Genomic DNA, 72,089 nt, shown 5'->3' on the forward strand with positions numbered 1-72,089 from the left:
CATGGTGGGTAAAAATGGAAATGATCCCTCCCCATTCACCCTCCAAGTATAAGCTACTGGCCTTCAGCTGCAACATGGAAATAACTCAGATGGTAATAATTTGAAGGAAAGTATTTGCTTTTTGTGAAAAGCTCTGTCATTGGTAAAGTCCTGATTTGATTTTTGCATGCTTTTGCTTTTTCCTATAATGTGTAGACATAGAGAGTTGAAGGGGTGTCTCCGTTCCCAGGAAATCAGCACAGAGATCAGCTGTTAGGGCTTGGTGGCTCCGGTGCCTATGATTCATATCCTGCAGTTGTTGGTAAGGGAAAGGGAGGAAGATCCTGGCCATGCAGACACATTTTGATCTTTCTTGACCTGCTCTCCACTGTTTTTACTTCTGTAAAGTTCAAAGTGACTACGCCAAGAAAAATTGCTGACACTTCTGTTAGCAAGCAAACAACCTGCTTTGGGGTATTTTTTTTTTTTTTTGCATCACCTTTTTATTTCTTTGTTCTGATGTAGTGCCAGGGAAATCTAGTACATTAGCACCACTGGCTTTTCTTTCTCTTTTTGGCGATCACTGAGAAGGATAACACTTCATGTGGGAGACAGCTGTTCAGATATGTTTCGAGTGAAGCTGAGTTGATATGTATACATTATTCCTCACTTTTTTTTTTCTCTGGGTTTGTCTGCAGACTCTTGAGATAAAATCATGACAGAAATATTATGAAAGACTCAGTGGGACTGTTTAGATGGCCTCTCACTAAGCAAAGATTTCTCTTTTGCCTTTGGTCAGTCTGCTTCCACTGAGGATCTCAGTGAAAGTCCCACAGAAGACAGTGATTATCAGCTCTTTCAAATATGCTTACAGGATTAATGTTTGAGTAGACTAATAGGAAAGTGCCCCAAACTATGGATTTGAACTTCAAAGGACTGTGGATGACTTCCATGGGCCTCTCTACTTGAACTGAACAGCTACGTGGATCTCCAGAATGGAACAGGAGCTGGGAGTGAGTGTTTCTACCACTCACGTCCAGATCCTGCAACACTACAGAGTGTGGTTCCTGCTTTTATGTAGTATCGTATTCACAGCAGGGAAAGCTAATAATAAAAAGTTATTTTAAAAGGAAGACAAGTAAGCAAGAAAATCAGGAAAGGTAAATCAAGAAAAGATATCTAAAAATTGTTAGAATGAAGCTGTGCCCGGCTTAAGATCAAAAAGGACAAAAGTTATCTCTTTAAATGGACAGAAAATGAGAGGAAAAAAGGAATCTAAATTTCTACAGTGATAGAAGCTACCGATTAAGATACCCAAGCCATCTTAAACCACTCTGGACAGGTGGAGAGAGACAGTAGGCCAGAACCACATATCTATACAACATAGCAGTGGTTTCTTATTGCCAACTAAAAAAACTCCATTGGCTTTCACTGGGCTTGAAGGGGATGAATTTGGCCCAGTAAATCTTGCTAACACTTATTCCTTTAAGTCATGGCCTAACATCTGTCTCAAGTTCCTTTTAAGTTTAACCTTAACTCTGAATTTCCTGGCTTTTAATAGTCACTTGTTGATAACTGCAACATGCCTATACAGATTTTAACCTTTCAGTGACTGATCTATCACTTCACAAAATGTTTTTACTGCACAGAGAAGCTATCTTCTATGATTTAGTGAAGATTTTCAAATTTATTCTCATATTTTCCACATCTCTCTGCACATAGTAAATAACACAGTTTGTCTGAAGAAATACAAGAATACAAAATGGCAGTATCTAAAAACTTTCGATCTATTTTTTAGGCTTTTCTCTTTAATGTTGCATCAACAACACTGTTGATAAGGTATTGGCGTATGACTAACTGAGGGTGACCTTCATAGCATATTCATAATTTTGTCGCTCTCAAACTCATGCCAAACAGATCCTTTAAAGCGCCACCTAATATCCAGTGTTCTGGACAGCCCAAATGCGCATCTGAATCTCCAGCTGACGGACACACAAATATATATCTGAGCCTCATCAGCCATTTTGGCTGCAATGCAAAAGATGAAACTGGGCAATTTCCAACTATAAGCATGATGGCTTAAGACTTAGAAATAGTTGAGCCGCATTTTGTCTGTAATGTTCCACAGGCACATAGCCCGAGGAACGGAAAATGTCAGCCAATGTGAGTAAAGTTGGTTAACGCTTTGAGCAACTGGAAGTTGTCCTGCAACGCCAAGTGTTAAGCAACCTTGAATAATAGGTGGTGCTATATATGTATATATCTTGCTTGTTCCTGTTTTGGGCTGTATGAAGTAGATGTTCTTATATGTGGTTTGTAGGCACTGACAATTTTCCCTTCCTCTGAAGGCACCTGAAAGCTACAGGGTACAACTTTTCCTCTCTGTCTTTTCCAAGGCGATCAAGTGATTATGAGGAAATCTGTGAGTCTTCACTACACAATGCTACCCTCGGGAAAATGCAGCCAGAAACAGACATTCTCTTAGATGCTAGGCCAGTAAATCAGACATGTATGTTGCTTTGGTATGTATGTCCTGCTATTCCCTGGTGTCTTCACAGCTTTTCACAAGTTCTGTTTCTCACTGAGCTCGTGTGGTGGTTCTTCCTCCATCTGTGCTACCAGGATGGGACTGAAACCCTCAACTGCTACTGCTTATGTCATAAAGCTAATGTTAATGGTCTCATGGTCCCAATTTCCTGATAAAATCTTTTTTTTTTTCCTGTTGGACTCAGGTTTAATATCTGTTATTGCCGCTTTTACCTCCATTCTCACTCATCTATTTGTTGTCTACACATCTTGAAATTGCTGTATTACTCTGATTTCTTGCAAGTTGCCTGATTCTATCATTGCCAAGGATATCTGAAGTTTTCCCTATCTGAAGGTTTCTCTACCTGAAATAGCGAATTTGGGGATAAAGGAGTAACAGTATCTCAGCACCTTACTCATGAAAGTTTGGGTGCCAAGGCCAGACAACCTCTTCAAAGAGGCCAGGCTAAGCCCCTTTGCCTGATTTTGCTGAGGCCATGTCGTGCTGCCAGCCAGAAAATGAGGAGGTGTGCAAGAGTGGAGCCAGCCTCCAGACCTACTTCCCCCCTTTTCTCACTCCTAGGATAGCTCGACTGGCCCCATGGCTGCAAGATGGCAAGGGCAGATGGGGACAACATGAAACATCTCCTAGGGATGGTGAGCTAAGGAGGCTCACTAAACATGGAGCAATAGCTACTGCTCTGAGGAGTCTCTCTCTTGCTTGGGACTTGCGCTTTATCTAGTCTTGTCTATCTAGTGCCCTATGCAGCTGCTTTCTTGCCTGTGCTTTCTGCTGGTCCAGCTACAGAGGATCCAGGGAAGTCTTCCAGCTGAATGGGTAGGGGAATGCAGGGGCAGATCAGCAGAGCATTTAGCAGAGAAAGTAAACAAGCCTCAGAAGCACAGAGAGTCTAGGGAGTACATAATTTTATTTACTAAATATTCTTTAAATTTGGATATTGATGGCAGGTGGGAGAAATCACCAATTGCGTATCAACAAATGCACAAAATATCAGGGAAGCAGTGTCATTCAATTCAGTGGTCATTTGAGGATTGAAAACGGGATAGTGTCTTCCTAGTCTGGTTTAGAAAGGTACGAGATACACAGATACATCACTAACAGAAAAATAGATACTAGCCATGTTTTAGTCAGACCACCATGTTGTTTTAATTGCAATGCAGGAAGACTTTCAAAAAAACTTGCAGGAAGACCCTCAAAAGGGTGTCTTTGTTTCTACCAGAATTTCCAGAATAGATGTTAGACAGCAAGTTGCTGTAAACAAGCTTCCTCTTCTCACTCCCAGTTTACTTCATGCTTGGCATTTTCCAAACTCAAGAATAACTAAGTTTATGAAAATCCCCAGGCTCCTATGCTTCCTAATCACAGTAACGCCTATCAGGCACTCCCATCTCTGAAGCAGTGCACCTCGCTTGTTCCCCCAAGGAAAGAATAATATTTACAAGGCAATCCATTGTAATTGAGTAGATTTTGCTTTGGTGGACAGAGGCCATACACTTTCAGAGGGGTCATGAGGAAGAATTTGCTACCATGACCTAGGAATTTTTGTGTATACCTAAAATATTCATGAGAAATAGTGAAAGCTTTTTTCATATACTGCAGTTTGGCAATATGGTTTCTGTATCCGTCTCTCAATACAATTTATTTAAAGAGTTTATTCTAGGATGCTCTTCAGAATTTCAGCTATTCCCTTTCTAGGTGGGAAATGAGGATGAGCAGTATCCAGAGTCTTATTAGCCTGCAGTATGGTAAACTTGAGCCCTTTAAAGATAGAGGGAATTGCATCTCTTAACTTCTCATCCAAATATAAAATGGCCCCAACTTTACAAGTTTGCCATAGGGCTTTACAGAAGTTGCTTTTCAGAACCAAAAATTTCCACTGTCATATGTGGACAAGGTTCCCTTTACGGGGTTCCTGTATCTTCTAGGAAGCAAATGGTGGGATTCTCCATGGTATGACAAAATTATTCATGTAAGGGGCTAGGGGAGGCTGAGGGCAACAGACAGCCTAATAAAGGATTAAGTCATGAAAAGGAAATTAGAACTACCGTTCCCATGAGACATTGGAGCAGCATCTCCAAAACAAAATTAATACTTTTCAGTTGATTTTTTTTTTCATTTTTGGATTTTCTCGGAGGGAAGGAGAAAATCATTTTCTGACAGGCACTAATTGTTTCCCATTTGATTTTGGCTTGTGAGCAGATCTGATTTAAAAGGGCTCAATGCAGACATTCTGCTATTACAGTGTTATGCTCATTCAACAGTCAGTCTTGTTTTACTTGCAGCAATATGAGTTATACCATATGTGTTTGAAACTGGTAACCAAACAGAGCAGGCTTTCAAGCAACCTTAAGCTAAATTATAAATCTTTTTTGCATTTCTTAAATTAAAAAAAATCTACAGGCGTGAAATGAATATGAAGTCAGTGAAGTACTTGCTGCTTGGACTTAAACAATAGCAGTCTGCCTCTGAAACTCAGTCACTCTAGTGAAAATTACAATGTAAGTGATATAAATATCCACTCCTACTATTTTTAGTATTATATAGGATTTTAAATTTCATTTGCATATACATTAATTGAAGTATATAAAATAATTGAAATGAATTGTTTCTATATTTTATTTAGTACTACTGTATTATTATTATATTATTAGTATTGTTATTATGTTATTGGTATTTTGTCATATGTATGAACCCTAGGCATTGAACAGGACCTCACTGATTTACGTACTCTACAACTTGTAACTAAACTCTTGCTTTTATATTTAGCTCTGAATTTTTGAATTCCCTGAGAAGCTCTCAACAGGAGAGCAAGACAACCTATAAAAAAAATTCTCAAGTATGAGCTTTTATGCATAAATGCTGGCTTAGTCATGTACAAAGCTACACTGAACTCTGCAAGTTTTTAGCATCACTTGATCTCCCCCCACTTGCAAAATGCAGAACTAAGGCTAATTTTTTTAGCTGTGCACTATGAACCCACAACCAGAATCACACTTAACTCAGTTGGTTTGGTGATATACTTTGAAATAGCTTTGCAACTGCAAAGATCTTTACAAGCTCAAAAGTTGGCTGAAAGATTCATCACCACAGTGGCTTTGTAAGGGTGTTAATTAAATGTTATCGCCAAATGGGAAGCAGGTAGAGAATAGACATGATCAGCTTGAGGCTACTTGGAGGTACAGTGCAAAAGCAGAGAGTAGAATTTAGCACTTTCTAGCTCCAAATATACTTATTTCTCCTAATCCTTTTGCCCCCCGATTTGGCCGTGTTAGTTAACTTTTTTTGTGAAGGCAGCTGTAGATATATAAAACAAAAGAAAGTGCTTTCTATAGTTCTAAATAGCTGTAATTTTTAAATGATGCAAAATAATTTGGCACACATGCACATTTATAATAATATTCTACATTTCTATAACAACATTCTAAAATCAGGATCTGCTACTTGCAAACAATATTTCAGATCCATCTGTGATTGATAGTAAACAAGATCAAATGGCCTAGGCACAAAACTTTTGGTCCTTATCAATCCTATAAATCTGCAGCAGATCACAACCCAGAAAGGCCTCTTATTTACTGGAACTGGTTCTGATACAGCCCATGGTGGAGGAAAACTCATAAGAACAGCTGATCTCATGAGATTTCCAACATTTGGAGCCAACATTTTAGGAAAACAGTTGGCAAGGTTTCAGTGCCTTGAAACTTGAGTTTCAGTTTAGCCCCAAATTCAGCACACGCTCAATGCAGCCCCAGTACTTCTAACATTTGTGGGTACGCATTTATGTTTTTCACTAAATACACAAGTTATCTTGCATGTGTAGGTATATCTAGGGGCAATGGATGGAGTTTTGTTTCCTTGGGGGAATAAATATTTGTTCCCTTCTCATTTCATTCAGAGTAGAGCATTTGGCTCTTTGGAATGCGTTACCATCTGCATCCCACCATATTTATTATTGCAGGTTCCAAAGGTACCAAAGGGAATGCAAGGCTCGCCTTGAATCTTGAAATACAGAGCATATAGCTATGCTACTATGTCAGCTCCCCATCTGCCTGTTGTTACTGTTAATATTCAGAAAAGAATAGAATTTTGAGAGTTAAGTTAAAATCTTTGATGGGTCAAGATTGTTCTCCTAGAGTGGTCTTGACATCTCTCTTCCCCTTTTCACCCTGCCCAGCAGAATCTTCTCCAGGACTCCTTGCTGGCCTTCAATAAGGACAGTATGTGTTGTGTAGCAGCTGCAAAAGGACTCACAAATGCTGGCTGACAAGAAGTGACAGCTCTGTATATCTCTCACTGGCACTGACAGCTGACAGATGGATACCACTCACACACAGAAAAAAAGCCCCCAGGATGATTCGCCAACATTACTCTCTGTTCATAGGGGCCACATTTGATTGAGTGCTGCTCAGAATAATAAACCCTTGTCGATCCGTTGCAGAGCCAGTTTGCTCACAATGTCCTGATTTTTTTTCCCTCAAACACGTACCAACATATACACAGAAGCCTTGCTTTGTTTTTTTCCCCTTAGCTTTGTTTGAGAAGAAAAGCTACCTAGCTTTATGCAGCTGCTTGTTAGAGCAAGGGAGCTATGAGTATACAACTTAGCAATACCATGTTAGGGCTTTGCTCCTTGATAATTCCTTCATCTCCCCAATGTGTTTGTCGTTATCCTTCAGTTTTTTTTTATTCCTTTCCATGAATCAGCCCATCTTTGAAAGCATTGCTCGTTCGGTTAGTCGGAAGATAGAAACATAAAACTGGACAATGATGTGTGTTGATGCAAAAAACAAGAAAGAGAGAGAGAGAGTAATAAACAAAAAGAGACATCCATCCATATGGATAGATAGATCTAGACAGAGAAAAAGGAAGTGGGGGCGAGGGGAGGAGGGAAGAGAAACACAGAGTTTCTACTACTGCGGTAGCTGAAGAGTTCAGACCAAGGTAATTTCTCTAGCTTTTCGTTCCACTTTCTTCCACAAACTGTTTGATTACTGGTACCCTAGTAGGTGGACTGTTTTTCCAAAGTCAGCCTCCTCTAGGAGAAAACAGTATGTCATCATAACGCTGAAATACATAATGTGAAGAGAACACACATTGTTACCACCTAAGAGTCACCAGTATAAAAACTGAAGGTCTGAGGGTCTCAAGAAGCCAACCGTGATCGAGCTAGATGAAGAGTAATCTTATTCTTAGTAGTGGTTATGTCTTGTTAAGCATCCCTGCTAAATGCATTCGTTTGTTTTTTTTTTTTCCTCAAAGCCCTTTACATATATGTTTACATAAGGGAAAATGTTGCCATTTTTCAGAAAACGAAACTGAGGCGAAGAGATATGAAGGCTTACATACGTGAAATTTTCATCAGTAAATTTTTCACTCAGTAAAGAATTTTTCACTCAGTAAAGGTGTGTCTAGGTCGCTCCACAATGGGTGCCTAACCAGCTATGAAGGGCCACTTAGATGTTTAAATATTCCTACAGATTTGGCCTATAAATTCCAGTTATTTGATGCCCAGCACATCCAGCTGCTTATTCAAAACCTGAAGCACCCAAAAGCAGTGCACTATGAAAACTGTTAAGTCTATGGACTAGATTTTTAAAGCTGTCCATGTGGTAAGAACAAGCATCTGCTAGGTTTTAAAGAAAAAAAAAAAAAGAGAGAAAAAAAAAAAAAGAGAGAGAGACCTTAGAAACAAGCCATTACTCTCCATGTGGCCAGTTTTATCCCAGGCCACCTAACTTGCTGGACAGCCATTGTCCTGTTCACTGAGCCATATTTCTTTACTTTATGGCTGCTGTGATTGTCACTGGAGACAAGTTAATACATTCTGGTAAACACAGAAGGATTTATTTTGTGGAAGCAAAGAGTGGACATCTTTTTGAGCATATATCACATTTATAAGTAAAATGGCTGATAGATTTGCTACATCATTCAGATGACATAGCGGGTTCCCCCACAAAGGCAAATAGCATCATGTCAAGCCATGGCTTCACAGCCTCTTTGCCACTGGAGCCAGCTTCAGACGTATGCACCAGCATTGAATGTTGGCAGCAAAGGGCAAGGAGGGGTGGGCGGGGACGTAGGAAACTGGGGCTGGGAAGGGGGAGGTCTGGGCCTGAAAAGCAAGGGTTTGTGTCCAAGATCATTTCTGTTTGGCCTTTCCCTGTATGGTTTTCGACATCAAGAGTGAAAGGAAGGTGCGCACAGCCCTTCTGACAGAGATCCCCTGGGGCAAAGTGGAGGTGTGATGCAGGTCTCCTTCCCACCAGGCTCTGTCTCGCTGCTGCAGCCCTAAGACAAGCCCCTTAAACAAGCCCCTGTGTGTGCCTCAGGGTGCCTGAGGGGTATTAGTGGTGTGCAGGGTCCATGGCACTTGGAGGGCAAGGTGGGGGCACGCTGCACCGTGCTGCTGCAGGCAAGCAGAGGAGCCACTTGCAAATGCTGTGAGTGCAGCTGGACAGCTATGTTGGATTCCAGGGGAGCCCTGATGAGGCAGCGCACTTACAGTTTGTGGACCTTAGCCTAAGCAGCTGCAAAAACGTGAAATATCTGTGTTCTTTCAGAAAGTGTATTCAGTAAAGGTATATTTATATGAAACAATGGAAAGCCAGTTTGTGACTCGAGCAGAGGGATCCTTGAGGGGAAGATATGCCAAATAGGTAGGTGGGAGATGACTGCCAGGCAACGGGGCCGCAAATCCCCCTTGCAGTGATCGGCAAAGGAGGTGAAATACTCCTCCTGGAATAGGCTGCGTACCCCCTGTGTGTGTGAAAGCTCAAGGCGAGGTGAAGCTTGCCTGGGCTATTTGTTTTACAGTGTGACCCCACAAGTCCCTTGGGCAGGTCCTGACTTGACAATGAGGCACAGTCTTGATGATATGAGATGGACACGATAAACACTGAATCCAGCCAATATCAAAAGAAAGTGAATTCATGCAGAGAAGAATAATATCACCCCTTGAATGAAGCTCATTGTTTTGCTTTTAAAAATATACCAAAGTTTTCTTTTCACTGATGACACAGAACACCACTGAAGAGAAGGATTGGTTCACCTTTACTTGTGATATAATAGCCTTCTTTTATATCTTTCTTAAATACATAACTGAAGAAACATTATATGCTAAAATTTCAGCTAACAATAGCTATTCTGCACAGATATGTCTGATATCCATATAACTTCCCAAAGTGGGGGTGGGAAGCTGTCTGTAGCTTGAGCAGGGTTTGAAGAGTTGTGCGACACAATAGGTGCATGTAGCAGGGAAAAACAGAGGTGAGGTGTACAAGGAATTAAAAAAAAAAAAGAAAAATAACTTTTCTGTCAGTATTCTGTAGGCCAAAGGATTGCTTGTAGATAATCATGGATTAATTGTGAATGTAAAGAAAGAGACACTTTTTTTTATCAAAGCTGTTGCCTTAGGGCAAACTCCAGTGCCATGAAAGCCGAAATGTTTTCTTTTATCACAGTTCCTTTTCTGGCACCTGAAATTATTTCTTTCATGTCTGATAGTGAGGAACGAGGCAGCATAGCTCCCCAGAGATGAGCGATTGTTACCATGGTCTCATAACATATTGGCAGCCGATGTGGCATCCATGTACACCTGTCACTCAAATAGAGCTAAATGCAGATGTGGCATGAAAGCCTAAGTTCAACCACTTGGAAGCCTCCCCCTGCCCCCGCACACCCCAAAACACACACATGTGCTCTTCCACCCCCCTCCCCAATATGTAGATGTTTTTCAGTCAACACATATGTGAGTGCACTCAGACGTTATCAGGCCTGTTTAATGCAATGAACCTGCATTAACATTTCTGCAGGGCAAACACAAATAAACAGAAATGTGCTGAAAAAAAAAATGTTTCAAACAAATTCCTTTGCAAGTCAGGCAGAGAGAGAGAGTACAGCACACAAATGAGCCAATTTCCTTCATATGGAAGTGAACTAAACCCTTTTAATGAAGACGCCAAGCGGGGGGATTGGGGGAGGAGGGCGACTGGATGGATGCTTATTTACTTTCTGATTTTCTTCAGGCTTTGGGCAACTCAGGTCACTATTGTCACACAGAACAAGGTGATGAAAGTGTGAAAAGGTAAAGCTTGGAAGCTAGCAGATGGAATTTTATTTTAATCTTAAGGGTGATACACGTAGGGGTAATCTGAACCCCAGTTCAGGATCCAGTGTATGGGTAAATGAAGGAAACAGAAAAATGATTTTATCAGAAGATATTGTATCTGATATCAGTGTGGGACAGGTCTTCTGTTAGAGGTGGGACAGGACTGGAAAAGAAGAGGAAGACAATAACACAAGTATAGGACCTTAAGGTTAACGCACATGTTGAGGTGCACTGGATTTGTCCATGTGAATGATCTGACATTTTTGGCCAGCAAGACAGAAAGTATAGTACAAAATGAAATGCAGACTCTCTCTTTTCTCTCTCTTTCTTTATTCTTTTTTTTTTTTTTAAGTAAATTGCCAATTTAGCTCCTGGGCTAAAGTAAATAGTGCACTACCAATTTTTTTAAAGGGAAATATGACAAGGAACCCAAACGCGTTCATCTTAGATTTGTAAATCCATTGCTTTATTGAACCATTTGTCCATTCTTATAAGCTGATTTATAATAACTGTAATGTGATTCATCATGTCATCTTGTAAATAAATGTGACACTTCATTAAACACAGTAATCAAATTTAAGCAGTCCCACTTTCATGTTAACAACTGAGACCTTTACAATTCTATTGCTCTGAAGATACTCCTACTCTAATGCAAGCAGCATTAAGCAAAGAATAAAATGTAATAGAAGTAGATTTCTTAGAGGAGTGGTGAAGAAATAAATATCCTTTAGTAAGTATCCAGTAATTAAATTAGTAATGGCCTGAAATTTACTGTAACAACAATTTTATAAGATACTCCTGTTTGAGTGTTTTACGTTAATAAAGATTGGATAGTCTGAACATCTTGGAAAATCTGTTGTAGGACTAACAAAACCCTTTTAGAGTCTGAATTTCAAAAAGAAATTTTTCATGCTATTTTTGTGTTTGCCATCTGGAATGACACTGCAAGCTGGCAAACACAGGAATAATGTGAGATATTTCCATCACATACAGTTAGTTACGGATTCATTGGGGAATGTAAGCATCTGAACATCAGTCAGATGCCCATAATTATCCAAACTTTGACCTGTTTTGAGGGATCAAGCAGATCCTGTATTAAAATTAGCTTTGTTTTCTTTCAGAAAATGGTTCCCTCCGTCTCCTGAATGACTGGCAATCAAACTGAGGAAAATCCAAAGAAATATGAATGAGAAGGCAAGTGTAGAATGCATTTTTTATGTCTTGGTTAGAAGTGATTTAACATTTTAACAACAGTAATTCCATGTTGCAGGCTAGATTTGCAGGTGGAGTAAATCACGGCGAATTACCTTAGCTGAGGATTTGGTCTACAGTCCTTAATTATGCCCTCTATTGATCAGCTGTAGGGAAAAAGCTCATTTCCATGTCCCTCCTCTCAGATTGATAATATTCTGATAATGAGCATGGCATGCAAGATCAGAATAATCAGGGTTCCAAACTGAGAATTTGAGATGAAAAATCAAGCAACATGTTTAATATAATCAGGGTTATTAGGATTTTGGTGCACTATGGGGCAGAATCTCTGCTTACTATTCACACAGCTCTATTCTTTGTTTGCTCCTAGTTAGGCAGAAGCGATCGTCATACTCAGAAATGGAGATCTGTTCCAGTTGCAGCCTGCAATGTCAAATGAGATAGTCCTTCTAGAAGTTTTTGCTCATGTATAACTTGACCATTAAAATCTGATTTTGTTTTTTTAAATAAAGCTGGAGTTTGCCAAAATTGAAAACAGCTAAACATAACATTTTAAGCAGACTGAAAGAGAGCAATGGAAACTGCATAAAAGACAGTCCTCAGAAACAGGGAAGGTGTTGAAAGATAGTGAAGGCTGAGCTCTGAAACGGAAAAGCCCTAAGTATACAGGCAAGATAGTAGAAGGTGCCAAGGAAATTCAGCTCTAGTAGACACTAAGGAAGAGCTATCACTGTCAGTCACAGAATGTCCAGTACCTTCAGAGATCCATATGTTAAACATCTAGCTTGTTACTTCTACTGGGAGTATGGAGGAGGTCTCTGCTTTGAAAGAAACAGAGAAGGCCAGGAAAGAAGGGAGGGTCTGCAACCAGAGAAACAGAATATGGGCAAGATGATGAAATAGCAAAATAAGGAAAAGGAAAAGAAAGAAGACTGCTTCATATCTGTCTTGTTTTACACAGAAAAGCATGCTAAAACAATGAAATGAAAAGGATATGCTTGAAAAAATTACTCTGATAGAAATTAAAAGATCTGTTCCAGGGACCTAAAACTATCTCTGAACTCTGCCCATGGTTGCAAACACAGAGTTTATAGTTCAGACTTAGAGGAAAGAATGGTTGAAGTGGATTTTGGAGCTTGCCTGTTGTAACATGAGGATCCTCAGATGAAACAAAGAGGTCCAGGATGCGGCAATAGGATTTGTTAAATATCCCTTATCTAGGAAAACTCCTAAAACTCCTCTTCAGGAGAAGTTGACTGTAAATCATTAATAGAGTCAAACCTTTGAAAGGGCTTGGCAATGTTTGGGTTACGTGTGAGAGCTGCTCTCACTTGCATTGTACCACCTTGGTATAAAAGAACGAGCAGAATATAAATGTGATTCTAGGCAATTTCAGCTGCAGTGCTTATAGGTACACTTTGGAGCAATGATCGTTTAGCTATATTCTATACTGAAAAGATACCTTCATGAAACCTTTCATCAATAGATCAAGCAGGCCCAAGTGTTTGAAGTTTTATCCATGATCGCAGGAAGTTCAGGCTGTGCATGCTCCTTGCTAGTATTATTCTATATCATGTGAAGTATTCCTTCTGCATCTATTGGCTGTGGTGGCCAAGAACAGATGAGCATTGATATGTTAAATTTGAAGTATCTGGTGTGAAAGACTTAGCTGGTCCTCATCTTATCTGAGACCAGTAACTAAATTCTGCATTATCCCAACCTACTGTCACGTTCGTGTGTTTTGAAGCACCAGGATTGCAACCCTGGACTTCAGGAGAGCTAACTTTGGCCTCTTCAGGGACCTACTTAGGGGAATCTCATGGGGTAGGGCCCTAGAAGGAAGAGGGGTCCAAGAAAGCTGGTTAATATTCAAGTATCACCTCCTCCAGGCTCAAGATGGGTGCATCCCTCTGAGTAAGAAGTCGAGCAAAGCGGGCAGGAGACCTGCATGGATGAGCAAGGAACTCCTGGCAAAACTCCAACAGAAGAAGGAAGTGTACAGAATGTGGACAAGGGGATAGGCCACTTGGGAGGAATACAGGGACGTTGTCAGAGTGCGCAGGGATGCGACAAGGAAGGCTAAGGCCCATTTGGAATTAAATCTGGCAAGGGATGTCAAGGACAACAAGAAGGGCTTCTTCAAATACATCAATAGCAAAAGGAAGACTAGGGAAAAGGTGGGCCTGCTGCTGAATGGGACGGGTGCCCTGGTAACAAAGGATATTGAGAAGGCAGAGTTATTGAATGCTGCCTTTGCTTCAGTCTTCACTGCTAAGGCCAGTCCTCAGGAATTCCAGACCCTGGGGACAAGAGAGGAAGGCTGGAGAAAGGAAGACTCTCCCTTGGTGGAGGAGGATCAGGTTAGAGATCTTTTGTCCAAACCTGACTTCCACAAATCCATGGGCCCTGATGGGATGCACCCACGAGTGCTGAGGGAGCTGGCGGATGGTATTGCTAGGCCACTCTCCATCATCTTGGAAAGGTCCTGGAGATCAGGAGAGGTGCCTGAGGACTGGAAGAAAGCCAATGTCACGCCAGTCTTCAAAAAGGGCAAGAAGGAGGAGCCAGGAAAGTACAGGCCTGTCAGCCTCACCTCCATCCCTGGAAAGGTGATGGAACAGCTCATCCTGGGGGTCCTCACTAAGCATGTGGAGAACAAGAAGGTGATCAGGAGTAGTCAGCATGGATTCACCAAAGGGAAATCATGCTTGACCAATCTGATAGCCTTCTGTGATGGAATGGCTGGCTGGGTAGATGAGGGGAGAGCAGCGGATGTTGTCTACCTGGGCCTCATCAAGGCTTTTGTCACTGTCTCCCATCACATCCTCCTAGGTAAACTCAGGAAGTGTGGGTTGGATGAGTGGACGGTGAGGTGGATTGAGAACTGGCTGGATGGCTGAGCTCAGAGGGTTGTGGTGAATGGCACAAAGTCAAGTTGGAGGCCTGTAGCTAGTGGTGTCCCCCAGGGGTCAGTCCTGGGTCCAGTCTTGTTCAATGTATTCATCAGTGACCTGAAGGAAGGCACAGAGTGCACCCTCAGTAAGTCTGCTGATGATACTAAACTGGGGGGAGTGGCTGACACACCAGAAGACTGTGCTGCCATTCAGAGGGACCTGGACAGGCTGGAGAGCTGGGCCGAGAGGAACCTCCTGAAGTTCAACAAAGGCAAGTGCAGGGTCCTGCACCTGGGGAGAAATAACCCCGTGCACCAGTGCAGGTTGGGGGTTGACCTGCTGGAAAGCAGCTCTGCAGAGAAGGACCTGGGAGTGCTGGTGGACAACAAGTTAAGCATGAGGCAGCAGTGTGCCCTTGTGGCCAAGAAGGCCAAGGGGATCCTGGGGTGCATTAGGCAGTGTGGCCAGCAGGTGGAGGGAGGTGATGCTGCCCCTCTCCTCAGCCCTGGTGAGGCCTCACCTGGAGTACTGTGTCCAGTTCTGGGCTCCCCAGCACAAGAGAGACATGGCGCTACTGGAGAGAGTCCGGCAGAGGGCTACAAAGATGATGAGGGGACTGGAGCATCTCTCCTCTGAGGAAAGACTGCAAGAGCTGGGCCTGTTCAGCCTGGAGAAGAGAAGATTGAGAGGGGATCTCATCAACGTGTACAAGTATCTGAAGGGGGAGTGTCAAGAGGATGAGGCCAGCCTCTTCTCCGTGGTGCCCAGCAACAGGACAAGAGGCAACGGGCACAAACTGAAGCACAGGCAGTTCCATCTGAACCTGAGAAAAAACTTCTTCACTGTGAGGGTGACAGAGCATTGGAACAGGTTGCCCAGAGAGGTAGCGGAGTCTCCTTCGCTGGAGATATTCAAAACCCGTCTGGATGTGATCCTGGGAAATATGCTCTAGAGGCCCCTGCTTGAGCAGGGAGGTTGGACTAGATGATCTCCAGAGGTCCCTTCCAACCTAAACCATTCTGTGATTCTGTAATTTAGCTGTTCAGCTGCCTAGAAGATCCATTGAGATAGACACACAGGTTACCTCCTTCAGTAAATTGAGAGAGCTAAGACCTCAAAAGGGGATCCACAATAGTAGCCATACTGTGCAGCAAAGTTAACCAATAGGAAATTTAAAGAACTAAACAGTTTTAACCCTTCAGGCATGAGATATCTAGTTCTGGGTTGCTGTGTTTCCTCCTCAGCATACATATGAACTGTTTCTTAACCATACAGCATTTTCTTAAGAGCCTAGTAGATCACTCCCTCAGGATGCACCCTCAGGTTTAACTTCCTGCTCTGCTCAAGGGATTTAAACCTCTTCGTCCCATTTAGTAAGTGAACTGAAACACCTGCGGTAAGGTCATGCTATCTCTTTTCTCTTGTCTTCCCAAAAAATGAGCTCTAATTTAGGCAAAGGAGGATACTTTCAACCAAGGGAAAGGCCCAGAGTGCGTATTCAGGAAGGACATTCACTGTGGAGGTGGGAGACATAGGTTCATATTACCTCAGGCAGAGAAAATAATTGGTTCTACATTTTCCTTTGTACTAGACAAATACTCAAAAAACAGGATCCAAATGACAGGGGACTTGTTTTAGTCATTCTAAGGACATGTACCCCATGTCCTCTCTCCCAGGAGATTGGGAACATAGCCTGAACTAGGAAAGACTTCTAAAAAAGGCACAGAGTTTTGATGCAGCTTTACCTACAGGTGAGCTTATGCTAGAGGCCATGCTCCACCCAGTCTTGGGAACGCCCAGCAATAATAATTTAGGCACTTGAATAACTCTTATCCTATTTAGAAACTTCAGTGCCTAGCAACATAATGGGACAGTCAGGTAGTAATTAAGACATCCATCCTCATTCCTTTACATATCCGCAGTTCTCTAACCTCCCTCTATCCGTGTATTTTAATTATTAATTTCTTGTGATTATGAAAGCTTATTTGATCACTTACTTTTAGCACACTTTTTTATTCCAAGCAATACTGTGCAATTTACATACTTGTATGAAATGCAAACCACTTGGAAGCGTGTAATTAAATAAAGTGAATAAAGTTTCATGTAGAGAATGATGAAACTAAGGATTTGGGGGGTTTTGAGGCTGAAAATAAAAGAGCAGGGAAACAGAAATTAAGTATGGAATAAAGAGAAAGGGTAGAAGAAACCAAGGAACATGTAAGGAGAAAAAGAGAGAATTGCAAAGAAGTTCTTTGTTACATTATTTGGCTTTACAGTGATTTCCAGAAACCTTGAGAGATCTTATATAGCTAATATGTTATCTGATAAAGAAAAAGAAATAGTCTAATGAAGCTGACATAGACAAAAAGGAACTTCAAGGATTGTGAAAAGTGCTTGGAACACAAGTTATACGGACCAATATCATGAAAAGTGCAGTACATGTTTGCTTGTTAGGCAAGATAAGAAGTTATAATCTATGACACACGCAATGATTTTAACAGAAAGAAAAGGGGACATGGCTGCTACCTAACACAGCACATTAAAAAAATGCAGATGTTCTCAGTAACATGTGAACATAATTTTCTAGCTACATTATGAAATGAAGGTAAATTTGAAAGGAAATTAGCAACATGTGATCTTTTAAACTAAAGAAATGACCATGAGATTTGGAGCTTTTATGGCCCTTATCTGAGTATTTTAAAACAGCGTTTGCAAAAGGGGCAAGAAAAAAGGTCTTTCTGTAAAAATTGATGTGTGATTTGGAAAAGAACTTAATTATATCAGTGTGCTTGACTAAATGCCTCCTTTCTCCATTGACAACCATTTTTTTACTATAAATAGATTTTCTTTACAAAAACTCAGCATTTTGATGGAACATTCCCACAAGGTTAAAAAGAATCAACAAGTAGTTAATATGTGGAAATGGTCCCAGTAACAGCACACAGAGATCAAATGTACCTATATGTGGGTAAAGAGTAGCTTTATATGCGGAAATAAAAGTAGCCATGATTAGTCAGAGAAAAGTTACAGAGGAGTCTGACCATAAGCACCCAACCTTCAAAGCCATAAATTAAATAAAAATAAAACTCAAGGAAACAAACACTTGCAATGACAGCATTAAGCCTGTCTTAGCAGTCTTGAGTGGCAGACTTGGACTGGCAGTCTTTATCCTGTGTAGTCATGTACCCTATACAGGATAAGGTAGCAAACATTATTTTGCCCAGGATGGTAAACCCACTGGAGAAAGTCTTGAACCCGTTAGATATGATATTGTTGCTATAGCCACAGACCAAGAAATTGGATAACAGCCATTGATACTAAGCAGAGCAGAAAGACATAAAAGACTTGTTGGGATACAGTTAATGTTACTGTATCAAATTTAGCTGAGTACAGCAGTTGTAAGTAGGCTGGCTAGAAAACAGATAAAGTTCTAGTATTTTGGCTAAGAATAATTTTTTTATTATTAAAGTGTTTAATTTTGCATTAAATATTTTTGGATTTGCCCTAGAAGTTCCCCAGATACTCACATTGTCGGAAACGTTAATTGCCAAGTGACCAAAAAGCACCATTAATGCCTGTCACAGGGGTGGAATTCTGGGCATTGCACGTGGGACTATCTGCTATGAGTGGTCTGATCTCTAAAGGTGAAAGGCTTGAGGTATAGCAAGCAGTGAGGTCTGAAATGACAAAGATCATTCTTTTAGGACACAGTGGAAGAAAGGACTGAAAAAAGAATCTCTTGATTTTGCTGCTTTTGTCTGGAATAAATGCACAAACTGAGGAAATTGTAAAAGATACAAGGTTACTTCAGAATCATGGGTCAAAATGGTAAGGATTTCATGATCCCTCTCAGTGTGCCATCCTGGTCGTGGCAGAAAGGTGATGTTGCCCTTTCTGCATTCAATAGTTTCTATTTTCATTTTATAACAAATTCCTGAGTTCTCTAAGATGGAGAAACAGGGAAATTTGAACACTTCACATTGATCAGTAAGTGTAAAGGCATCTTTGTCCACCACAGTCCACCTGAAGAGGTAATTCAATATAGTACGCAACGCGATGCTTCCACAGGATTTCCATTGGTTTGCAGACAATTTGTGCTTCCTTCGGGTGGAACTTGTCACTCCAATGCTGCCAGTCAAATTCATCAGATATCAAAAACTGAACAGACTGTGAAGCTCCCATTAGAAAAACAGACCAAAAAACCCAACTCACCCTCCTCCAAAGGAACCTTGCTAAAAAAGGGTTTTAAGAATTATAGCATCCAGTGTCAGAGGATCATTTACTTAGCTTTTAATAGCTCTTTGTTTGTCTTTGATTTATCCATACAAAACCCAGAAGTGAAATCTATCACTCCATCATCATAACAAGCCAGCGAGGTTGGCCAGTTCAGGTATTACAGCGGAGAAGCCTGGTCTCACCTGTTGCCTAGGAAAATGAGATGGGCAGTGGTAAAAGGATCCGAAAAGTCTACATCTTCCCATGTAGTTGTTTAAGAGCTGGAATTCACACCTTTTGTTGGATTTTTTTTTTTCTTTTGGACCAACTGCTGGTTAGCTTTGCTACTTTTGCAGTTGTCTGGATGTTCATTAAAACAGTGACTGACACTGTTCCATATCTGGCTGTTGAAATGCAGAGAGATACAGTCTTAGGCTGACTGAATATACGTGACGCTGTCAAGCATTGCTACTCGATGGCATTAATATTACTATTATTTATCATATACATATTTAATGATCTTATTGATAGTATGCTCTATTAGTACTACTAATTATAAGACAATAAACATAATTTATAAACATAGTTTATAGTGAAATACACAATAAGCCATTAATGTCAATACCTGAAACAGATTTTGTCTGTGTATGCCACAGCTGATTTTAAATTGATATCATCACAGTATAAGTCTGTTTTGATAAACTTAGGCATCAGCAAGTGACCTATGTAGGATCATTTTTGTCTTCAGCAGAGAACTGATCAAAGCTATAATTATGATGTGATTACTTTGGTTTTAACTCTAGTTAGCAATAAAGAAAGAAGAGAAAAAAGAAAAAGAAAAATCTCTTGTAAATCATATCTTTCCGAGCTTTTTCCTCTGGCTGTATATTATTTCTTTAGCTAGCACTTCAGGAATTTTAGGTTATTTCCTAAGTCACACTGATCCTTTTCTGACTCTCCTTGGCTTTCAGGATACAACCTATTTTCCCAAAAGGAAATCTTAGCCCAAAGTGTCCATTTCATGGGTTTTGAACACCTACATCTACTTTGATAATGGCACTGTGTTGCAGTTTCAGGAAATAGAGCAGATTTGATGTTACACGACTAAGATCTGATGTAAAGGAATCTAAATGACCTTTTCTCTCTGGGCCAATTCAGGATCATTTTTCTCAGTGAGACGCAGGAGAATTTGCAAAAGGAGTCTATACCCTACATGGCTTTTTGAAACATGCCACAGGTAAGCTTCCTCTCCTTTCATGTGTCCTCTTAATTTCCAGAAGGAAAAAAATTCTCACTTTGTGACAAAAGGGAACAACAAAAAAGTTTTTGCACACTGCAGTCCATCTGCAGCTCGTGTGGACCTACACCCTGCTAGCGCTGTCGCAGCTGCAGCACCGAGCCCTAGGTGGGTTGCAGAAGCGGCAGGAGAGGCTGAGCAGCCTCCACGCTGCCTGTGCTACTGGCAGGGAGAAGTTAGCTGGTTTAAAATTGACTTGGAAATGTCTAAAGAAACAACAGATCTGACTTCTGTATAGGCATACCCAGATCAGATTCTCCATCAATGCTAGCGTGTTAGACCCTTCTATTTTTTCCAGCTACAAGAGGCAGTGGCTGGGAATGAAACGACATACCTCTGTGTAAAACTTGTGATAAAAAGCATTCTTTGCGATGAAAGTCTTAGAAATGTGGAACTTTGACCACAAGCACAGAACTTTTGGAGAAAGCTGCTTCTTCTAGAAAAGGGGAAGCTCTTGCCAAGAGCCTGCGCATGTAAGCCACACAGGAAAAAAGAGACTGATCCTATCAGTCCTTTTATAATGCCCTTCGTTTCCTACCTGTTGCTGCTTGTACAGCAATGTACTTAGGCTGCAGCAGTGACTTGTGTGAAACATGTCCAGGTACCTGCATATTGGTATCTTTTTTTCCTATGTGAGGAATTTTATTTTATTTTTTTCCTATCATCATTTTTTTCCTAGCACGGTGACTAGGACTCAGGATTTAATCATGTACGTAGGGAAAAGTCCTGGTAGCACTAAAATCTGGGTCTATAATACAGCCAAGGTATCACAGTATCTCTACATGGGGAAAAAAAAGAACAGAAGTCATTTTAACACCAATAAAAACACCATTTGGCATAGATTACTCCCCTTAACGTCAATGCTTGGAATCAAAAAGTAGCAGGAGGAGAAAAAGTTAAAAGAGAAAGCTGGAGAGAATGGAAGACCAGGAAATGAGACAATAGAAGGAGAACAGAAAAGGAGCAGGGAGAGGCAGCACACTGAAACTGAATGGGGAAAGCACAACATGAGAAATATAACACAGGCCTCTTTCTATGCGGACATGAAAATTTCATCTTGGTTGATTTTCAGGCAACTGTGAATCCAAAAGTATGCACTAATTTCTGACCCTAAGTAACAAAATCAGTGTCTGATAAACTATGCTATGATCAGTTATATAAGTATAATCATGAGAAATTTATTTAGTAGAAAAATAAGGAGCAACACAATCAGGAATAGCAGGGGATTTCTGCAAAAGTTTTACACAGAACAGTTTCTTTTAAAATCAAAAAGGCTAACTATTAAAAGGTTAGCTAAAAAACAAAAGTTTTTTCTGAATCATGATTTCTTTGAAAACACAAATCTGACCTTCTTTCCTCTCTATTGAGAATTACTAACTTGCCAAGATTTACTCCATTGACATACACTCTGAATGGAACTGGATATATTTGAACAGAAGTGTAATTATACGTAAGTACTATAATTTTATTACCATGATGCTATACCTATTGATTACAGATAATTGTCTGAAGTCTACAGATATGGTTGTGTAAAGCTGACAGCCAGTATCATCTGTTAGGTGTCATCTCTCTGTGCTCTTGAATGAAAATGAAACTGGATTTTAAGACCACAGTCTTATTTCAATTGATATCTGAAATACAAAGGATGACCGTCTTACTCCATAGTCTCTAGAGTGGCCAAATTTAAATTTTATTCTACCCTGAAAAGTGGCTGTAGAAATATAATTTTGGGTATGATTTTGGTTATTGTCTTTCAGTGGCTCAGATCAAATGTATGCAGTTTCTGAAAGGTATTTCACTTGGGACTAGAAAGGAAAGCTGTTCCTTCCTTGGGGGTCCTTATTTGCAAAAGAGATTCTACAAGGCAAGTTCTGCGCCATTTACTTCTCAACTGTCTTCAAATTCGTCTCATGACTCCAAAGGTATAACTTGCTCATAGTTCATGTAAAATATCTATCAAAAGAAGGTTTGGTCCCACAGTTAGAATTTAGCTAACCATTGCATCAAAAGGTAAATCAGAAAATTTTGAGGTTTGCAGTTTTGAGTCTGTGTGTGCATTTGTGTTGCTGAAGTTCATAATACAAAAGAGAAATGACAAAATCTTCATGGAAATATTGTCCCACTTTCCAGGCAGTTCCAAGCTTCTGTTCCCATACTAGCCCAACTAGAATCCATACTCTTTTCCCAATATGTGAGCTATAGTATGCTTCGCTGAGAAAAAGAAAAATATTAGAAATGTACTTTTGTGCTTCAAAAACTTCGGAAAAAAAAATGAGGCGGAACTTTACTTTCCCATAGTTATCTGCTGAAGTTGTCAAGGAGATCTGGAGGCAAGAATTGAGTGAAGCGCTGGCACAGACATGCTTAACTCCCACTGAAAGGAAAGAATTGCTAGAGTTCCAGCATTTCATCACATGAGATTGGGGTCATTTACAAGAAGCTTGTCCCATAGAAAATGAATCCACAGCCAGACCTATCATGAGCCCCCAGGTAAAGTCAAAAAGTCATGAAAGTACGACAAGCAAAGAGTTTCTGGTCTTCAACTATTCCTGGTGTACTAGGGACCACTGATGAAAAGTGGCCTACATGAGCAAATATATCATGCAAATATATAATGCACAGGGATGAGATATCTATTAACTATTAAAGGGTATTTTTCATTCAATTTTGTCTACCATATCTGCCTTATGCCTATTAAATCCATTTATTTAGGCCTATTGTAATCTATTGAAAGATAAAAATAGCCAGCACTAAACTGCCAAAGTTATACATCCTGTTTGCTTCAAATGTATCTTCTTCAGAAGTACTTTACAGAGCAGGTAAGCTCCCTATGCCAGGCATCGCTTTTCCCAAGTAGCTCTCCGTGCAGCCTGAGCGCCCGCTCCTGCTGGAGAGCCCCAGCTTAATGGCTCGCCTGCTCTGTCCCACCCTCCTACCCTAATATTTGCCTCCCTAATGCTGGAGGAGAAGCCATGAAGCCCACTCCAGGGTGGAAAGGGAGGTGCAGATAGGAATACGATTGGATTTTTGTCCCAGTTCTTCTCGCAGAGACAGGGGGTGAGCGTGGACCCTGACGTGGGACAGGGCCAAGCATGCCAGCAGTGAACCCCCAGCCAGGCTTCACTGCCACTGCAGCGTTCCCTGAGGCTGGATGCTCCTTAGAAATATGCCTGAAGATTTTCCCTACACTTCAAATTAAGATAAACTATTTCTTCTCATGCTTGATATGGAACAAATTTGGTTTTTCTGATGTTACAGAGTTGGTGTGGTCTTCGAACTCGATATGCTTTGAGCTCCCAAGGTTGGGATCACCTCTTACTGTATTGCTGTGGAGTACTCAGAGTAACTGGCCCCAGCCTTGTTTAGGTCCTTTGAGTAACAGCTCAAATCAAATAATAGTAGCATGATGATGTACATCTTTCAAAACAGTGAAATATCTGCTGCAAATGGTAGCAATCCTAAAAAATTGAAACTGTAGCCTTTAAAAACTTACTAACTTTTTAATGAGACTAGGAAATGGTAGAACAGAAGTCCATTCCCTGGACGATGAGTGCAACATGGGTAGGAAATTGTACTAACCTAACCGATTATCCTTGCAGCCTACGGACTGGAGTCCTACAGGATTCACGTCACACTGAAGAAGCCAGAAACGTCTCCTGTGGGATCAGAGCCTAATTAGAGTATCCTGAATTCCAGTGTCAAAACCTGGCCAGAAGCCTTAAAGAGAAACCTCAGACTTAATAACTAGATTAGAATAACAGCATAGCTGCTGAGAATTTCTTCATATGGGTAACTTTTGCATTACAGAGGGAAAGGGGTTTCTATGTTTTTGTTTCTGTTTTTTTTTAAGGACCTTAATGAAATCATGAAGCTGTTCTTTTCTGATTAGTTGTGGAGTCTATGACACTGAATCAAAAAAAGGTCTTAGAAGCGGCTTTCAAACCTTTTAATTCAGTTTACTTAAAATTTTTATGCACTGAACTCTGAAATATGCTGATGCAGTAAAAAAATATAGGATATATCTTTCATGACGGTTGCTACTAATGCAGTGGCAAATTGTGGGGATGTCCATATCATTGCCAAATACATGTATGTTCTTAAATGATAGAATTTCAGCAAAATCAAGAAAATGGTAGAAAAACCTAAAGGAATTCTACCAGGGTGGTGAATTTCTTCCTTTAGCAAATAATTGTGGACTGTTTATAAACACTATTTTCTTTTACTTTTAAGTTTGCTTTGCTAAATTGCTGTTACAGTCAACACCAATTAGTATGGAAACGAGCAGTCTAGGATCCTAGTTTCTAGTATCATTATAGCCCACTTTTCTACAGTGCTCCGGTACGCTTAACTTTAAGCCCTTGAATCCTTTTGAAATCCATGGCATTGTGCATTTGTTTAAGATGAAGCTTGTGCTTGAGCGTGTGGCTGGACTTGGGCAAGGACGTGGTAGGATGTTAGTCAGAGGTTAGTCACATTCTTGAAAACAGCTGGGAAAGATTTCATTACTTTTCACAACATGAGAGGCGTAAAGGTTACAAGTAGGCAAATTCAACTTAATATTTTACAACAGACAGTTACATCAGTGCTGGTATTTCCCTTTTAAAGAAAATCTTATTAGAATGCTTTATCTAGACCTCTTTTTATGAGATCTTAATAGAGTCTTTATAAAGCTATGGGTTAGTTAAAAACTTCTCTTAGATGACAGTGTCATTACTGTTGGGCCCATGCTGCTCTTTTGGCATTCATCAGCTGGAGGCAAGTGGGTTGTCTCATGGGGAGTTGAGAACTTGCAGGTTATCACTTTGATTAGCTGCTGTAGGCAACTGGTGGCTATTGTAATTGCCTCTGCAAGTCTAAAATGAATATACATTTCCTTTGACAAGGAAACGGTAGGAATATATGCCTAGTGGAAGCTTTAGGTTCCTATAATGCCATGGAGATCAAATTAAAAAAGGAGAGAGAAAACCTGTTGCTATAGTACTTCATTAATTAAACATCAATTTAGAAAATACTATGGCATTGACAGGTTTGGGACTGGCTGCTGATACTGTTTGGCAGGGACACATTTGCAAGTGGGTTAATATGCAAGTCTTACAGCAGATAACAATAGTGTTGTAATTGGGAGGCTGCCTCTTTAAAATATTAGTTTAAATTACAGTGTACAAAGTCAGCGTAATGACTTAAGTATTTTTAAGTAGGTATTTTAAAGTGGTTCACTCGTTAGCAGCCATCTGTATGTAGTAGTCAAAGCAGGCAGAGAGCAGCACGGGGAGAGGAGTGGAAGGAGAACAGGAACTTTACAGTGCTGAAATAGAGCGGATTTGGGCTGGAGAGAAGCAGCCTGGGGATAGTAGGGGGAAAAATGAGAAACTGGGAGCCAGCACTGCAGCTGAGATCCAAATAGCCTCCATATTCCTTTTCTATTCCAGTTTTGATTTACGTTAGCATGCTGTTTTGTTCTCTTATTCTTCAGAAACTTTCTTTCACGTGTTTCTTCAGGACAGGTGCCAACGTTGGGCCTCAGCTGCAGAAAAAGTGCAGAAACTCAGCTCCTGGCAGCTCCAGCCTCCTGTAAGCATGTGGAATATATGAGCTGAATTGCTAATGCTGGGGTGAGGTATTTCGGGAGGGGGCCATCCACCTCTGTGGGAGACATCCTGGTGCACTGCCCATGCTTAGGGAAGTTCTCAAAAAGAAAAGGTACCTCCAAGGGAACAACTCTATCACTCAGTCACCAGGCTCATCCTGTTGAATGAGCTGTCTGTCCTCACTCTGCAGGTCAAGGGGAGTACCTGCATACCTGTACATGGGCCAAAACCTTTATAGGTTTTGATTCAGCCCAGGTTTGTTTTTTGCTTTGTACAGAAGCTTACGTAGGTTCATTCATCAGCGAGGTTTTGCCCATCCTGAAAATTACCTGACCTTTCACAAACACAAACAAACACGCAGTTACCCAATAATATAAAGAAATACTTAACAATGAAACCAGTGGACCACATTGTTTTCTTATTTGCAAAAGCTCAAGCTTGTAAGAGTCAATGAGGCTGCACCTGTATCACTGAGAGTGAAATTTGGCCAAATTCCTATGAGTCAGGGAAGGAAGACAAAAGACTGAAGAGCATTGATATATTTTTCTCTTTTGTTGCTAAGATAGCTGCCACTCATACTTCTGGGAAGTGCAAGGTGAGAAATAAAAAAACCTCCCTAAAATCTGCTTTGATATCAGTATTTGCATCGTCCTGGGGAATTATCATACCATAGTTTTGGTACTGAAATTGGGAAATTTTAGAAGAGGAATATTTTATTAAAAGTGTTATGTTTTCATATAAAAAAAATGAGTGGAGGGTTCAGTCTATATTCTTTCTGCTCTCAGGAAAACAGGTTGAGTATTTGGCAATCACATTCTTCAGGATAAAAGTGGTGTGTGTGCTTTTCACACATTTTCTGCATAAATATTTTGAGGTTCCTGTAAAACAGGACAACCACTTTTTTATTCTTCATGAATCAGCCCCTATGTTTGAAACAAATCGTTGCAGCAACAAGGAATGACAGCATGACAGCCTAGTAGGTTATTAATGGGAGTGACAGCCTGCAAATCAGAAATCATGGCAGTGCATCTGTATGAGCAGCAATTTGTGCTCAGTTGAATAACCAGGAAATCCAGAAAATCAAAAAAGGTTGAGAGAGAAGATGAATCAAACAGAAACATTTTTAGATAACCCAAACTTTCTAGAAGTAATTGGCATGCTGAGGAAACAGCAACATTTGAAAGTTCAGTGTTACTAGTACTTACGTTCACATGTTTGTTTCTATGACAGGAAAAATCTAAAACTGTACAAAAGAAACTGGGGAAAATATGAATTTTTTAAATCTATTACAGTGATGCCATTAAGCAAATTAAATTGCAACCCACTTAACTGCTCTATCTTATTTTGCTAACAAATTTCATTCACAGTGTATTTCAAATATTAACACTGTAGAACTCAGTTAGCTGAGTGATGAAAGTAGTCCACAAAGGAAAATTTCTGTATAACTTATAAATGTAGGTTCTTTACCTTTTCTACCTTTTGGTTGAGTTGTCACGTATGAAAAAATACCAAAATGTAAACCCAAACCAAAACAAAATCAAACATAAAGATATTCTGTTTCTCTCTGGTATGTAATAGAAAACAACGGTATTATGTAAAGTACAGTTTTGCATATTTCTGGTGTTAGTGTATATATTAGTTTTTGGAGAAACTGGTCACAGACCTGTAAAAGTAGGATTAAATTGTCCTGGTAGGGGTATCAGAACGTTCCCTTAAGTTTTAATTGTAGCTAAATGTTCCTAAAATTCTTCTGATGGGCATCTGAACCTGATTTTACCATCTCACCATTAACTGGCCACAGGTACCAATCAATAATGATTTTAACTGAGCAGTGAAATCTCTTAGTATTTTCATGAATGAAATGAGCTCAAAGGGATTTTTTTTTTAATCACCTAGAAATTGCTACAAATGAGCTTCTAGGATCAAAGGTGATAAAAATTCTGACCTGGATCCCAAAAGTGCAAAATCTGGCTGATCTAAATCCCCAGATTTTAATTTTCTGCAATATGTGCATTTCAATCCAGACTTTGCTCTTTGAATCAGTGTCAGTTGTTTAACCTAAGGGATATCAATCCCCCAGTGGTCCATTCCAGATATAGCATTCCTTGGACAGTAAAGTTTTCCTTTGATTTATGTGTTAAAGGAGGACTGCAAGCTCTAAGAATATGAATCTCTTTTAAGAGAAATACATTTTAAGGGCAGTAGTTTAGCTTTAGTTTTGTACAATGATTGCTAAAATGTGAAATCCTGGGATGAGGAAAGCCCAGGGAGGACTATACGTTCGATTCAGAGGGATGATAATTCTTTTCACCATGAAGAGCATTTTCATGATGATCAGGTCATCCATATCGGAAACTTAAACTTTCAGTGCTCCAGAAGAAGAGAATGAGACAAACCCCATAGAATTAAATGCAATCAAAAGACCTACATCCTACCCCATTCCTTCCTTCCCCAAAACAATAGGGGAAGCAATTCCCAGCTTTGCTTCTCTGCTTGATCGTAGTAAAAAAATTGCAATCAAAATGTATCTGATAAATCTAAAAATTCGTTTTGATTTGTGAGGAATCTGCTACTTTATTTTTTTCTAGGTTCGATTTTTTTTTTTTTTGGCATTATCAACATGCAGCCTGTGAATTTCATGTTTAAGTTTTATTTTCAGTGGTACAGTAGCAACTTTGTGTCTCTTCCTCATCAGCCTTTGTGTTTGATTTGCTTTGGAAGTTAGCATACTGCTATGGGTAACCCCCAGGCAGTGCTATCATTCTGTTCTTGAAGTACAAAAAAAAAGTATATGCCTTTTTGGATCACTAAAAAATAAAATTAAATGAAAATAACACAGAAGAAAAACCCCATTGGTTGAAAAGCTTTTTAATGTCAATACAAAATATAAACAAAATGTGGTTTCTAAATGAAGTATCAAGACAAATAATCCTCTTGCCCATCTGTTATACTAAAATGGCTGCTATGGTATTATGTTGTGAGGATACGTGTGCCAATAATGGATGAGATAAAAGCAGACATATGCTAGCAAGAAAGAATAAAAAATTTTCATAATAAGTTATGAGCTGAACCAGTACGGAGAAATATATTCAGGCATGAGAGTACAATATCTGCCAATCTATGTGTAAAGCAGATATTTCCATACTGCATATAATTGTTCCAGTTGCTTAGTGCCTTCATCCCAAAGGACCTCAAGAATGCAACATATCACCAGCATCAACCTGGGTAAGGTTAATCTTAAATAAAGACTTCCTCACTTGCCTTAGAAACGGCTCATGAATCTGTCAAATGGCCTTTATGATTACTTGGCTTTCTTGGAACCATTTCAGCTTACCTGTGACTATGTTTTAGGGTTTGTACATACTGAAAAACAACATATGCCATTTTTAAAGAATAAAATGAATACAGAAAACGTAACCTTTTCTGGTTTATCTCTGTGAATTTTGTAGAGCTGTGCATAGGATACAGTATAGCAGAATAGATTGTCTCTTGCCTTTGCAAATTCAAAGATTAGTAATGATTGAAAGATATAACACCTGAAAGTCAGTAGTTAATATGAAATAAATGTGTCTTCTTATTTACAGGGCTGGCAAACTTCAATTTGTTTGAAGAATAACTAAAACAAAGATGGTGACACAGAGGCTCCTTCATGCTCTCCTGCCAATGAGCCTCCTCTTACCCTCCAGAGTGGAGTCAGTTGAAAAATGATGTTTCCTACAGGAAATTCCAAGAACTTAACATATGGATTCATTCCAAATTGAAGCAAGTCCACATCTCAGAATTTTTCACAAAAATAGAGCTTTCCAAAGCCATTTTGACTGCGCTGAAGTAGTGCAAGATTCACATTAAAATCTCCAGGATCGCCAACACTGTAGGAACTGCAGCAGACTAGGCAGAGCTGAGATAGCATAATTCCTGGGCACCTTTACTAGCGGTGCTCCATTTGATTCCTGCCTTTATTTGAAAGTAGACCTATCCTCCCAATTTGAGCCAACCCTGCAGAGATGGTGGGAGGAGAAGCGTTAGGGGAGAAGGTGGTGAGAGGAGCAATTTGTATAAACTCACACAACATCCATGGCAGTCAGTTTGCCTTCTTCCTGTAATTAACCCGAGGAATAAATTTTGCAGCCCAGCACTAGACTGGTGCTTGCACAGAGAGCTCTTGGACAGCGGGCTGCCTCACCAAATGCGCACCACAACAGCCTAGAAAACTTTAGCGTGCTGTAACCAGCACAAACCTTCACTACCCACCAGGTAAGTCTTCCTATGAGCAGTTCTGTGCTATCCTGTAAGCCTTTCTCAACACGTGTCCTCACACCAGTTCCTGTTCTGCTATGGAGCACTTGGCAGTGACCAGAAAACCAGTGTGCTGAGGTTGGTTCTTATTCTCCCAGTGTCACCTGTGTCACCATTTCCTTATCACATACACACTTTCATACTCATTCACTTTTCCCCTTTGCAATATGGTGAGGCTGAAAATTCTATGGGGAAGTACTGTTTTTCACTACATGAGAGCATTGTGCCCACCACAACAAAGCTCCAGTCTCTGGCTTCAAAATATTATTTTAATAAAAATCATAATTGATAACAGCATTTTTGTTTTTCCTTTCCTCATAAATCTCCTGGTATCTTCTCTGCACTATTCAAAAAGTTGCAGTGAAGTGGGTACCAAAGAACAGCTATAATTCTCAGTGCTGTGAGTTAGGCCCTCATCTGTTCATAACAAGGCAGAAGTGCAGGGACTGCTGCATAAGAACAGGACAAGGCTGGTGAGTAAAATGCAGTTCAGATTTGGCAGGAAATGGCTACATATTTTATATTTTTCAAGCATATAGTATTTTCTAACATTAAGTGTACAAGACAGAAACTTAAAGCAATTCAAATTGTCTTTTCATTTATAATGTCCGTTATGTTACAGACTAATCTTCAAAGACTGATGACAGGATGAAGGAAAGAATTAGTCTAGCTAGGTGTTCATCTGTTTCAGGATTATGTTCAGAATGGAAGATAGGAGACTGGAAACCTTCAGTATGAAGGAACCCAAAGAGAAAACCAAACTCTACAGACAGTATCTGAGCTCCAGCATGCCAGAGAACTGAGTCTGTCAATCCAAATAACATAACTGTTCATTAAGCAATGCCATGTCCTTCTTTCTTAGGAATCTATGAGTACAAGCTCAAGCAGTTCCTCCTCTGCTTGTGTTCTGCTAAATAATCCATACAAAGGTTTATTATTGTTCTTAAACACCTTGGATTGAAAATTTTGGGCAAATGTTTGGTAGAATGAACTGCTATGCTCATATTAATGAGATTAGTTCTTAGAACTAGCATTGGACTTGAATCTAGCAGGTTCAGCAGAACAACACAGATTACTTTTGACCATTTAGATCCAGATCTGCTGTTGAACTCTGTATTGTATCTATTATTTTAAGGAAAAGATCAGATCCAATATAAATAACAAGGTTCATTCTTTTGTTTTGAAAAGAAAATACAAGATTTCTACTGTTTGTTCCCCACTACATTTTTCCCTTTCCCCTCCTGAATTCTCTTGTCTTTTTCTTTCTCCCTCTACAATGACAGAGATACTGAGATCAGAAGAGGTTCGGTTATATTCAGATTTTCTATAAGCAATGGAATTGTGGTAAATTCACATCCAAAATCAAGCAATTAATCTAGGAGGAAAGAAATATTAATTAGAGAGGAGGGGGGATGAGATGGAGATACATCCACTGAGATAAATTACTCTAGAGTTTTGGCTGTGACCATTTACGAATGACAGAAAATACCAGATTCTCAGTTCTCATTTGGAAGAACTATGTGGCGTCCTCAATGCATGTGTTGCAGGAATAGCCAGCTCCTCTGCTCACTCTTGCATTCCTTCAGCATAAAGCAGGGGAGCGTTGCAAAGGCATGGCTGGATTTCGTTGTGCTCAGATACTCCATGATAATTGCTTTAAAACTGTTGCCAGAAGACACAGTTTCAGAAAACCCTCCAGGCATTTTAACCTGTTTAAGCACAGAGAAAGACTGGGGACTGGGGAGTCCTAACTAGTTCTCTGATTAGCCAACATCCTCTGCTTGGTCAAATATATGCATTCACAGTTGTGAATCTCGTTTACTGTATTGCATGTCTGTCAGTGCTATGTAAATAAGCAGCTTATATGACTGCAGAGGAATCTTGAGCCATCTACAAATACTTCCTTTTGTTGCTCGGCGGAAAAAGAATCCAGTTGTGAGGGAGTTAATTAATTACTTAGCCCAATTTTGTGTTCTCACAGGCTTCCTGGGATATCTTGTTCATGGAAGGATTCATCTGATTACAGTGGGATACTTGGGTGAAATTAAGTTCCCAAGTCAAAACCTAAGTTCTTAAGTCCATGGATGCCAACATTTGCACTAGTAAAATTCCCCTGGTACCTAGAGTTCTGCTTTTATGTATAAGTAGAAGTACCATAATTTTTTGCAGGAGTGAGTAGTTTGGTGTTTATGTTATTTTTGAGCCTAGCTAGGCTCATTCATAAACTATGCTGAAGTCTCCTATGCACCTGGTACAGCAGATGTATTTTGGGCTTGCCTCAGCACCTGACCTGACTGAGTTCAATACAAAACATATCATTATCAAGAGGTATTGGATGCTCCCCACTTCTGCAACTGTACTATAATTAGGGCATTCACCCCAGATGTAGGAAACATACTTTAAGCTTTTTTAACAAGAGCTTAAAAAAGCTCTTGTTTAAGAGCTTAGACAAGCGAGTTGCTGAGTTTAAGATCAGTGAAGATGAAGGATTTGGAATTCCCAGAATGGGTATGTGATGGAGAGAAGGCGTATGGGCAGTGGCTATGAGAAAATGACATGGCTATATAGATGCCTTATATCCAAGCGCAGACTGGCTTTTGGGAGAAAGCAAATTTAGTATAACATTGGCAGGTGATTAAGGAAACAAAAACAGAGAATCAAGAAGGAGAAGGACCTCAAAGAAAGTCTGAAAAGCTCTACTTGAAGTCAGCAGACCATCGTAGGTGAAGCTAGAGATATTTTGTCACTAATAGTCTTCCTTTAGTGGCCTGCAGGAGGAGTTTCATTCCAGGTTGTAAGGCGAGGTCTTTACTTTCTCCAACAGATAGAAAAGCACGACTAACCCTAGAAGAAAAACTCTGCTGAGTTTGAACTGTTGGCTGACCCTGGGAGAGGAGGGCTGGTGTTTTTTGTGGACTTTTTTTTTTTTTTATAGTGCCATTGACTCAAATTGCAGCTATTTGAACACAAAGAAATTCAGGTTACTATAACTTACCTTTTCAAAAATGTAACCTAAAGTTAAAATTAGTTACAACCATATCACTAACAAAATTTAACTCAGCATCTTTAATACACACGTGGTAAATTTTAATAGATTTTATGCCCTGTTAGCTAGCCAATAAAAAGAAAATATTTCAACTTTGGATAATGTTAAAAAGAAAATCAGCCTTGGAATGAGCTTCTGAACTCTATGTAAGTGCTAGATCCGTTTAATCTTGAAAGATCTGGGGGTCTGAGCTGTAAAAGACAGAATTCTTTCTGAACTCTTGTAAAATTTGTTAGATTTAAAAATCTTTTCCTTTTTCTCTTTTCTCTGTATTCTGATGGAAACTTGAAAAAGATAAGAAAGAAGATCAATTGAGCCTTGAGAAAAAGAAAAAAAAGCAGAAGCAGTACTGTGCAGGAACAGAGCCTTTCTGTTTCCCTGTCTACACATGATGTCATATCTTCACCCTACTGTAGTTAAATGCCACTGTATAATCTGACTGGCCACCATTATAGCAACCACTCACTGTTGTGGTAAGAATTGCATAGAAAATACATAGTCAGATGTTGCCCCCAAATAACTTTAAGTCAAATATATACTTAAATGCTTTACTAGTCAGGGCCAAAACAAAGTAACTGAACAGGCAATTGAAAATATATATCAAAATGGAGAGGATGAGGAAACTTAGGTTGCATAAAAAAAATGAGTGCCTCTTCTGATCATTTTCACATCTGGATAGTTCAGTTGTTGCAGGTCTATTTTTCAGTAATAGCCACTTCTAAAAGGTGGTGTTGTTGCTGATATGAATTTTGAAGAAACCTGGATCTTTGCAGAGTATAATTTAAAAAAAACATTCCAAACTCTGTAGAATTAAGGAAAAGTTTATATCCCTAAAGGAGTGAACATGCTGAGATGGAAACAATTGAAATGGTATGAAAGGTAGTATAAATTGCGGGCTGTCATTTCCCTTTGGCGGCGTCTTTGGATAAAGCACACCAGTTCAGCTAAACACGTTTGGAGTTTTCAGACTCTTAATAGAAACAGTTGGATTGGTTTAGTCTTCACAGCTTCATTTGACCTGATAATTTATTAATGCAAGAATTAAGCCCCTTAAAATAGTTGATTACATTTCTGAAACACAGTTTAAATCAAATGGGTTAAAATCATGCAAATTCTCTAATATAAACTTTCCCATTATAAAATAAAGGCAATCTTCCTAGGATCTGAACTGCTGAATTTCTAAAATTTATTTCAAATGAAGCAACTGCCTTGTTACTCATCCTTAGTCGTAATACTTGGGTCTGAAATATTGGGTCAGACTTTTAGATACTTGCAGAGCTGTTCAGCTTGGCTGTCTAGATTACAGTCTGGACCTTCCCACCCCCTGCTTGCCCCAAGCATTACAAGAAGTAGTAATTTTGTAAATTTTAAATATCTTTTTGTCCACATCAATATTTAACCTATTTTATTGTTATTTAGATCTCTAAGAATCTGATCCTTGTTTTTTTTTTGGCTGACAAAACTAATAATCCATGTGCCGTAGTCTTTTTCTCTGAGATGCCTTTTGTGTTCTCACATTGCTGAAGTGCTCTATCTTTTCTCTTCAGAAGTCTTTGAAGCTCTGTAAACTTGTGTTTGAGTTCCCACATTTCCTTTCTGTTACTGTGGGCCACTGAAAAGAATCTTCTATTTTTTCCTCACATTGATTCTTTTTAGCCTTATAGTACATCAGGTGATTAAACTTTCAGGATGCCTGGAGGCATCTGGTGAACTACCTCTTCAGTGACTGTCATTTGTGCAATTAGCAGATGTTACTTAAGTTCCTGAGGTTGACTAGCCTACAAGAACCAAACAGAAAAGCAAACTAGTCATCAGAGCAGACTACGCAGGAGTTTTAAAATGAGAGTGGCAGGAATACAATCCTCCTTGCAACTAGAGCTGCATAAATGAAACAATGCTGTAGCTTGTTACTGTTGTTCTTCATCAGCTAAGCTTATTTTTAGCAAAATAGAAGGAAGAATCGCAAGTTGTTCACACTAAAGGTTGATTTTGACCCATCCACTGAAATGTGAAGCTACACATGCAATCCTAGTTTGGTGGTGTTTTTCTAATGAGGAAATAAAGTTTCATTTTTAAAGTAATGAGAAAATTGAAAGGTGATTCAGATGTGGTCTTCAGTTTACCTAAATCAACATAGTTTGGCAAAGATGCATTTCCAGTTTACGATACTGATAGAAGTTATGAACTCTTAAATACCATAGTATGCAGGAGAAATGGTTTGCCTGAAAAGGTTTACTTTCCGTTTAACAAATTATATAGACAACAACCTCTCGATCTGACTTGGTAGCACAGTATGTATGCCTGTGTGTGCATCCATAACCCTATCTGTTTTTCCTTCATATCTTAAATTTTCGTACCTACAGGGAATAAAAAATCCCTTCCTTGATGTGTTACAAAACCCTAAGCACAGCCCAATATTTAGTGGGGATTTTGCTTATCAAGTCGTGTAGATACACAAATTTTTTCTCTGCTTTACTTGACTTGGTTCTATACGGTAATTGCATTATGGTCAAGGTAATATCAGGAAAATTTGTCTGTACTTTTTCGGCTATCACTTTACAGTGGAGGAGGAGCTAACATTTTAGCAATTTCCCTTTCTGCATACTATTCTAAGAGTTCTGTGGACCACAGTTTAAGAAATTCTGATGTTTAAGATTTCAGGAGAAACTGTCTCCAAGATTTTCATATTACAAATCCTGTCTTTCTCCATCATTTTTCTGTCTTCATCCACCCACTCTGACCATTTTTATCACTTTAGTTTGATTTTAGACAGGTTATCTCCTTTTGAGTCCTTAAACTGAGTGCACTGACTATCATCGGAATGCAAAGTTTACTGTGTGACGGTTATTACTCTCATACTGTAACTGTAATTTTTTAAATTATAGAAAATATCTGTGAAATACAGATATAGAAATTAAATTGCAGTGACAGTGGAAATGAAGTCAATATAATAAACCAGTAACATTAGATAGAAAGAAAAGAATATACTAGTGGATAATAGCTGAAAAAATCAGGTAATTCTGTTCTTGAAGCCATAAATATAAAAATTTTACAAGTGGCAAAGGCTAAATTTATCTCTATAATGACTAATAATATTTAGCTACATTTAAGAGGCTGGCTTAGCTGTTATTAATGTAAATGGGAAGACCTTATTTATAATGACAGAAAACAGCTCAGACCTCGAGTGCTCTAGGCTTTCTGCGTGCAATACAAATATTGCCTGAAAATGCTGGGTCCCTAAAAATGCTATAGAGAACAAAATGAAACGTAAGTCAGAATGCCTTGAAGTTTATGACAGTGTAGATCACATTGCTTCTTCTGGGGACCAGCTTGTGTCACCTGCTGCTGGCTGTTGTTGTATGCAGTGGTTGGAAGGATAGCCTCCCCTCTCCCTACATATTTTATTACAAGTTATGTTGGAAAGAGAAAGTAAGGTTGGGACTCCCAGACACTGGATGTCTGAAGGACAAGAAGGTTGTTTCTAAAGTACTGTGGACAGTAACGTGTTGAAGGATCCTGTTTTCTAATTCTCCTTGTTGGGCAAATGTTCTGGGTTACCTTGGTTGTTTCCTGGCCTGTGGTTTTGGAGTTTCGCCCTTGCCAGGAAAGAGAAATGGAGTGTACTTGTGGTGAGGGAGAAGGGAAAGGAGAGGAGACTGGTAACCCACCGCTCTGGCTCCTGTACAAGATCAGGATATAGCAGGTTTCTGGAGCTGGAAATGATAGAGCTCTCCAGGATTTGTCAGTTTAGATGTAGATTAGCGTCCAAGATATATGAAGCCTTTTCTCTTTACAGCGTCTTCAGCTGAGTCAATCCATACAGGATCCTGAAATGAAATGCTTAAATTTCATTATACTGAAGTAAATGTTTGAAAGAGAAAATAAAACTAAAAAGCCAATATTACAAACTATGATTGATATAAATTGACTCTACCCATACAGAAGGTCTCCCTGTCTTCAATAGCTAAAGACTAATTGGGTGAGTGAAGATTTGTAGTATCTAAGTTAAAGAGATCAAACTTACTTTGGTGCAAAAAAACTAGCAGAACCAGAAATTTAACCTCAATATAGAAATGCTGAATATATAGAAATATTGAAAGTGACTGCAATATGCTGAATTCCAGTTCAGCAGTAAGTCCCTCTGCCTTCTCCATCTTAGCTGTAGAAAGGGTAAGGATTTGTATGAAGGTAAGGATTATGAACACTGTTGTACAGGTAGAGGTGATGAAATACACAGATGCATTTTTTTGTCAAAGGAGTTAAAAACAGAACAAAGGGTTGGATGGAATATAGGCATAGCTGGTTTCTAGTCCAGTCTATTTGATAAAGTTAACTAAAATGTTATGTATTTAGGTGGTCACACATAATATTACCCAGGGCCGAAATCCTGTTAAGCACATTGTGTTCAGTTCACGTTATAAGAATATATGTGTTCTGGACTGTAGTGTTATAATAGCATAATTCTGTGCCTTTTGAACATTTCTGACTTGGTTCCTACAAGTTTATGAAGGGGTCAAATACTAAAATAACACTTCCTTCCTCTTCCTAAACAACAGTAAAGAGACTGTCTATCAAATTGACAGGCTCATATCTTTTGTAACTATGTACAAAATACACTCCAACTGAATGAATAGCTATCAGAGCAGTCTCTTGTCAGCAGGTGGGCTGAAGTTTGCTAATACAAATGCACATGTGCAGGCATTCATATCCTTGTCTTATGAAGATCAGTAACAAGATTTTCAAATGTGTTTACAGTCATGATTTACTCTGGATACATTAGCTTTCTTTGCTTCACAGGGCTCACCTGTCTCCTGTTTACTGTTTTGCCATAGGTTTGTCTACCATGTGGGAAGGTTTTCTGAAAGTGCAATCTTGAGAGGTGAGTAGTATGCGATTTTTGTTCTTTTGTTTCCTTCCATAAATCTGAGATAAAAGGTTTGTCTCTAATAATTCCATTGCCAGATTTTTCAGGAAGTGGACATTAGTAGGAGTTTCATGACTCTTTTAGCATCACTCCTCTTGAAACTAACACTGTAATTCCTGCTGACCTAGAATAGAGTTCTACTCTTGGATAATTATTTTCTCATGCCATTACTTTTAGTTCACTATGTGTACATGAAGACAACGAAGAAATTAAAATTAGTCCAGATGATTAAGAAATATCATGCATCAAAGGCCGCATTTGATGGAAGCGCTTGCTTACGGGCTAAGATGAACTCTGTTTAGGGTAGACTTGGAGAACTGCTCTATAATGTATTTCCAAATTTAATCCTAGCTATGGGATTAATGCCTCTATTACTATGCTCTGAGCCCCCTGAGGTTTACTTCCCAAAAAAAGACTATCGCATTCGTCCCATCTTCTCTTTGTAAAATATCAACACTTCTGTATTGCTGCGATGCAAACTATGCAATTCACAACCAGTTAAAAAAGTCTTACCTTCTTCATAAATATATGGATATTTTTCTGATTGCCTTATCTTTTCCATAGTCTCTAAGCAAGACATATTAACACCTGCCAGCAAGCACCGAACATTTCTCCACTTAGTCTCTTGACTAAACTCAAACATAAAAGGGAAGTGTACAAAAGAGGGAGGCAGGGACAAGTGACCCACAAGGAAGATAGAGGCACAGTCCAAGCATGCAGGGACGGGGTTAGGGGAGCTAAGCCCACGTGGAGCTGATACTGGCAAAGAATGTGAGAAGTAACAAGAAAGCTTCCCCAAGTACGTAAGCAGCAAAAGGAAGGCTAGGGAAAATAAGGCCTGCTGCTATATGGCACAGGGACCCACAGACATAGAAACGGCAGAGGCACTGAATGCCTTCTTCACCTCAGTCTTTGCAGGTAAGGCTGGCCCTCAAGGACTGCAAGCCTCTGTAAGGTGTCTGTAGTAGCTGATCTGCGTATGTCCCACAGCTCCATTCACATAATTACATGGAATGCCTGAAGGGTGAGGGAGAATAACTTATCTAAGGCATACTTACTGTCTGCATATATTCCTCAGTACCCCATGCCTCTGTAGAAAGATACCACCAGCATGCTAAGAATCATGCCACTGAAAAATAAATTAAAAGCATAAACACATTCATTCCTCCAGTTTGGCATAAATATATATTTTTTCAATTAGACAAGATGTTCTGAGTAGCATAAATCCCCTTTATAGTTCTATTTAGTTTGGTACTTAATCAGTTACTTTCCTGAGCAGTGACTGCTCAACACTTAACTTTTTAACTTTCCTCTCAGATAAGTGCCATCAATTTACAAGGTGATTTAGAATGCAAAGCATGAATAGTGCTCAATACTGCTAATGCTGGTCCTTTACGAATCAAGACCCTATAAAACTTTGTCAATATGTGTATTAAACACTTATTGACTAAAGTTTTATAGAAGCCTTATTCACAAGGTCCTAATATGAACCTAGATCTGTGGGAGAGGAACAAGCACTGGCTTGTGTTTTTATAAAGATTTCACTTACATGTATAATGATTGTAAGTGGAACATACATGAATGTGCACAAATACATACACACACACACACACAAACACACACACACAGATGTGAAAAGTCTAGTTGTCAAATCATGTCAGAAGAGGGCAAAAGATCATATTTTCTAACTCATTTTAATATAACTAAGTTAAAAATTGTTAGGAAATGCCAAAAAAGAATTGACAATATATTTTAAAGTTGGAATTGGAAGGAAAAGCAATACCACAGAAACAACAGACTACATTCCCTGCCTATAAACTTGATTTACCATTTCTGGTAGTTAGATCCAGTGGTATGAGGGTTTACTTTTTCTGTGGTTTGGATATTTGGATGGTAAAAATCCTAAGCTGGTTGAAAGTAGAGGAGTTTTGCCATTGATTTCACTACAAACAAGACTTCATCTTGGGTGAAACTGAAAGGGATTCAATAAAGATCTGCATGGCCAATATGTTATGTTGAGATCGTAAACCAAAGTTCATAGCATGGTCAGTAACAAAATGCTAACACATGTAGATAACCTAATAATATGGAACTATAAAGAGGAGATACCATTCAGCACCATTTCAATTTGAAACCTAAAGTTTGGAGGCTTTAGTTTTTGCACAAAAAAAGATACCTTTCTAACATGCCCCGTTGAAGGTCAGGCAAGAGGGCTTTGGAAATTGGCTTTTTGCAATTTAGACAGCTCAGTAGTTAGAGAATCTATGAAATGCCATTTAGCCCAGTGTTTTAGTTGTACTATTATGTAATATCAGCATAAAGCAATTGGATCAGGATTAAACAGCTAGTTAAAAATTGTTGAAAATTCTTTGTTAAGGATTTTTCTTTGTTACTCTAGCTTTATGGTAAAACTGAAAATAAAAAGGCAATTCAGGTTTAAGGTATTACTTGCTATGAATACAGTTTGTTAGCCAGAATCAAATCCAAACTTGCAATAGCTTTTTATTATAATGATGCCAATTAAAAAAAAAAGAAACTCTTCCATTAGCATTTTCATAAAATTTTTTTTAACTGATAAACACAGCTGTTTTTTAGCTGCTCCAAATATAGCCCTATCAATGGACAATGGAGACTTGGCAGAAAACTCACTGAAGGTGTGCTTGTAGAACAACTGTAATTACTAAAATAATACATGGAAGATATCTCCAATAAAATAAAGTTTGATTTAGATATATTTTGCAAAATTATAGCAAATTTAATGATATTTTCATTAAAGAAATTCTGAAAACAATTTAGAAGGAAAAATTGTAAACTATATTTTTTTTTTACAAAAGTGAACCATTTTTGTTTTGAGTTGAAATTACGTTTGCGTTAAATTTTCTTTTCAATGCTATTAACAATTGACAGTGTCTTTTAAATGTATGAAACATTTTTAAACATATTTTAAAATTTTTGACTCTTAAGACATTGAATTGTTTCAATTTTGTAAAAGTAAATTGTTTTCTTAAACTTTTTTCATCTTGTCCATATACCATAAATTTGTTTCCAATCAGCAATGATATTTTTCCTCAATGATACAGAACTGCTAGCAGATGTAAAAAAAAAAAAAGATAGCTTAGCTCTAGTTAAAAAGACAAAGTTCATTTAAGCTTCATTTTTCGCCCCAGGATCTATCACCCTTCTGTATGCTGTGTGCTATTTAATACATGTCAAATAAAAGGAGTTCATGAGCCATCTCTGCAGTTTGTCATATGTGCAATATAATTTGATGTACATATAGTAGCAAAGTATCCTGTAGCAAGAAGAAAACTTTTGACCTTTCCTGCTTTTGGAGATTACATAGAGCTGGAGATATATCCTAATTGTTCCATGTACGTATGACATGATGTATGGTGCTAGAAATACTACTTACTGCTACAGTCAAGATGCTTTTATCAGTCAGTGGCCATAGACTGACTGACCTTAACTAACCCAGTTGTTTGAGGGCAGTATGTGACCCAAAAATGAACTTCTCTGCTATGAGAGCAACTAGTCTGTACATGAAGAGGTTTGCTTTAGCTCTACTCGATTTTTGTTTAGAGACTCAGGTCAGCTCTTATTTTATCTGCACCAGTTCAACCGTTAATATGAATTATGCTTTTAGTTCTTGAAGTAGAAGAAAACTTCATCTATTTGGCCTATAATAATTTGGTTTTGCTCAGTATGTAAATTACCTACTGCTACCATAATTAGATGGTCAACAATTCTCACAGAGAACAGAAGTGTTTAAATTGCATCTATTCGGTGAAAAATAAGTGTTGCTCAGCAGAGACTATTTCACCTACTCACCCCATGATTAAAAACTTGCTAGTTAAAGATTTAAATGGGTTTACGATTGGCATGGTGTCACCATTGTTCAGCTCCTTTGCTAAATATTAAATAATAGAAAAATGTCTTAGGGTCATACAGCATGTGATTTATGTGACAAAACCCTTATGGGCTGTGTTTGTCAAAGGCAACTCATAATTCTGAATTGTTTCACTGAATAGGAGAGAATATTTTTGTTGTGGTGGTGGGTGGGAAGAGATTTGTTTTCTTGCTATATTCAGTGTGGTAAAGATTTTTCTCTGTCTTTAGACACCTTTCACATGAAGAAGCCTAGCCCTGAGGCTAAGCAAAAGAGATGGGGAGGGATGGGTGCCTCTCCCTTGCATTAAGCCGCTGCTGATAACTGCTTTTTGATATATGCATGGTCTGAGACTCAATTAGATTGTCAGATAAAAGTAATAAAAATATGTCATTTTTCTAAACATTTTTTTATGTGTATAACAGTTAGAAGCTGTTTAAAATCTGAAAACTATAGGCCATGTGGAGTTTTTGAAAGACCTGCATATGTGTATAACTTCACATCATCTCAGAATGATTCTTCTGGGACTTTCTAAACAATTGTGTCCATATAAATCCCTATTGCTTTGTTAAAAAATATATATGTATATAAAAAGTAGGTAGTAATTTCCTTCCTCCACCCCCTCAAAAATATATATATAAGTTACAGTCAGAAATTATTGCTTGCATTCAGTACTCTAGGAAATATAAAGGCAAATTCAAAAAAGACCTTGTCTCCTTTCTTTCTCTAAAACACAATTTATTGCTTTAAATCATAAAAATAAAACAGTCAAATGTTGCATAAGAGACCCTCAGCAGAAATAAAAGAAAAGAAAAGGCAAAACTGAACTTCCCATAAACCCAAATCCCATACAGCAGAGCTTTCTACAAAACCATAATTAAATAATCCCTAGAGGAGTTGTGGAGGAGGGGATAAGAATACATAAAGTTTCCAACATGATGAAAGAAAAGACCCTGTTATTATTTGATTTTATTTTTAAGAAGAAAAGAACTAAAAAATATATACTTTAGGGGAGTCTAGATGTGAAAACTAGTTCAGCTGTAGATACGAGGCTCATCCTTGGTATATAATATAATAGAAGTTTAAAAAAAGTATACAGTTAGTCTACAGCTAGGTTACATATCATTTTTTTAAAATGCACATCTTCAGCACCAAGGAAAGGCCTTTGACTCTGCACTATGGCTGTTACTAGAGTTTCTAAGAATTTCTTGTGCAAGCTTTTCCTCACATCTGAGACGAGGAGGTGGAAACTCCCAGCAGAAAGTCTATTTTCCAGAGGGTTCTTGATTGGATGGGAGCCTTGAGTCTAAATAGGTTTTTCAGTCATCCTCAGTTGTCTGTTCTTAAACATGAGAGGAATCATATACCTGTGACTGGCTCCTCATGTGGTCAGATGATTAGGTATAAGGAGCAACGAAGAAAGAAAAGGATTTTTTGAAATCATTTTACTTTCTCAAATGAAAAAGCAAATTATTATTGAAGCATTTTATTCTGAGCTTTTAAAGTGAATTTCTGTCATTTTCCTTCAGGAAGGTTCAATTTTGATGAAATGGTTTTCTTCAGACGGAAAAATATGCCACTGGGAAAACATTCTGACCATCTCAAACTGTAGAATTTCGCAATATAAAATGCAGATAGAGTCTTCTCTCTGTTAAGCCACTAACTCAAAAATTCATCCTTTCTTATGTATGTGATACTAAAGCATGTTATCTATGAATACTGTTCAGATAAACTTATGCTTATTTGAGCATTTGGAAAAGGCAAGGGCAATTTAATAGAAGACTAATGGGGCGAGTTCTGTTCTTTGGCAAACTGAAATGCAGATTTAAGAATACCTGATTTTTGGTTTTGTTGTTGTTTTTTTTTTTTTTTAAAGGACAATCCTCCCATTTTAATTGACACCATGGTTAGGACTTCTGTCATTTATTTGGAACTAATAGAGAAACATATGGTGTCTTTGCCTATGAATTTTTCCAGAAAACATTCCTAATAAAGGAAGAATTAGTTATCAGTTGTGCAGATGTCTAATGTGCCAAAAAGTTGCTTTCTGGTGCTGATCTTCACTATAAAGTCAGAAAAAGTATCACATATAAAACGAAATGTGGTGTCAGCTAATGCAGACATGGATGATTCAAGTTTAACTCTGTCTATTGAGTGCCACAATTTCATTTATATCTAGTATCCATCTTTCTACATAATGATGGAATCCCACTTGTATGTGTCTTGCAGCTGGGTTTAAGCTGATGTTGACACAACTGTTTACAACTGCTTTGACTGGCACTACCTTAATTTATACTTTGGTCAGTCCAAAGGTGGAAAGTTGCAAAGGGACAAACATAGTGGAAATATGTTTTCTTTAGACTAAGAAGAGCCTCAAGTTGCAGGGTAGAAGTAGTTTTCTGCAGGGAATAAACTGAAGTGTGTGAGACCCTTTATGATGTGTCCAAACTGCCAGCCGTAGTAGAGCTGACTGATGGTAGTTGTTATATTGTTCGTCGGGGACTTTGAAGTAAGAACCTTTGCCTTTCTGCAAAGTCTTCTCCGATCATGGGAAGCCTGGAGGACCTGCTGAAGTACAAAAGTGAAGGTCTGACGAAAACGAAGAGGATTCCTGACGCCACAAGTAAGAAACACAATGCTATATTCTTCTGTGGTCCGGTTACCAGCCTACCTCCGCACCGCCCATCCTACTCGATGTTACCACGTCGAGCATCCATGGAGTAGAATGAGAGGGGCGGCTGGCTGCATTAGTGCACCGTGAATAGGAATAGTATAATGTTTTTCAAGCGATTCTAGAAATCCTTTCTTTTATTTACCCTTTCCTGTTCAGTGCTGTGGGAAGCCAAAATGGAACGTACAGTGGTAATGAGCAAAAATCAGAAAGAAAAACTGATCAGTCAGAGCAGTGAATTTTGGTCAACTTTCAGGATCCAAGATAGCTGCATATAACTATGAAAAAGTAAACTGACCCTTTAAAACTAGTCTAACGTTAATAATTGAAGGTACAGTTAACCCAGTTCAGAATCTGTGGATTAACTTTTTTTCCTGACAACATCCCTTCAAATTGCATATAAATACACCAGATACACACACACAGTGGACTCCATTTTACCCTCAGCTAAACCTGGTTTTATTCCAGGATTTTTAATTTAAATGAAGTTGTTCCTGAAGGTATACTGGTGCAGCTGCCAGCAGAAAATCACACAGCATATTGAGAAGCACACTGGAAATAAGTGTTTGTTCCTTGGTGTAACCAGGCTGCTTTGCTTAAGCATGATATTGTTATACTGCATGGAGTTTGAGCTGAAATGAAAATGAATACAATTCATCTCCAAATTAGATGCAGTAGCATATGTGTTGTCAATTTATCAGTACACCAACAAAATTGAAGTGTTGAATGGAAGTAGCTTGGTGAATGTATGCAATTGTAAGAGTCAGCAAATATTCCAGTTAGCTGACTCAGCCAACTGCTTCTTGACACATCTCTATCTTTAGAATTATTGACACATCTCTAGTCATACGGAACTGATATTTAAATGCCATCCTACAGTCAGACTGCCATAGTGGCTACAGAATTCGAGTCTCTGGGTAGGCTGAAGAATTCGAGCACAGAGTGTTATGACACAAACTGTATTTTTCCTTCCTGTAAGGTCTGAAAGATATTGTAGTCAATCCTCCATTCTAACTGGCAGATCAATTTTAGCGAATGGCCTAAACCTATTACAGAAGAACCTATTTTGCACTACTTCATCATGGAGGTATCTATTTACTCCCATATTAGCAGCTTCTACTTGCCTCTTAACTATGTAATTTTTGGGGGGGGTGGTGGTGGTGGTGGTGGCAAATGTTGTTGTGTTTGTTTAATATTTCAGTGCTTAACATTATGTTATGCTATAGCAAGCTATGTTTCATGAGTTGATGAGTGCATGAAACAGAGCAGTGCAGTATAGGCTTTTTTTGAAAAAAAAAAAGATCCCTGAGGTAAAAGAGCTATGAAGAAGCCTGTTACAAATCCAGACCAAATTGGTAACTTTCCTGTGCTGACATCTTTAACTATCCCCTCACTTCCCTCCTCCTCCCCCCACCAAATGCAGAAGAAACACAGGTGAATAGGACCAGATTTTTAAAGCTGTTAGATACTTAACCTTTTAAAATCTGATTCATAACTCCATCTATTGTATTTCCTTTTCAAATTCATTTTATAACATCCATGATTCCCTCAGAACCTGCTTATTTGTTTCATAAAGACCACTTAGGGACACCATGTAACTCCAGTGACTCACCACAGTGCCTTTTCAAGGCAGAAAAATCATGACATGCTGCTCATATATATAACACAGTTCCATTTTACTGATTTTAGATTTAATTTTCTTGGCTAGGGCAGAGTTTCTGGATGGACACTGTGGGATACCAAATGTACAAATTGCCTTGCAGCTCAAGAGTCTATGAAGAATCTTGAGTGAAGTATCTACGACTTTCTCGGCCCACATGAACATCTGGGGACTTGCCAAGTGATCCAAAGATGTTCAAGGCGATATATGAATATGTTGAAAATTGCACTGTGGGAAGAAGTGCTAATCCAGAAAGGGGCAGAACACATGCAGCAACTTCCCTAGGGAAACCAGGACTGGAAATGATATAAGAAATGTGTATTCATGAGCCACCAGTAGTCTCTCTTTCTACTGCCTTTCAGGTCTTCTTTTGCTGTGAACTGCATTAACTGAATTGTAGTCTCCAGCAAAATGAAATTTGTCCTCCATGTCAAAAACGCAACTTTGGAAACAAAGAAAATAGGTTCACTATATAAATTTCCTAGTAAAGTGCAGAATATGTAAAAGACAGAGCAGAATGCAGGTACTCTAGTTAACATTTTACCTAGCTGAGAACAGAAAAGACATGGTGCTTCTATGGCAATTTCACCTGCATACCTCAGATTTTAGCAGAGGTGAGTTTTACTAGCTTTACAAGTTTATATTGAAATATACTCCATGAAATGGCACTAAGTTAATTAAAAGTGACTTTTTTTTTTTTACTAGAGAACAAAAGATTTTAAGGTTCACAATGCTGAATCCCAGCAGCCATCATTTCAAATAGGTTTTCCTATTTAATTTTATACTTTTGGATAAAATCTACAAAATTAGATTGGAGACTTTTGTTTTGTCCAATTAGTTTGGTACTGGTCATCTACTTGTGTAAAATAGAATGAAAACAAATGTTAAGGTGTACCAGTTGAGAAGTGAGTCCCAAACTGCAATTCTCAATTTCTTTCATGCGTTAGTACTGAGCTAACAAATGGAAACTAAGATTATACCTCATTTTTCACTACCATGATTTTTCTGTAAACTATTGCAGGGGAAATATTTATGTTAAGGTATTTAGTTTAATATCATGCTTTTAGTCTAGACTGATGGAAATAGTGTCTTCGCTCTCTGAAGCGTATATGTGACTTCTAGGCTAATGAAAGGGAGAGACTTAAATGCACTAATTACAGTATGGAGCATCGTACTGGTAGCTGAGATACAAGCTGCCCTGCACAGGTCTGCCAAACTTAGCTCACGCTTGGTCTGCTCCACTGTCAGAATGCTGCTTTAGTAGCACTCTGTGAGGATGAGTGGAGACCGGACCTTTACCCCACAAACCTTAGTCCTAGGACCATGACAATTTTAAGCAAACCAACCCAGACATAATATAAGCAGGGAAAATTGGTAATCTGTACTTTACTCTTAATTAAAATTATTATTCTTCATCGAGAACTCTTTGTACACAAGCATTAAAAACTATGACTTACTTTCCATCCCCCCACCCCCGATTATAAAGGAGATGGGTAAACCCTGACTTTCTTTCACTTGATTTTGTAGGCAGTATGATATCTTAGGGCCATATTTTCAAAGCTTTCCTTGCAACCCTGAGGGCACAAAACCTGGAATAAAATCATAATGTATTGAAAACCAGGATGAATATCCCATCAACAGAGAAAACATATGAGAACAAGGAAAAGACATAGTAATACTTCCTCTAGTTTACCATCCCAGTTTCCTGAAACCTGCTCTTTAGGGACTTCTTAACCAGAACCTATTACTTCATATTACATAGTCCTGATTTATCTAATCACATTTGGAACCTATCTGAACATCAGCAACCAGAATAACTTGTGGACATGAGTTTAGTCACCATATACATACAATTGTTTGTCTAAACCCCATACCTACTTATTTTATTTGTTGCTGCCTAGTTCTTATATTGTGAAAAACAGCAAATTGTTTTCTGTGCACCTTCTGCATGCCACCCACAATTTTATAGATCTGTATAGGATCCTTCTGTCTCAACTCTTTTACAGCTTGATAAGTCCTAGTCTGTCTTTCCAAGCACAGAAGTCTTTGTTTGGCCTTGCTATTCTTCCCTGTACCCTTTCTTATTCTTCTAAATGCTAAATATTCCAAGTTCTACTAGAAAGTACACGTATATAGTTTTATTATATAAATATATCATAAAATGTACTTTATAGTATCTTTTCCTAGACTTTACCAGGAATCTAGTGCTTAAATAGTGCTGCATTAAGATAAACATTATCATATTCATCAACTCTTTGATTTCTTTTTCATTCCGTATAATTGAACAGATCTATTTAGGCTGCAGAAAACTGACCATGCACAGATCATGCTATAATTTTTAATGTAGCTGGACAACTGTTAGAAATTAGGATTGGATTAAAAAATAAACTTCCAGGATTAGGCAAATGAGATCAAATAAAAAATCAAATTGAAGTAATGTAGGGTGGAGTATAGGAGATGGTAACCTAAAGAACAACACAGATATCCAATTGGAAGAAGACATTTGAAAAGGGAAAAGTGATAATGCCAAAAGGTATATACATGGGTAATAATGGACAAAAATCTGTGCTGTGATATGGCAGTGGAAAAGTATGACTGTGATTTTGGCCAGCCATTGCCAGGGGCATTTTACATCTAATGTACAGAGGCAAAGTCCTTCTTTGTGTGCACTAATGCAAACCACACCTAGAGCGTTGTGTTCAGCTCTGCACACTTCACTACCAGGAGGAACCTGACAGCATGGAGGGAGTTTAGTTAGAGGGATTTAATAGCGAGGAATAAAAGAGCTTGGCTAAGAGATGAGTAAATGAAGAGCGGAGGTTATCATGACAACCATCTACTAATTGTTGAAGGGTATTATTAGCACCCGGAAGAAAAAGAATGATTTAAGATCATTTAAGATCTTAAGATTTAAGAGTGCAGACTTCCTGGTAATAGGATCCATTCAGTTGCAGAAGAGTTTCATAAAGGAAATGCCTGTGATAGTTACAAAACAGACTTGCCCGAACACTGGCAAATGTATTCTGGGGAACAAAGCTGCAGTGGCATGAAAACGCATATTCCAGCTTTACGTTCTGTATTACTATCCACACTCTGCCTCCTTTCCATAAAAAATAAATAGCCTCCATATCTCAAAACAAATGGATCCCAGATTTTTCACAAGGATTGAGATAGTTCACTTAAAAGCTCTCATTTCCTTTCTAGAGAAAAGAAGAATTGGAGGGTGCCCACAACAAGGGTCCTCTTTATGTTTTACCTGTTGTCATCAGAAGTAAATCATCTTGGTAGGGAAGTAAATGAGGAGTGCAATATTCCTTCTAGAATCACCTTTCACCTTGGCCTGATAAACTTGCTCTCTCCTCCAGCATCCACTCCATGCCAGCTCTCAGGAGCCAACTCAGAAACTGCCTCCTTGATATGAGGCAGCGAAGTGCTACCAAGTCTCCTCTACAGTGTCACTGGCATGTCTTTCATTTTAAAAAAGGTTTCTGGATATTAAACCTCAAAATATCTAGAGTTGGAAAGAGAGTTTACATTCAAATGGGTGTAAACATTCAGACTATATGTAAATGTCTAATGAATCTTTCTTGGTCTTCTATGCCTACCAAACAGTATCTTTTTCTCTGCTGAGATTTGCTATAGATATTTTCACCCAAGGGAGAAGTTTGTTGTGTCACCTTTTGCCTTGAATCTTCTGGTAATCAGCTTTTAGGACCCCACACAGAACATAACTCTGTTCTTTTTCCCATATGTCCACTCATCACTGTGTTCTTCTTTTGTATCAAAGTCACAGAGAAAAATGACAGCCATAGAGGGAGAGGGGTATCAACTGCTGTGGATAAATCAATCCATCACAAAAAAAAAAAAAAAAAAACAATTCTGCCATGAAACTTAATCACTAAAGGTCATGTCGGGGAGTGAGGAACAGATTAAATTAGCATAGTATTAGATATGGAAAATGATTTCTGTCAAAATCATCTTTACCACAATTATAATATGTTAATTACGTATTTCATTAAGGAAGTTGATTATGGTTCACAGATGAAATCATGCAGACGAAGACACCTGGAAGGAAGCACTAGAGCCTGAAGCCTCTTTTCTCACTCTCTCTCTCTCTCACACTCTCTCTCTCTCTAACACACACACGCGCGCACACACGCGCGCACGCACGCACACACACACGCACATGTGAACACACACACACACACACACACACACACACACACACACACACACACTCTTAAGTTGAAAAGCTTTTGCCAATATATTTCAAGGATTATTAAAGTGCAACTGTGCCTGGTTAGGATGGAAACTCAGAGAAATAAAGGAAAGCACAGTAGGGTACATTCATTTTCCTTCTATCAGTACTTAGAATGAACTGTTCGTTTTAAGACTATAACATCCTCTGCCTCTGGTGACATATGGGTGGCATCTAGTACTGTGGGTAAAGGATTTCAGCACTGACTAATGAGATGGTGGCTGTTCGTTTTTTACAGGGAAGAGACCATTTGGTAAGTTTTAGCCGAGCTATTTGAAAGAGATATCATCAACTATATGAATGACACACAACAGCTTTCCTTTAGAAGTGGTTGCAGTGACGTTGACAGTGAGTTTGCGTACTTGGTACTGTGAAAAAGTTATATCAACCAGCGTTATATAATTTCTTGGCCTTCTTATCCAAATAATTGTTTCAACGTAGTGATTAGAGCGAGACCTTTACTGATTTGAAAACACAGCCTGTTTGCTTTGCATAGAAATCATGCAACAAAGTCTCATACTACCATAAACACAGAGAGACGGAGACATGAATTTTTACGTGCACGTGCATGCACGTATGTGTGTGTGTAGTATATGTGAAAGTGCCAGACAGAGAAGAGTTGTAGGCTATGTAAGAGAGGACTAATTTCACTGAATTCTGATTAAAGGAGCAGCAGAAGTGGAATAAATGGAGTATTCAGTACAAGAAAGGGAGATTATATGTGTCCCTCCAAAAAAGGGTCCTAGAGATGCCCCTGGGAATGAAAATGCTGGAGTCTCAGTCAAATATAATTACCTTATTCTCATATTTCCTAGTGAGTGAGAATGCATCAATGCTTGTGTGCCCTTGTGCTGATAGATTTTGCCACACAGAATAATCATTGTTGGAATTAAGCATAATTGTCAAGAAAGACTTGGTCATCATGAGCGAGACTGTCTCATACAACTGTCCTTTTGCTTTCCAACAGTAATTACTTTAGTAATTAATCTCTGTCATTTAACTGTATTACATTTTGAAAAGAGAAAATGGAAGAAAGACCGGTTTCTGACTAATTTACATCACAGTTTAAAATCCTAGAATAGGGTGAATCAAATGTCAAATTTAGCCCTTTCACAGATTGCTAAAATGGTCTCATTTTAACATCCAGTATGAGCAGAAATGAAGTTAGGTTGCTAAGTCTTCTTCTTAATATCTGCCTTGCTAGAAAGCTTCCACAGAGGTTCTTTAGTTGTAGGTAATGGAAGACAACACGCAGAGTAGGAAACCTTGAAAGAAAAACATGAATTGCTGCCTACTGAAACTACATGAATTGCTGCTAGTCGTCATGGTAGGTACTACATACCAGCCATGCAGCAGTTGTGAATACCAACGTCATGCAGTAGTGTCCATGTTTTCGAAAGCAGTTGCTGACTGTGAACGCTCCTGGTGGTTTGGTGAACCATGTTCTTCATTCAGGAGTGCTAAGCACCCTTCGTTTCAGTTATGCTGATGCCCGAAATGCTTCTGGAGTTCAGGCTCAGTCGGTCCTTCTAGATTTCATTGATATTTTTGCTCTTTAAAATGTTTTTTGTGACTCAGGCTCCTTCTAATTCTTTTTTGAATTTTGAAAATGTTTTCTTTTGTGTAGAAAAGTTACGTGGATGACTGTTGTCCCTTAATTCCTGTTTCCAGATAGATCAAGCAGCTCAGGGGTTTCACTATTACAAACAGTGACTGCGAGGTCAGGCCCCTGGTGCACCCCAAGAAGTACCTCAGAATGGCAAAAATCTTGTTTGTTCTGCAAACTGATAAGGATATTGAATTTCACAATTGGTCATTTTCACTGTCATTGGTCTTCACAGGAATCTAACTTGAGTGAGGCTTACAGGATTTGACCTACTATCAGTTTAGAGTCGTATGTAACCGAGATAAGGTATTGCAATGGCTGTGTTGGAGTCAGACCAGCACTCACAGCCAAACATGCTTATGAAAGACCAGCAGGTTTTACAGTGAAAGCATGAAATCTGGGATGGCCTGATGGTGCGAAGGTATGACCTTATGAAGATGATCAGATGCTGGTCCAAAGCCAATTCCTGTCCTTTCACCAACACTTCTACTTCAGTTGGAATGAATTTGACTTGTCCATGTTTTTCTGAAACTGATTGCTTAAAGGATAAAAAATAAACCAAAATATCAAATTAATATTTTTTTTGCTTGTTTTGTTTGTTTGTTTGTTTTTTAATGCATTCATGATCCTAGTGTCTTTCTGTCCTAAAAAAATCACAGAATGAACACTGACAGCTTGAGACTGTATGAAAATATTTACAAGCAAAACTCCAAATGAACTTCACAGACTATTTCTCTGAGTAACAACAGAATACACACTTCAGGATTGGGCCTACAGAACTGAGGGAAATATTTTTCTGATGGTGTAAATCAGCATAGCACCTCAAATGTCTGATCCAGCAAGTGTGTTACACAGAAACTTGAGGGATATATATCTCTATAAAAACATAGCTCAGAAGTGAATCTTAATTCTGGTAATTTTTCAATAACCAAGTACTCCCTTAAAAAGATACAGAGGATTTTTTATTTCAGTTGCTATGTAAAGAAACACAGAACGTATTAAAAAATTAACAAAGATGTGGGAAGGGTAGTAGGGAAAGAAGAATTCAGTTGTGACTGAGTAACAAGAGAGTCTTAATGTGGTACATGAGGAGGAGGTGGAGGACATAAAGAGCTATGGGAGAAAAAAAAGAAACAAAGGTGATTATGGTAAACAGTTATTTTCCTGTCTCTGTCCCCCAACTGCATCCAAGGCCTTCGTGAACACTGTCTTTATAATATGCCCTTAAACGTCACTGGGCTTTCAAGATCAGCCTTATAGGCAGAGTGTGTTCTACTGATTTGCATTGCTAATTATATTGTACTAAATTTAGTTTATAGTGATAAAAAATATCAACACGATGCTTTCCAGCATCTATGTAATCTGAGCTTTCTTCTTTCAGGACTATTTCTGGGTTAGGCAGATAAAATGGCCCCTTAAAACAACTGGTATTTTTTTCTTTGCCATTTTGTACCCATTGTGTGATCTCAGTGCTCCAGATGTGATTTTACTGAGGTTCCACAGTCATTCTCCATTGCTTTCTAGAGAGAGGAAAGGGGGGTTAGAAAGATTGAGGGATATGAGGGGGGCTATTTTTATAGGCCCAATGCATCCTGATTAGAACAGGCTTATGGTCGGCATATGTACATGGAAAAATCTCCCAGCAATTGACCTGCTAAGTGAATATATATTAGAGAGCAGTAAATAAAAAGGCTATGAGGTTTTAGTTAACAAGAACTGACTGATACTTAAAAGCCAGGTTCTGCCCCCCTCCCTACTCCTCCTCAGTGCTAGCTTGTTATCCTTTCACACTGGACAATACAACAGCACGTCTGTCTCTCCCCCTCTTCTCCCCAAATCAAAGATCAAAGGCTGCATTTGTAAAGCAAATAGTTGGAGAGCTACAGCCGGGTTTGATGAAAACCCACTCCAGGCCTCTTGGGAGATATTACCTTCCTCATTATTCCACTGATTGGCCTTATTTCATCCAAGGATTACTGCACATTCTCCTGACGGCTGATGAGCAGCTTCATGAATATACAAAATAATCCGGCGGCACTGGGCCAGCACTGATTATTATTGTGAAACTCGGAGGAGCAGCTTCAAATGAGCTGCTGGAGACTGTGGAACTCTTCCTCCCCGTTTTCCATCTGATTTTACCACAAGGATCCTTATTAGGCTATTTTTCACATGTCTGTGAAGAGAAAGAGAAAGAGAGAGAGATATTGCATCTAGTTAAAAATGATGAGGGAATTCTGGGTACCAGATGTTTTTTGCTTAATATTGCAAAATGGCTTTTATTAGATTACACTAAGCACTTACTAACTACAGTTAAACTGCTTTGCAGAGGAACCTGATGGGAATGCTGCCCTAAATAGCTTCTTATTTATTTATTTATTTATTTTGGGGGGAATAGCTTCACTTTGCCTGGGTGGGTGAGTGGGTGGTGAGCATTTCAGCACATGTACAGTACACGCACACAAATGTGTTTGCCTGAGATGACCGAGCGTTTGAAGGCTGCCATGCGAAGGAGAGGTGGTGTGCTAACGAAACGATTAGGGAGTGGGCATTAGCCCCAGGCTATGCGACTTCAGCCTGCCCTCCAGCCTCTTTGGCGAGTGACTTGGGCAAGGTGTTCGCGAAACAGTCATAGCGGAGAGCTAAGGCCTATGTTTTCAAATCCAACCTAGCAGAAACAGCTTTGAAGCAAAGTACCTCTGATGGACTCTGTATCAGAGCTGAAAACAATCTTCTCTGATGAATTCGGATGCCAGATTGGAGCCATTTTCTGATAGAGTCCCTTTTTTGTCCTCCTCCTCCTCTTTTCCCTGCCCTTTTTTTTTTTTTTAAGGTAATAAGGAATGCCCACAGGTTATTTAAAGTCTAATGGGAAATGGTGGTCCACCTGCAACTTCTAGTGACCTGGATGAACTCCTGTAGCTTTACATTTGACAGAAGCCCTTCTTTTCCCAAACCTTTAATCCCAATTAAGTAAAACAAGAAGGTTCACCTCTTGGAGGCCTCTCCCAGCCACAGGACCAAACAGATCACCTGATTTACAATGCTGCCAATTTAATATCTGATAAACGGAGACCCTGTAATTGTCATTTACAGTTGGGTGCACTTGTTTTTAGTGATTGTGAACTACCGAACTGCCCTGTGCTATAAATGTCTTATCCTACGCTTTGTAATATGTCACATGAAATAAATGACTAAAACAAGCGACTCCCTGCTCCCTCGATCCACTTTAACCACGGTGCTGCTTTAACCAGGTATGTTATATTTCCTCAGCAGAGAAGTCAGAAAATCTGCTGCACTCCCTTTGACAGTGACATGCCATCTTCCCCCTTCAGATAAGACAGGCTGGTGGCTCACTGGAGAGCCCAGCTGTTAACCCTTTCTGGAAATTGCCATGAACTCTGCCACGCAGCTGTTAGGTGCTTGCAGTCTTGTGGTTTGAACTAAAGGTCACTTTCTGCTATGCATTCAGGCTTAAATATACCTCATTTTTTATTCAAAATTGCCAAAGAATAGCACATTGGCCACCTTTATAGATACACCTAATAATAGATCAGACGGTTTGTCTTGCTTGAAACCCACTGCTGGGAAGGAGTTGGGGGGACAGACTGACAAGACTGCCTTTTCTTTTTTAAGCAGTGCCTTGATAAACAAATCAGTACTCTATTTTAAACAAGGCTTTTGCACTGAGCTACCCCAGCACAGTAATTTAATGAATCTACATTTCATGACTGAAGTGATAAGGATGAAACATTTTAAAATAACCAAAAGGTAGATACACCAAAAAAGTCTGATGAAACATTAAATGAATGTAGTGTAACACATTATCTTTGCTTCTGCACATCCAAAAAGTGCAATGAACTAAAACATTGCATTAAGCCAAGAATAAAGCTAAAAATTAAATTGGCTCAGAAAGATCTAGTGTAGTGGTTTATGCACTAAGAACGCAGTAAATCTGGTCATTTAATATCATTCTCTTTACCTCTGATATGCACAATAAAAGCAAACCTAGGACTCTCGGAAGAAAGTCAGAAGAAAAGGGCAGAGCTGAACTTCGGCATTTTATATGTTTATATTGTTTTAAACATACAGTATTAATTGTTGTTTTATTTACTGTACAGTCTTTCTCATTGTCTGTTTTTCAGGTGGTGTGAATACCCTGAGACATGAAATATAACAAGGTCTGCTACAGATTAAAACAGAACCCACTAAAGAAGACATATTCAAAAATATAATACTGCCCCTTCAAATCAATAAATAAAGACAAGCATTTCATACACTAATGCATATATCTATGACCATTATAAATTAGTTGCTTGCCAGAAAATACACTTCTTAGCACAAGTGCCATTATTTAAAGTTGTCTATTTAATGCACACTTAGTATATTTTCTCATCCAAAGCTGCACTGCATAATTAGACAACATCCATTCTTAAAAACTAAAGTAGATGCCAAAAATGTAATACATAAAGCACGACGTTTTACAAATTTACATCTTCAAAAGTTATGTGTGGTTTCAGATAGAAAAAAATTGCAAAAAGATCACTATATTATAATGGTCCCAGTTTCATCTTAGCTTGCTCCATCTGTCGGCTGGCAGTAATGTAAGTTATAATGCACTCATTCTTATTCAACTTCAGTGAATGGGTATTTTCCAAGGTAGTTCTATTAAGCGGACAACTAGATAGGTGTCTTAATAGTTTGCTGAATTATGGCTGTTTAAGTTTCTGTTAGATCAAGGGGTTGATTGCTGGTTCTTTTCCCAGAAGTCATTTATTGTCCTCTAGGGTTTTGGATTTCTGTCAGTATTCCCAGTATGGCCATGTCTTCTGTAACCTTTGACTGTTCACTGCAGCGATTCCTATCATTTCCACCTGGGACATCTTGAAAGGGCTTTCCTCCCTGCTTTCCATCCAGATGAGTGAGACTGCCTGTCTCCTGCTGCCCTTTTTTGCGATATGGAGAAGCCAGACAGGTGTCAGCCTCCTCGGTGGGAGCTGTGACACAGTTTTCCGTTCCCTCCTCCCTGCTGCATAAGAGACCATAACCGAATCGACCAGAAAGACTAAGAAAAATGTGGACCACTGCCTAACAATGCAGGGGACCTAGTGACAAAGGACATGGGAAAGGCTGAGTTACTCAATGCCTTCCTTGCCTTATTTCCCTGGCAAGGTCCTCTCTCTGGCCTCCTAAATCCATGTGCCTAGCAGCAGAGGCTGGCAGCATGAGGTACCACTCGCGGTAGAATGTCATGTTATGGACTGCTTATGTAAAGTGGCCATGTACAAGACCATGGGAACAGCTGGGATGCATCCCTGGTGTGCCGAGGGAGCTGGACAGTGTTACTGTGGGGGTGCCCTCTATCCTCTTTGAAGAGCTGTGGAGATCAGTGACAAGGAGGAAAGTCTGGGAAGCTACAGGCCAGTCAGACTAATGTCAGTCCTGGGAAGATGATGTAGCAAAGCCTCCTGGCGCTCATTACCAAGCACATGAAGAACAGAACAGTGACTGAAAGCAACAGCCCAGAGGTATTTACCAAAGGCAAATTGTGCCTGAACAACCTGACCGCCTTCTACAGTGAGATGGCTGGCTTGGTGGAGGACGGGAACACAGTGGATGTCATTTACCTTGACTGTAGCACAGTCTTTGAGACTGTGTACCATAGGTACTATAGTGTCATTGTAGATAAATTGGAAAGGTATGGACTGAATGGGTAGAATATAAGGTGAGTAAAAAACTGTCCGGACTTGTAGATAGGATGTGATGTACTGGTAGCAAGGTCCTGGATAACACCAGACTAGGGAGTTGTAATTGTGCTGGAGGCAGGGCTGCCGGTCAGGGGGACGTCAACAGGCTGCAGAAATGAACTGACAGAAACCTCAAGTTCAACAAAGGCAAACGCAAAGTCTTACATCCTGGACATAATAATGCTGTACAATGGTACCAGCGATGGGATGGCTGGCCAGGAAGCAGCTCCAAAAAGAGGATCTGGGAATCCTATCTGACAAATTTAGCATGAATCAGCAGCAATGAAGGCCAACTACATACTAGGCTGCATTAGTAAGAGTGTAGCCAGCAGGCGGATGGCAGTGATTATTCTTTGCTTTTGTACATTTGTGAGACCACATCTGAATACCGGGCCCAGCTTTGGAGCCCTGCAGTACAAAAAAGACATTGGCAATGTGGAGCAGGTCTAGCGGAGAACCACCAAGCTGGTCAGCGGGCTAGAGCACATGACACACAAGGAGAGGCTGAGAGAATGAGGTTTCTTGTGGGGAGATCTATTTGTCAGCTCCAAACACCTACTGGAAGGTTATAGAGAAGATGAAGCCAGGCTCTTCCTGGATGCATGCAGCAAAAGGACTAGAGGTAACAGACTATAGTTGCAGCCGGGGAAATTCCAATAAGCTATACACCAAAAATTCTTTATGGTGAGAGTGACCAAACACTGGCCCAGGATGCCCAAGAGGTTGTGAAATCTCCATCCTGGGAGATATTCAAAACTCAACTAGACAAGGCCCAGGGCATCCTGACCTAACTTTGAAGCTGTTCCTGCTTTGAGCAGGGAGGTGGAATAGACAACCTCCATAGGTCCTGAGGAGCCTTAATTATTCTGTGATTCTAATCGCCTAGAGCATGTGCTTGATTTTCTTTTCTGGTTACCTCAGGCTCTGGTATCTAAGGGCCACCGAAGAGAATAAATTTCCTGACTCCCCGTCTCCCTTTTTTTTCTCCTTTTCCCTATGGTCCGTGGCATTTTGGCTCCGTTTCTTGTCTCACCTGGCAGCCAGCTTGTGCCTCTCAGCAGCTTTTGCACGATGCCACAGGAGAGCAAAGGCTAGTGGGCCGTACAGGCTGGCCAGCATGCCAGGAGCCTTTGTGCTTCTGCTTGTTAATCACAAGGTGCTACTGAGGTGTGTGAGCTGGCCAGCGTGCCAAGAGCCCGTGCATCAGCCACACAAAGAGAAATGAGCTAGCAGCAGGCAGCAGCAGATTGCAGAGTTGTGTCCCAGTGCTGTCAGGGGCAAGGCCTGAACCACCCACAGCAATTAGTGCAGTCAAATCGGATGCAGCAGCAGCCAGTTAGACTGAGGCTTGCTGCCTCACCTTCCTACTGCTGCAGTCACTCCCCCGTGCACGCCATTACACAGACACCCTCATTTCTCATTGGGAGGGAAATGAAAATCATATCACATTATATTATATTATTTTATACTATACTGTATTATACTATACTATAACCTCATATTTTATTAATTGTTTTATGTTTTGTCCCGGAGCTACCCACTTTCCCAGTCTGAAAGTCTCCCTGCTGCCACTACGATTTGCCCTCTGCAGGTGTCTGGCCTTTAAGATGGCTGAAGTACAAAAGAGCTGGAAGAAGCTAACACCCATTTCTGTCTTTCCTCTCATGCAGTACAACAGATTTCACTAAGCAGCTGAAACTGGAAGCAGGCATCCTTGCTTCAGGAGAGTGGGGAATGAGGTCAGTCAAGAAGCTTCCTGTTGGTAGCCTGCTTTTTGCTTTAGCAAATATATTATAGTTGGAGGAGAGGGGCCAGGGAGAGAAATGGCAAAGTTGGGTCCCCATTGTCTCTTATTTAAGGATAGATAGCTGATCATCTTTGAGGTAGCGCTATCACCGCTATAGTGGCTTCACACCAGTAAATCAGCATGGAGCTGACTTGTAAATGGTCGGTCTCATTTGCTGCATTCCTCTCTGCAAACTGAGCCTGTGCTAAGCTGCTGGAGCCCAGCCTCACTTTCCTCCAGCAGCTCACTTCCAAAAAATTATTGACATTGCCTCCAGCCCTCGGATGTTAGTGGTATTTTTGTTTTATGTCTTTCCTAACAAGTTGACACAACTTAACAATGTTGGTCTTGTCACCAGATTATTCTTCTAAATGAGACAGTTATTCACAGTGAGTCATTGAATATTTTACAACGTGGTTACAGTAGCTGCTCCGACAGGCACCTGTGTATAGATGAGAGTGTACGTACTGTCATGGCACTGTCAAAACAGATGATGTTTGCTGTACCTTTATTTATACACACCATTCACCTCCTCTCTCCCCGCTACTCACAGTTTGCCCTTTAATTCTCAAGGTACCATCTTTCCACCTTGTTACTTGGGTGAATATACAAAGTTGGCCTTACTGCTATCGTATGTTTTAGGTTCTTTCAGTCGTTTGGGGAAAATACATGTTATTAATGTCTGGCAACTGGAGATGTGACCTGTACACAGCTTATTTCTCGGTAAACTCACGGGTTTTGGGACAGAGGTTCTTTCCTTCGGGTGAGGATAGTGCGGGAAAGAAAGTTCTTCCAAATTTTCCCTTCCCACTGTCCTGCTTGATTTATTTTTCTGTTTCTTCTAAAGGACTTTATAGCCAAGAAGGACCAGGATATCTGCCTAATTGCTTATAAAACCACTTTGTGGCCATCTGGAAGTAAAATTTGTAGTACCTCCCCCCACCTGAGTCTGTCCCCAGGGAACGAGCGCGTGTGTATCATGTGTGTGAGTAGGAGTGTGTGTGTGTGTGCATATGTCTACCAAAACTCGCCAGTTTGCCAGTGGTTTAAGATCTTAACTTCGGCTCAGCCCAGATTTTCGATGCATGTTAGCGATCAGAAAGCTTTGTTTACTGCCTGGACTTGGTGACAGGAAGTCAGAACTGGTCCCTTTAGTCTCTCTCCATGTTAATTTTCTTTCCTTTTTAATGTCTGTGATAAAGCTTTCTTCTCAGATATGGTGAAACTTTAATTAATTCATATTTGAAAACTGCTTTAAGGGCCTCAGACACAAGAGCTACATGAATACAAGCTATCCTTGTAAGAAATTTCTTTGTGGTGTTTTGGTTTCTTTTTTGTCCTTTGTTTTTTTCTAGAAAATGATTGTTCTAAAACTAGTTGAACAGAAGTAGCGTAGGAGCAGCGGCAAAGGAGCCTCTACCCTCTGTCATTCTACACCTTGCACCTTGTCAGAAGCACCTGTAAAAAGCTGGTGTAAGATGGCAGTGTTCAGCTCTGGTAGTACTTTACACTCATTTTGCACAGAGTTAACAGACTACACAAGGTGCAAGGCCCAAAGGCCTATGTTTCTGCCCATTTGGGATATGCTCTTTGCATCAAATCTAGAGATTTCTTCCTTTTATTAAAGTAAACCCAAAGGGATCCCCTAGAGGCATAGCCAATATTCACTCCTTGTGGGCACACAAATCCAGGATTAGCCTGTGGCTGTTCCCAGGGAAAGCATTCGCTAGTGAAGTCTGAGCTAGTGTCAGGCAGGTACTGTAATGGCGAAGACATGCTCTCTCTATTTATTAACCTGAATTAGATGCCTCTAAAATACATATTTGTGTACCTCCACAGCAGAGAATAACTTAAAGCTCCATCATGCTTTACGTCCTATCAAAGATATGTCGTTCCTCTGAAAATGGCTTTCTTTCACATGACTGTGAATTCTCAGTCAAGTCCGGAAGATCTGACACTGAAACTATGTTTTTGCCCCTGATGCTTCCCCTGCTAATTTCTCCCACATAGTACACAGAAACACTGAAGATAGGAGATCTTCCAAATTGCCATATGCCTAACACTGCCACGTATTTTTTAAATGCCACAGTTTCAGCTTAATAGAAGCAAAGGAGCTACAGGAAGCAAAGGAGAAGACAGTGGTAGATGAATAATTATTAAAGCTGGGTCTGAAATGATCACAAATCTGTATGCCCCCTTTACAAGAAGGGGTTGCTGAGATCCCTAGATGTTTCTATGGCTCACTCCTTTGCAAAGGACCTCTAATGTTAAATCGAGGCGAAACAAAAGCCCATCACCAAAACTCCTCCGAGTTACAGTATTTACATCTGAGTTTGAATCTAAGTCTAGATTTAAAGAGGTCAAGCCAAGTCTGTCCATGTATAAGAACATCCTTGAAGGGCTAAAAATAATGATAATTAAAAAATAGTATAATAAGCTCCAGTACTAGATATCCTCAAATTTTGCATATCATCTGGATTTTCTGACACCCTAATGATGCAAGATATAAAGTATAGGTATTACAGATCCACAGATCTCTGTAACATGTAAAAGCAATTTTTGTTATTGTTAATATACCTTATATCTACAGGCTCTAACTGAGGTAGGAGTCCTATCCTAGCCTGGATTTTTCATAGGAACCTAAAACAGAGATGCCTCAAGTACCACTGAATTTCAAAGGGAGAGTGAGAACTTCACTCTTTTATCCCACTGAAAATCCCAGCCTGGCTGCCTTGTCTGGGGTGGAAGAGGGAGCCAGTCAAGGGTGAAAGCTATCCAGAGACAGGAACGAAACCCAAATCCCTAGAATGTTTTTGCACAGAAATAGAGTTTCCTCATACAAATAACAATGTTTGGGCTCATGTCTAGCCTAGATTAAAGAGCAATGGATATACATCTATCCTATTTACCACCACAGCCATGAATTCTAAAGGTTAGTCAGCCCTGAGACCTGGAATAGCTCATTCGCAGGAGATAGACATATTTCTTTCAGCCTTGTACCCCTAAAATTTTGAAGGCTGACACTCCTGAGCAATGACGTTCCCATTTGCCTTTCTGTGCTTTCTCAGTGACTGATCTTGACTGCATTTCCACCAAAACAGAGATGCAATATCTCATGAAGCGGTGCACTGCATGTTTCTGCAGGCATTCATTGGCTGCGCCTCATGTGTAGGGCAGAGGCTTAGCCTCTAAGATTTGTTGGCAGCCTCCTGCTCTTTGTTCTTCAGAATGTGAAAATAGTGTAAATAGCAGCATCTGCAATTGCTCCTGCTGCTCTGACTGCCAGCCAAGGCAGATCCCCCTCCCCTCAGCAAGCAGTCCACACGCTGCACACAGGACTGGACCAGAGAGGAATTATATGCGGCAAGAGCGCAGCCTCAGGAGTGCTGTGAAGAATACGGGCCATCAGACAGGGAGGCAGACAGAGTGCTTCGGAGTTCGACTATTCCCAAATGAAATTTAAAAAAAACCTCTTCCCTGCATCATGACCCTTATATATTTTTTTGGATTTTTGTGACTAAATCTATTTTGCTACCAAAAATGTTTTAAAGAACCGGAGAAAATAATTCACCTTAGAGCTATATTGCAAGAGCAACCAGCCTTCCTGCCATGATCCTATACCTTCCTGTCCACATTCTCACATTGAACCCATCGCTACAGTTCAGAAGTTTCAGCAGCTGGGTTTACTCTTCTTCCGTTTATGTAACGTAATTAGGCATTTTCAAATGTGTATGTAGAACCTAAGTTTTAGGAATGCTGAAAAACAATTAGCTTCACTTTTTTCATACATATATATATGCATATGTGTATGTATATACGCACCAGTGTTTTTTTGGGGTTTTTTTTCCTCTCCAGGTCAGATTGGAAAGATAGTAAGACCTTTTGCAGGATGACAAGCATTTAAAAATACCTTATTGCCCATTTGAAATTAGCAAAAGAAATGGAATTGTGGGCAGGGGGAGAGAGACGTTCTCCTCTGCGGTTTGCCATAAGAGAAACTGGCAAAAAGCCCTGCAGTTAAAAAGCATGCCCCAGAGAGATGTTGTTGATGGTAGGGTCTTGCAAGCTGCTTTCCTACCAGCACAGGTGGGACAGTGCCACCCCAAAAGCAAACCTTTCTCACTCAGAAAAAATGGCATAGCAGGGTCAGTTACATGGATGAATTGATTCAGCATAACTTATAGGCAGTATATGCTGGGTGGACTCATAGGCAGCTAATGAAAAGATTAAAGACATTTCCCTTTTTCCCAAGCCCGTAGGAACGTATCAGAGGGGAAAAATATTCCTGGGGACGTACATGGACAGACACAAAATTTTTGTGTGTGCTATGTTGTGATTTCGCATCATTTTCTTTCTCTGACTTTATCTAACCACTGCAATTTCCCTTCTCTCTTCTCTACACTTTGAGAGACAGATTGGACATAAAACCAAGTTTGCAAGAGGATTCAAGTTCTGCCTTGGCTGCATGGCAGCTGTCCTGAGCTGATGCTTCATCATGAAGCTCTTATTTTGTGCTTTAAGCAAAGCATTAATTATCTTTCTAAATTTTGTTTCCAACCTCTCCTCCTCTCCCTCCCCCACTTAATACAGTCTTGCCCTTCTAAAACTCAGTGTAAGAGCCACAGTCCCAGCTAGCTTTAGAGACCTCTGCTTCATCATAAGCCCACCTTAACATCAAGATTCACAGCTTCCAATTACATTACTCTCCTGTATTTATTTTTTTTATTTGTGTCATTCCAGCACATGCCAACCTCTAGCACATAAAATGCTTGGCTCAGAGGAACAGACGTATACAGCTGCACTGTAATTGTATAAAAAAAGCATACTAATAACTCTTCAGTGCATTCAAAAACTCTGCTCATTGCAGGAGTCTGGGCAGATTGGCACATGGCGCACAAGCACAGATTATACAGCACTTAATGACTAAAACTGGAGTGCTATATAGACCAAATACGCTTACTTCATATTCAAGAGAATGAAGCTTTTTTCTTTTTCCCAACAAGTGAATTTTAACCAAACATCACTAGAATATTTGTGGAAAGCCAAGGCTGTAGTGTGTAAACATAGAGTGTTGCATTGGGAACCTAAGCCTAAGAGATATGTTCTTTCAGGAAGAGGGAAGAAACACCGTACGGGAGAAGTGGCCAATCAAAACAGCTCAGATTTTTAATGCCAACTGCTCATGCATGAGTTACAGACCAATCATTACTTGCAGAAATTATTTAGCCAGTAGTTTTGAATAGTGAGTCCATTTTGAGGAAATTGGGAACTGCTCCTTGGGACTTCAGGAACAGAAAAGGAAGCAAAATATAATAAATAGATTGTTTGTTACAAATGATCCACCCAAGGGTAATATATCCTCTTGTGTGCAGTCTGAAGATAGCTTTTCAATTCTAAATCTGCAGAGAGTATAATATGAGATTTTCTCTGATTTATAGGTGTGAAAAACTGAACGCCATATTAGAAAGCAGTGCTTCTTATTTTGTGCAAAGATTAGTGTGTTGGCAGTACAGACCTAATATTCACAAAAGCAGGCAGAACTGCACATGTTGTGAACATACCACTCTGACTTAAAAGCCTTAATTCACGAAAGTAACTCTACTGAGAAAAAAGGAACATAAGCACTTGCCTAACTGGGAGTGTTTAAACTGCTTTCGTAAATAAGGATAGACTGAAGCACATACTTCCCTACATCAAGGGATTACACCTCCAATGAATCCTTTATGAATCAGTTTTGAATACAATTTAGGAAAATAGCGTTGCTCCCGCTTCCATCTAGGACTCCTCCAGATACATGTTCCTCTCCCAGCCATGCCATAGGCATTAGGCTCAGGCTGAAAGAGATGATAGTGCGTTCAGTGGCCATTGGACACCCTAGGCTACTGCAGGTCTCCCCAAAGGACCAGGCTGAGATGGGTCACCCCCGCCTGGGCTGACTTACAATCCCCTGCAGCTGCTGCACACAGCTCATGCACTGAAGAGCCAAAGCAATCAGCAAGCCATCACCTTCCCTCCGACCTGCAGAGGGGCTGATCTGAGGAAGATCTGTGGAAAAATATATCATGGTCCTTCTAGAGCTGTATGGGTATCCTTTTTCTGCCTATGTGCTGGCAAGCTGCAGAGACAGAGAAGCCTTTCTTGGGCTGTTTGGGCAACGTGGACCTGCAGACAAAAGCGGACCTTGCAGACAACCAAGGTGTACGCATTTACAGCGGTGAATCTTTTCTTTCGCTGCCCTTGAAGCTGGGGCAGTGCAGACACACTGACTACACCCAAGGATGTCCAGTGCAAGAAAGGGCTAAATATACAAATACCTAATGCAAAACAGAGTATGTAAGAGAAGAGAGATTTCCCTTACATATAATCATACTCCAAATGTAAATGTCCTTTTGTCCCTATTGATGATAAACACATCAGCTGGGAATATAATTTCCTGTAGCTTTTGGGTTTCTGTAGCATTTTCAAACATTTAGGCCACAGTCTGGAAGCTAAGCTGACAGACACCACCCTTGAGCAATATTGGCTTGCCAGTGACCTCGTGCACTAGTCAAAAAGAATAGCCTGCTCTATCTTTTAGCCTGGCATGTGACTTTAAAAGAATCAAACAAGCATGTCTCATTACACTTATTAAATTGCAGAACCAGTTGTTATTAATTGACTGAGGTAAAACAAAACCTTCCTGCTATAAAACATAATTATTTAAGCTAAAGTGCTGATGACTTAAAGTGTCATGTTATAGCATATAATCTATGCTAAAATGAAAGATAGAAACATCTCCTTTGGACCAATTGCACTGAGTTCATTGTACTTGTTAGGACTGAAAAACTGAGACTCAAGAGATGGGTGCTGTGCTTAGCTGAGTCATCAACTACCTAGGCCTTCCCTGCTCAGATCACAAAAGCAGATCAACAAGCTCCTGCAGTACAGAAAACCTTCCAGGGGACAGGGTCACATCCATCAAAGTGGATGTGTGTGCTAATCAAAGTACTTACCTTCTGTGCAGAGCCAGCACAACCAGATTTGCTTTACACATATCCCTAAAGGTGTCTGTGGCTTGAGAGGTTTCTTGCTGTCACTTGCTTTCTCAGGTAGCTCCTGGTTTTCTGGTATACTTAAATTTGGAGGGGGAAAGGCCTTCCTACTAGTAAATAATACATGTATCATACTTGTATCTCAGATTTATGAAGCAACTTTATTTCACCGAACAGCATTACAAACGACAGGATAGTTCATCCCTTTGGATTTTTGCCATGGAAAAGAAAGCTAGTTCAAACGGTACAGAAACCTGCCAGAGGCGGAGGGAGCTGACCCCAGGTGCCCTCATCCTTCCCTTTGCCTGCAGCTCCAGGGATGGCCACATATGTGAATGGTGTCTGACTGGAGGTTCACTGAGATCTGGGGCTGGGAAGGAGCTGGAGTAAAATGTGTGTCCCGGGCAGCCATGAACCCAAGAGGACCAACATTATATGTGGCATAAATGTCTGATAAATCCACACGGGAATACCTATGGAAGTAATGACTTGGCCTAATCAGTAGCAGCTGCTAGATTCACTTTTATGCTATTCTATCTCATCAGGCCTTGAGGTGTTTTGGCACATAATGGGTCCTGGAGGATATGTGGCAATCAGCGTAGTTTGAGGGAAGCGTCGTAAAGGGTTCCCCGCCCCCCCACCCTGCTCCAGATGCAGCAAAAGTCTGTGGGGTTTTACCGGAGTCTCAGCTTTGGCATCCTTGTAATTTTTTGTCAGCAAGGTAGAGGTATCTACGGCTCATCCACCCTTGACTAATGCTGAGCATTGTGCAGCCTCACCTTTAGGCATCTTATGAGCAAAGCAGAATCCAAAGCCCTAAATTAGGCATCTAGGCTCCCCTTGAAAATGAAAAAGTTAGCTGCCTGAGAGTGGCTTGTCACAAGCTGGCATGCTGAGCCAGGAATCAGTAGGAAATGGTTTATCTGGTTACTCTATAAGTATTAATTAGGATGGGGGAAGTCCCCAGGTCTCCTTTTATCCTATCAAGTGCTTTAGCCACGGGTTAGAGAACCAGATATTTTTTGCTTTGTCTACTCAGCGCAGTTTCCCTTACTCCTAGTGGAGAATATCCGCCCTGTCAGGTCCCCTCTGTGGGGGAGGGATACATACTGGAGTCTGCTCAGTAACAGGAATGTGAATCCATGAGCCTGGGCTGTAACCACTAAGCTTTGGATAGCAGCATACCTGCAGGAGAGGTGGCTGAGGGAGCGGAAGAGAAACGGCCCCTTTTCCAGGGGGCTTTGCATGGTGTCACATGTATTAGGCACAGTCAGAACCCACACTAAATCGTAACAAAAATTTCCACAGAAGATTTCTATCATAACATGAAGACATGTCCTAACAAAAAATCACTTGCAGAAAGCTGGTCGGGTCTCACTTCACACCAGCACTGTCACAGAAAATTCAGAAGGCTGTGTTACCACTCTTCTTTGCTTTCTGTGGGATATCTGTACAACCAGAAAGGACACCAAGAGGGTTTTTTTGTTGACTGGTGGTTGTCCCACAGATGAGAAAATTTTATTTTTCTGCTCCTAGACATTTGAGAAGTTGGTACTTGCCTTCTGATCTTGCTGTTGGAACTGAAAAGGGATTGCTGCAGTGGATGCTGCTTGTGACAGAAAGGAGCTTGATAATAAACACAGAGAAGTGGCACCCTAAGCAGAGGGAGGAAGGAGCTTCACAGTGAGCCTGTGTCTATATTGACAACATTCACTGTCACAATCCTTTACCGGTCCAGCTCTACAAGTTATATAGCACAGGACAGGGAGATTCATTATCTTGTCATTATCTTTGTCTTATCACCCATACCTTCTAAGAAACTCCTGTTCACAGTAATGAAAAGACAAAATTAAAACCCGTTCAACAGAACATGTATATGGACACCATACACTTATACGCACACTCTTCATAATGAATATTTTCCATACACACATGTACTAGCCTAAATTGAGACCAAGACCAGCTGCACCAGGCATGGCACAAACACAAAGGTGAAGAAAACTCCTTTCTCTGCAGAGCTCAAAGCTATGGCCACAACCACTCAACGAGCTCTCTGGTCTAGGACATAGCTGGCCTCAGAGAGGGCTCAGGGAAGGAGCAAGGGAACGAGGCAGCATGAGCACGGCTGGGAGTGATGACAAGCAAGTCATCCGTATGATGGCACGATTCTGCTACAATTTCTGCTGAAACCAGCTCTCCTTTCGCCCCAGAGCAGCTGATTTCTCCACGCAGCAGCAACAGCAACTGATCTTCTTTCAGCAAATACATAAAAACATAGGCAGCTCTATTGCCAGGGCTTAAGAACATGTGGGCATATTCACAATAGGACAGCAGTATTAGAGCTGTCACAAAAATGTCTGGTGCATCCAGAACACTCGCATGTGAGCACCACACCGATACCTTCCCTTTTTCCTTAATTTTTTTTTCTTTTTTTCGGTAGAGGAAGATCATCCAGAATCAACCCAGTAAAAAGAATTGTCATAAAATCTCACACCATTGACTTGTAAATGGAATTGAATCTGTAGAGTCTACATAATGATCCTATCAAAAAGGGAAGGAGCTATCACATTCATATAACAGATGAGATATGAAATGACTACTATGGCAGATGAACACCCCAGAGGTATTTTGCTTTATTCTACTCACTGCGTTTATATCTCCAGTTTCTCTAATTTTAGTTATTTTTTCCTCAGGTCTCAAGACAAGAGCAGAAAGACTTTCTTTTCTTTCTGTCTTCCTCCCCCTCCCCCTTTTAACAAATAACCTCATACAGAAGTCAATAATATAAATACTTATGTTTCCAAGGTCAGTGCTGGGGCTTTATTAAAACTGATTTTTCACAATGTATTCTTCTGCTGTTGCTTCTGCTGTTGCTGCTAGAAACCTTCCAGTCATTTCCCCTTCCCTATAACCATCATTTGGGTTGCTGAGAAGTTAAAGTACTTGCAGCAAACAGAAGCCAAGTACTGACAGCCTCACCTTCCTTGCTAAAAAAATTGCCCTGCTTAGGAAAATCAGATGCAAAGCCCTCCTCCCTCCCCCTCTAACCCTCACACATGCCTTTACATCTCTTACATCCCTTTCCCCCTTCTCCCCCATCTCTGGCTCAGCATTTTGATTAGTGACTACTTAAAATAATCAGAACAGCCACTTAACTGGGAGTCTTACACTCGCACCTGAAGCTAAAACACAGTGTCATAAAAATGAAAAGTCATCAGAATCTCAAAGGCTGCCGTTTGCATGCAGCTGCCAGGAGAATATATTCATACAGCAGTGATTGTGCAGTGCTGCTGTTAGTCAGCATGAGCTGGATTAGTACACAGACCCTTCTATCACTGCCCTCCAGGGATTCACACCCTGGGTTTAATTAGGGTTTGAGCCTGGTTCTGCTTCAGAGAGACACTGAGGTAAGTGCAGCCCCAGTGTATTGAGCTGGACGACCTCTGTCTATATGGAGCGCATGCCTACTGTGGCATACACAACATGCGCGCACATGCCCCGCACGCACATTCTCCTACCCTTTTTTTATAAATTATGGGCAACACTACAGCTCACAAGCTGGAGGGTACTGGTTAAACTGTGTGCTTTGGACTTATTAAACATTACCAGCCCCGGGGAATGAAACGAGCCAGGGCTCATTCGTAGGAAGTGGTGTTGGCACTCTCTAATTATATAGAACAATATAATCCAATGTGATGTAATGAAGATGTATGGAGAAAAACAGCCTTTTCCTTTGAAGAGAATGCCAATGTATTTTAATTTTTATTTCATCCACTGACAGGCTGAGAAATGAATAGTGCAATGTGATCTTCCACCACAGTATACATACCACATAAGCCCTGTACACATGTACATCCCATATAAATGTGTATGGGTAAACAAGGAGAAGACTGGAGAGCAAATAAAGAAAACATGAAATTCAGACTTAAAACTGATGTTGGATCAACTCTTCTTCCTTCCCTCTCTCCTTTCCCCCATTAAATGAAGGAAAGGAAATGTCCCATACTCAGCCTATAGCACAGATATCACTCTTTCAATTACAAGGTGGCACTGAAAGTGCAAGGCAACTAACCTTAACCTTATTTAAATTCTTTTGCTCTCTTTCATTGTTTTGGGTTGAAAAGTACTCAGGAAAGACTGTGAAATGTGTATTATCTATGGGAAAGAGCAGATGTCTGCTATAGGAATATACATTTAGAAACTATTCCAAAGTCCACTGAAGTTAAAGGAAATATTCCATTGATTGCAGCAGGCTTGGACAATGCCTCTAGGAAATTGTTTTAAAGGAACAGTTTTATCAGCTTTATATTTATAATTTCTACTCAGATTAGTGCTGGAGTAAAAATAGAGGCAAAGTATGGCAGCCTTGCAAAATTGCAACAAATAATTTGCATTACCAGAACTTGCTTCCCTAGTGTTAGTTTTGTCTGTCCCATCTTAGTATTTGTTTGCAATATGGGGGAGAGATGGAGGCTTTGTGCAGGGCAGTGCTGTGGAGAAAAGTAAAGCAGCAAAATGGGGATAGAAATCAGGCAAAATATATGCCACCAAGAAGAATGGGGTTGAGTGTGGGATTACTACACTGGGTAGCCTACAAGGCTTTTGTTGACTTAATCAGATAAAAAGATTTGTCACCTTGTGACTTTTTTTTTTTTTTTAATTAGCCACTGCTAGCAGCCTGATTTTGTTGCACTCCTCACACTCTGCTCTCTTAGGTTGTCTCCCGTTCTGCCTGTGTCCTTATGCCAGCCTTGATTAGGGATACCGCAGCGAAGAAAGCGGAAAACGGCAGATGTGAGATGAGAATGGTTCCCGGAGAAAAAAAGATTAGAAGGGAAGAAGGTATGAAATGATCGAGTATGGCCAAGAAAAGCATGACCAAGAAAAACATGGAAACATTTGCTTGCTTGAGAGCAAAATCCCCCAGATGACAGCCTGCTCCTGGAAGGTAGGAAGGCTGACTATGGGGCTGGGGCTAAACCCAGACGCACGTAAGGCCTAAGAGAGGAGAAGCCCTGAAGGTCACTCTCGTAAGGGCTGAGCAGAGCGCCCAAAAGTCACACGAAGGGAGGCCCCGCGCGCCCTCCCCTTGGGGAAAGACTGGCCCAGCCATGCCCGCTAAATCCTGCTGCGCACAAGGGAGGGCAGGGTGCTGCCTGCTGCCGGCTGCTGAGGCGGGCGACATGTCTGAGGCGCGGGGCGGGAGGGGAGGCAGCCACCCAAAATGGCCGCCTTCCGCAGAGCCGCATGCGCCTCCCCAAATCCCCGCTTTTCCCCACAAGTATAGTCCCTCGGGAAAGCTGATGCTGGGGCCAGATGTCGCTGGCGGAGGAGGGCATGCGTG

Source organism: Struthio camelus, chromosome 2 (assembly GCF_040807025.1).
Source record: "Struthio camelus isolate bStrCam1 chromosome 2, bStrCam1.hap1, whole genome shotgun sequence".
Taxonomy (NCBI): domain Eukaryota; kingdom Metazoa; phylum Chordata; class Aves; order Struthioniformes; family Struthionidae; genus Struthio; species Struthio camelus.